The sequence below is a fragment of the Microtus oregoni genome, unplaced genomic scaffold (genome assembly GCF_018167655.1).
Source record: "Microtus oregoni isolate MIOR12 unplaced genomic scaffold, Mior012 000045F_ref0000178, whole genome shotgun sequence".
NCBI classification, from domain to species: Eukaryota; Metazoa; Chordata; class Mammalia; order Rodentia; family Cricetidae; genus Microtus; species Microtus oregoni.
In genome coordinates this window covers 13,074,229-13,134,978 of record NW_024543219.1, presented here as the reverse complement: position 1 = coordinate 13,134,978, position 60,750 = coordinate 13,074,229, and the positions used below count along the sequence as shown (strand labels likewise).

The 60,750-nt window shown below is 45.0% G+C and overlaps 1 protein-coding gene across 1 annotated transcript; it reads left to right on the top strand.

Moving 5' to 3' along the window:
* The first annotated feature begins 22,496 nt into the window (after positions 1–22,496).
* Gch1 (GTP cyclohydrolase 1) lies at positions 22,497–53,582 on the top strand. The gene is made up of 6 exons (XM_041634236.1): positions 22,497–22,977; positions 38,870–38,979; positions 42,046–42,101; positions 49,172–49,203; positions 50,050–50,134; positions 51,562–53,582. The coding sequence occupies exons 1-6, from the start codon at positions 22,641–22,643 to the stop codon at positions 51,686–51,688; spliced, it is 747 nt and encodes a 248-aa protein (XP_041490170.1). The 5' UTR covers positions 22,497–22,640; the 3' UTR covers positions 51,689–53,582.
* Positions 53,583–60,750: the final 7,168 nt, after the last annotated feature.

The following is a 60,750-nucleotide window of genomic DNA, read 5'->3' as shown; positions in this document are numbered from 1 at the left end:
TGGGTTTGATCCCCAGCCCCACAAAGCCCACGATATTTGTAAGGAAGCCAGCGAGAACAGTGTTTCAATATTCTTGCTTCCTAACAGGAGACAGCCACGGCGCCGAGCTGGATTGGCTGGATCCTGAGGCCCCACTTCCTCAAGGAAGCAGCTACTTGGTTCAAATAGCTAGTGCACAAGATAAACCAATGCAAGATCTGGCAAGAGAAGCATTCCGCATTGCCCCTTGCCCCGCCTCCTGTCCCATCAGGCCTGTAGTGAGGTGCCCTACAGTGAGATACCACCCCAAGATCCGAGCTGGGCAGGGGCTTTAGCCTGCAAAAACTCAGGGTGGCTGGTATCCATAAGAAAGTGGCTTGCACCCCTGGCAGCTCTGTAGACCTAAGGAGCCGAAACCAGTCTACTGAATCACTCCCGGCCATGTGTCGTGTCTTAAGGAGAAGGGCTCCAAGTCCATACATTTTCCGGGGAAGCCGTCTGCTCCAAGAACGGAGGCAGTTCTGCTAGAGAACTCACACTGGCCACCCAGCCCACCTGAGAGGACCTGTGATGCCCTTCCCGAATGTCTTCCAAAGGGAGAAAACCGGACTCAGCGCCGAGGGAGAGAGATGGACTTCAGGCTTTTGCTAGCTTTGGGGCCTAGCTCGTTGGCATCCAAGCAAAAAGGATAAAGGAAGCCAGGAAGCTGCAAAACAAGATGTTGAAAAGAAACAGCAATGCACTGTTGGACTAATAAATTTTCAGTAAAGCAAAAACAAAAAATGAAATAACAATACCCCCCTCCAAACAAAACAAAACAAAACAAAACCATACTTTTCTTCAGAAAGATCAGAATTCACAACACACATAGCTAACAATTCCCTGTAAATCTGTCTCCAGAGGGTTGGTGTCCACCAGCACCTGCACACACACACACACACACACACACACACACACACACAAAACAACAACAAAACTACCCGCTTATTTTATTTTTGGTTTTTTCAAGACAGGGTTTCTCTGTGTAGCCTTGGCTGTCCTGGAAGACTTTTGTAAACCAGGCTGGCCTCGAACTCACAGAGATCCACCTGCCTCCCGAGTGCTGGTATTAAAGGTGTGCGCCACCACTGCCTGGTTTAAAACTACCCTTTTTAAAAACTAGAAAGCTACATAGTTTTCTCAAGGTCAAATCGTTTATGATGTTCTCTTTATCTTAGATTTTTATAAATACAGAGTAAGGGAATGTGTCTTAATGCAAAAACTAAACTGTCTGTCTACACGTAGTACACATTCAGAATTTGGGTAGTCTCAGCGATTGTCCCAATGTGACAGTAAATGTTGGTCTCTGTGACTACGGTGCTTTACCAAATGACCTGGGTAATAATAACAAGCTCTTCGTTACTCTGGAGACAGAGTCTCACTGTGTTTCCTTGGCTGGCCTGGAACAGGTCATGTAGACCAGGCTGGTCTAGAACTTCCAGAGAAGCACCTGCCTCTGCCTCCTGAGTGTTGGGTTTAAAGGTGTGAACCATCAAAACTGACAAAAGTCATTTTTAAAAACTGACTACATAAAGAACGTGTGGGCTCTATATACAGAGGAACAGTATCTGCCTCTAGAAAATAAGGAAATCTGTTTTAAAAAATGTTTTTATTGAGCTATATATTTTTCTCCGCTCCCCTCTCTTCCTCTCCCCTCCCCTTCTACCCTCTCCCATGGTCCCCATGGTCCCAATTTACTCAGATCTTGTCTTTAGAAAATTAGGAAATCTTACCACTTGATACAGGTATGAAACCGGGGGTGATTCTGTTACGTGAAATAAGCCAGACACAGAAAGGAAGGAAGTCCCTCATGACCTCACTCATTGTGGAGATTTGAGCGAGAATGGCCCCCGGAGGCTCGTGCTTGAATACTTGATCCAAGTTGGAGAAACTTTGGGAAGGATTGGGATATGTGATCCCCAAAGGAGATGCCACCCACAGGTTGAGAACTGCTGATCTAAGGTGGGACTGCCTTCCTGGGGGTGTTCTGTTGGCCAGGTGACTGACCTGCCCGGATGCATTACCTTGTTTTGGATAGCTTGGAATGCTAGGATTCCCCCAGACCAGAGCGTTCATCCTTTTCACGGGTCTTCAGTGTTGCAGTGCCGGTTATAGCTGAACGGCAACAGTAAGTTCCTCAGGGCTGTCGCACGGCTGCAGACTGTAGATCCTAAAAGGCTCTAAGAAAGTTATGACAAGGGCTGGAGAGATGGCTCAGAGGTTAAGAGCACTGGCTGCTCTTCCAGAGGTCCTGAGTTCAATTCCCAGCAACCACATGGTGGCTCACAACCATCTGTACTGACATCTGGTGCCCTCCTCTGGCATGTGGGCAGAGGCAGAATGTTGTATACATAATAAATAAATAAATCTTTAAAAAAAAAAGAAAGTTACGACAATTCTCACTATAAAGGAATAATAATACATGGACGGATGTGGTGGTGGTGCACACCTCCAATCCCAGCATTCCCAATGCAGAGACAAGCAGACCTCTGTGAGTTGTAGGCCAGCCTGATCTGCACAGTGAGTTCCAGGACAGCCAGGGCTGCATAGTGAGAAATAATACATGTCTAAGAAGAAGAAATACTATTTGAAGCCATCTTGTTCACATGGTTTAAATGTTACACAATATACACAAGCATTGAAATGTTTTACCTGTTTGATACGTACAAACTTGGATAAATTTAATTTATTTAAAATTTAATAATAAGACCAGGCATAGTGGTGCACATCTTTAATCCCAGCACTTGGGAGGCAGAGGCAGGTGGTTCTCTGTGCTTCTGAAGCCAGTCTGGTCCACACAGTAAGTTCTAGGACAGCCAAAACTACATAGTAAGACCCTGTCTCCAAAGATAAACAACAACAACAAAAACCAATCAACTAGTCAAACAAGCAATGTGTAAATGCAAAGTGACTGCCTTATGAAATATTTACAAAAAATAAAAATAAAATAGAAACGAGACAGAAAGCTTTGCTGTGGTATGGGAAATATAACGGTGAAATGAAATGTAGATTATTAATGGAAGATGATAAAGTAAGGGAAAATGTCTGGAGATAGGAAAACATTAAGAAGAACTAGAGCATGTGAGGCATGGTGGGCTGTGGCACACACCTGTGATCGAAATACTCTGCAGCGTGAAGCCGTGGTTTGAGGAATTCAAGGCCAGCCTGGGTGACACAGGAAGACCCTGTCCTCAACAACAACAACAACAACAACAACAAAAATCCCCAGACTAGGCTGACACAGATGACTGAGCATTCAGGGTAAAGGCTCTTGTCTCTTGTCTGGTGACCTAAGTTCAACCTCCTGCACCCATGTAAGGAGAAAGGAAAGACCTGGCTCAGCAAAGCTGCTCCAGACCGTCACACATATGCTGTGGCGATGTGCCCTCTGCCTCAGGTTACACATGAACACATGCTAAAAACTTAAGAACTTAAAAAAAGAAAAGAGAAAACAGAAGTACAGTAAAATGACTGTAAAAGGTGAAATTATGGGAGGTTTAAATCTTATTAAGATAATTGTTATTTTTCCAGTAACAGCCTCTTATCAGGGGCCAGGGAAATGACTCAGAGAATGGCTCAGCTGATGGGCGGCTACCACCAGATGTGATAAAGAGTTCAATCCCTGGAGTCCATACAGTGGAAGGAGAGAGCCAATTCTCACATGTTATTCTCTCTCTCTCTCTCTCTCTCTCTCTCTCTCTCTCTCTCTTATTAAAATATGGTAAGCTTGTTTATCAATCCCAAATAAAGCCTGTACTTAGTGGCTAGCAGAGTAAATGTCCTGTCTGGAGGGATTCAAGCAGACATGCTTGTTTTCCTTTCCAATCAGATGTGGAAAGGATAAAGGGATTCTAGAATGAAGAATATATTTACACTTAAAACATGGAAAACTTATACCCTGTTTGCTAAATGTCTTGGCAATAACCCGAGTGTTATTTTATCTTAAAGCTGCATGCCAGTCTGTCCGATGGGAAGAGAGAGAATGTCAGGGTAGACCCTGGTGCGGGAAAGCCGGAAGACTTCCTGGGACCTTTGTGACTATCAGCAAATGAGTTTGAGGGTTCACAGGACTGCATCTCTTCCTTCGCATCGTAAGACCCTGGTGTGTGTGTCTGGGAAAATCTGAACACCTGCTCTGTTTGCATGGTGCAAACTGTTGTGCTTCCATGGGTCTACGGCAGCTCAGGAAGGACCCTTGGCTCAGCGTTATAAAATCCCAGGAGAGAGGCAGTGCATAAACATAACATTTGCTCATTTCCCTTAAGCAGGGATAATACTAATATTTATGGAGGCTTGCAAAGAGCCACTTGATGGAGGAGCCTGACTTGGTTTAAATCTGTGTTGCCGGGATACTGTGTCCCGAGGCAAACAACCGCATTGATCTCCAGGATATGGTGGCGCTAAGTAAGTGTGCAGACAGGTGCAGCCGCACAAACAGCGGTTAGCCTTTGTTTTGTTTTTAAAGATCTTAGACAGAAAGGCTTTCTGCTGCTCTGTAATAAAGTCGATAGACGCCACAGAGGATGAGGAGAATACGAGATGTGTCTTTGTTGCGGGCATCCTAACCGTTACTGCTCGGGCACATTTACCAGAGCCTTTTTGTAGATGCTATTTCTTATTTTACAAGTCGTTTTTCCTCTCTACCAGTAAGAATATCGCAGCGCAGAGAAATGACATTTCTCCAAGGCCACAGAGTAAAGGACTTGGGAATCCCAGTCTTCAGGGCTTCAGTTTGAGCTCTTGACCTCAGCTTTGGGCTCTTTACCACTGTGGCCAAATGTTCGTATTTTTGTAGGCAGAAGAAAAACCAATTTTTTTGTAGTACTGGAGATTGAACACAGTGCTTCATCCCTGTCAAGCAGCTAAGCTATATCCTCAGTCAGAAGAAAATACTTTCAAATAAAATAAAATATGAGAAAATTCTCTTTTGGGCAGAAAGATGTTGATCATGGCTTTGAATTCCAGTTTTTTTCAGGGAGGGGGGCGGGGATCAGATGTATGTTTGCCAGGAAAAATGTTTTCTGGAGTTATCTGATACATTTTATGGGAAATATTTGTGGTTCCATTTAAGTTTCAAGTGTGTGGACGGCACACTTCAATTACGTACTCTTGACACACTGCAAAGGGAGGCAGTGTGGAGACCCCTAAGACAGGAACAGTCACACCCACTTGGTGGTTATGTGACCTTGAGGGATTCTCCCAGGCTGAGTGAGCTACACCTTTGTGCAAGGATTAGGACACCTAGATTGCAGGTGTGTCTGAGAGATTTGAACTTCCACAATCTGGGGCTAAGATCCGCACTGTTTTTGAGTCGAGTTTAGCCAGACTCCAATACCTATTTGTTAATCTCCCTCCCTCTCTCTCTCTCTCTCTCTCTCTCTCTCTCTCTCTCTCTCTCTCTGTGTGTGTGTGTGTGTGTGTGTGTGTGTGTGTGTGCGTGCGTGCGCGTGTGTGTGTGTGTGTGTGATGTACCAGAGTGGGGAGTTAGAGGCCTGCTTTGGGGTGGATGGAACACAGAATGGTCTTTGCTCTTCAGTCCCTCTGTTGGACATAGGAGATGCTCTTTGGCCAAGCCAGTCAGTTCTCGCAAGGCAAGCACTTCCACATGCTCTCTGAACTTGAATTCTTACTCAGCCTTATGGACTAAGAGCTTCTGTGACCCAGAGGGGCTCTTCCAGTCCAGAGCAGGTTTCCAAATGCATGGCAGGCTGGTTACTTGGCAGCACACCATGGTTTCAGAGAGCGGGAGAAAATGAGAGGGAAGGGAGGAGGAAGGCAGAGAGTTTTAATGTTTTATTCTTTGACAATTTTATATATGAATATAATGAGTTTTCACCCCTACTACCCTCTCTTATCACCCTCCTCCTTCCTAGGAAGCCCCTACTATTTGATGCCCCCTTTCCTCACTGAGTTTAAATGTGGTGACTTGAATGAGCACGAGTTGGGGTTTATTAATTGGAACACGGACAACTTGTCAGTGGCTATATCACTGAAGAAAGTGGCACACCTTCTCATGGCATCCTTCAGCTGCCCATGGTCTTTCATTGAGGGGTGGGGCATCATAAGCCCTTCATCCACGAATAAAGATTAAATGGTAGCAGGTGTGGTCTGCCTCCCAACTGCTGAGATTAAAGGCATGTGCTATTACCTCCCAGCGTGTGTGTGTGTGTGTGTGTGTGTGTGTGTGTGTGTGTGTGTGTGTTTGAGACAGGGTTTTTCTGTAGCTTTGGAGCCTGTCTTGAAACTCTCTCTGTAAACCAGGCTAGCCTTGAACTCACAACGATCCACCTCCTTCTGCTTCCGTGTGCTGGGATTAAAGGCATGCACCACCACTGACCAGCATAAATAAATATTTTTAAACCCACAAAGTCTTTATGGCATCCAATCAGTCAGCTTGTCAAACAGGGGCATTTCCCAAGAAGGCCCCGCTGGCCCTGCACCATGGACATCCTAGGGAAGAAGGAAGCACCCAGATACCACACAGACCCCTGCAGGTACCCCTACTTGCAGCTTGTATTCCAATAAGGGAGCTGTAGGAAGAGTAGACGGGAGGAGAGTCCAGGAGCACGCAGGACAAGGCCTTACCATCCAGCCTGGTTAGGCCTAGCACAGATTCCAGGCCTCAGAACAGCCAATGAACCAAGTGTGTAGCCCTGATCTCCTAGCTGGGCAGCATCTAGGGACACAGACCTAGGTAACAGTCCCTGAGGCTCACCTTCAGAGATCCCAGCACTGTTAGCAGACACTCCTGGCATACCCAGCCCTCCAGGCACGTACCTTGTAAATTCTACAAGTCACAGGTTTGGTTCTTCACCCAAACACAGCTGGACAGAGACCACGTTGGTGGGCCACTAGCAGGACCAGTCCTGCCATTACAGAGCTTATGTCCACCATTTTAACAGGATGACTTTGCAGTAGCGACAAATACATGCTCCACCTGTGAAGGAGCAGAACAAACTCCATTTTGAGAAAGAACTCCATTTTAGGAGGGGGGGTGGGGGGGAGGAGGGGTGGTTAATGCAGCCCAGCATTAAACATTCCCAAGAAACTGTGCCTGCCCTCGTCAAAGTGACCCCTCAAGGATGTCCAAACAACATCTGTTTATGCCTGTTTGCTTCAAACGTCCTTGTAGGTATCTGATTAACCACTGTTTTGAAATTCTTCTATACCCCAACCAACAAATCAGAAAGTTGTATATTTTTACCCAATCCCGAAACGCCAAGGCTTGTGCCACCCTGTCTTGTGGGTTTCCCCTTTAAAATTCCTTACCCTGAAGCTTCAGGGCTGGTTTCCTCTACTCTGTAGTGGTCTTGCTTGTGGGGCCCATGACACGGGCATAATACCTGTAGTTGCATCTCCATAGGATACCTAAGCCCTCAGGCACTAGGAAGGTGGGGGTGGGGCGGGCAAGCCCAGCTGGAGAAGCAGCACCCTTACAGAATAAGCAGTCAATCCCATACTGGTTGCTGCATGCAATAGCTGCAGCAAGCCTGGCCATCTCCTGTGCAGCTTGGTCAACACCTCAGTGGGTGTTCGCGATCTATGGCTGCAAGACACAAGGTTCGGGGTTGTCTTTTCCAGGTTTCCCAGTCAGAAATGACTACCATTTTAGAAATCAGATACTTTGCCTTTTTTATGTTCGTTTTTTGAAAAATTGAATTAGATATCTGAGCAGTCCTGCACGTTCTAGGAACAAGATGACTCTAAACAAATACGTATCACATTGGCATAAATTAGCAGATTCCTCAGACTTAGGAAAACATTTTGTGCTGTATAGTTAAAGCACAGAGAAGCTGTTGGGGCTTTGTGTCAACTCAAGCTGCACGTCAGGAGTTTGGTCAGGAGTTCCCTTTGTGAGTCAAACTTTTCCACCGATATTAAAATGTGAGAGCCAAAGTTACATTTTAAGTTTTAATGACTACGCCTAAGAGATCCATGAAACAAAAAAATGCCTCTGATCTGCAAGCCCTTTGCCCAAGGACAGAAAGTTCCTGAAATGTTGGAGCTATTGTTTATGGGAGACAACAAGCCACTTGTGTTCACTCCCCTAAGTAAGCTTATGTGACCCATCTGCACCGGATGTGCGGGAGGTTCACAGGCAGGAAATGTGTCAGGATGTATGCTTGCCCCTGATTGGACCTGATGGAAAATGCAATGAATTATTGGGTTTTCCTTCTTAAGCTGCTGCAAACTATGACTTGGGCCCATTTCTCAGGAATCTGGATATGGACCTGACCGGAGCTCTTCCACTTGGCCAGTATTTAAATAAAGCTTGCTTCGAATTTGGCTTTAAGTGGGAGTGGTCTTATTTTCTGGTCTTATTCTCCACCGAGAAGAAATTTTGAGATTTTGAAGTAACATAGCAGAGAGGAAATGCTCATTTGAGTTAATATAGTATTCTTCTTAGAGGAGAGATATCTTTGGTAAGCAAAATATCACCTTAGGGTGAAAACTACATGATCATCAAGGCTGAGCCAGGCTGTGACCTTGTGATATGCTTTAAACTTATTAGACTTCTCTGCAGTGTGAATGTGTCCTTGATTTTACATAGAAACAAAAGGGTTACAAACTAGCATAGGGTTGCATTTATAGTGTTTCTCTACAGTGGGAGTTGCTGCATGAGCGAAAGGGTTAGGAAGAGAAAAGGCTAACCTCTGTGTGCAGTTGGGCACCCTGGAGATAAATGAAGCTTTTGATTCTCTACTTGCATTCACCTCTGTTTCTCCAGGGTGAGCTGTGTCATGATTTCAAAGGCTCTATGAGATCTTTCTCTACTGTGCCTTAGTAGATGTCTCTCGACGTATTGGAGACAGCTGAATGCTTTCCCACATTGTTCGCATTCATAGGACTTCACTCTGGTGTGGGTTTTTGCGTTTTTGAGGGAGAGGACCATCTAAAGGCCTCCTCACAATTATTACATTCGTGCTGTTCTTTCTGTCACCCTGATATTAACATGGCACACAGGGACAGACTGATGTGATGCTCTTCGTAAGGGTTGCAGGACCAAGGGCCAATTCTCCACAGACATGGCAATCACAAAGTTTATTCCAGGGTGAAATTTCTGGTTCACAGCAAAGTCTTTATGTTGTCCTTACCATCTGCATATTGAAGGTAAGGGCCTGAACACCACCAGCTCAGTAAATTCTTTTATGTTTCTGAAGGAATGGGAATCCTCCAAGGAAGATGTCCACGGCTGTTCTTGGGGATTGGGGTCTTGCTGTTTTTCTGCTCAGTAATCCTGAATTTGGGTTTGTGGTCTCCTGAGCACAGAAAGTCTTCTAGTCTAGCCTTTGTACTCCTGTGCAGAGAAAGACCGAGAGGCTGTAATTGAATTTATCAGCTCAGTATTGTTTGTCACCATCTGGCAACATAATATCTTGTAGGATGAACTATGCCCATGACCATCATAGCTTTAAGGGATCTGTAAGGTGTAGGGTTTGTTGTTGTTGGTGGTGTTTGTTTTCCTAGTCAAGGCCAGGAACATGATTTCTTGAAGCAAAATTGAAAATCTTTTAGTAAAAGAAAAAAGTTAAAAATATTTGATTGGGCATCTAGTATTGACGCCCACAAAGCAGAGGCCCACCTCACTCTTCAGCATCCCCGATGGGACGTCAGTGAATGGGACATTAAGATGCTTTCTTGAAAAAGCTATTGGGTTATCACAAGTTTATATGGCTCTTTCTTGGTTCTGCTGGTAATATAGACATTTTCAATTTATTTAAGTTTCTTTCTCTGGTTATTCAACAAATTAGTAGGATTTAGAAAAAAAATGTATTAAAATTACTTCAGAGCCATCACTGTCATGAGCGATGCCAAAAAATAATTACCAGGGGCCAAACATTTGAACAGCTTTAAACAAGGCATCAGATAAACTACAATTATATTCAGGGAAGAACTACTTGATGTGTGACATTAAAATCAGTTCCCCAGGCAACTGGGAGGAAGCTTCATTCAATAACGAGAGAGCTTCCAGGAATCGCTAAAATCCTGCAGCACCTTTTCTATTTTTCATCGACAGTTAAATTACTACTTGAAAGCATTTGTTGACTAGAAAATAAATCTTCCATTCTTGGTAAACCGAAGATTCTCCACAAACAGCCGCTGTCTGATTGACAGGTCAGGCAGAGGGTGGAAGGCAGCCCCAGGTCAGGTGTGTGTGGTCTCACTATCAGTGGTTAGCTGGAGGCATCACTTTTTACACATAGGTGTCCACCTCTGTCTTCACGACTGCATCCCAGGCGAGAGCCTGACCACTGTCCTAATCAAACATAAGTTAGACAAGTCTTCTTGTTCAACTGTTATATTACACATTGCCTGGGAATGTAGTATATGGACATTAGTAGTGTTATTCAGTGAAATGTATTTATACCTTCTGAGATGTAATTCCCTGTTTCTTCAATCAGGTATCTTACTAAGTGTGTTAAAAACAAACAAAATCAAACAGAACCAAACTCATGGTACTGAGAGTCCAATTTCATCTTTCTGAAGTCCAAGGTGCTCTGAGACTTTTTGACACTGGCTTTTGATTTCACAGCTGCTCAGATTTCAGATTTTTACAGAGGACTCAGAGAAACTCATGCAGGTATTTCCAGCCCCCAAACCTTTGAAATATGAAACACCTCTGCCCTAATTATTGCAGATGAGAGATATTTAATCTGGTGGTTAATTTTATGTCAACTTGACGCAAGCTAGGATCATTTGGGAAAAGGACCTCAACTGAGACAACATGGCCCCAGGATTAGCCTGTAGTCAAGTCTGCTAGACATCTTCTTGATAGGATTGATGTGAGAGGGTCCAATCCATGGTGGGAGTTGCCAAGCCGAGGTATGAGGTCTTGAGTAGCATAAGAAAGCAGGCTGAACAAACCATGAGAAACAAGTCAATAAACTTTTATAGTCTCTGCTTCAGTTCTGCCTTGAGTTCCAGTCCTGACTTCCTTCAGAGAGAGAGAGTATGATCTGAGAAGTGCAAGATAAAATCAACCCTTTCCTTCCCCAAGTTGCTTTTGATCATGGTGTTTTATCTCAGCAATGAAAACCTAAGAGAGAAATTGGTACCAGGATCATGGGGTATTTCTGTGCCAGACCTGACCATTTTGTTGGAGAAAGACTGTAGAAATTTTTGGATCTTTCGGCAGGAGAAAACTGAATATTTGTAGCAGGTTTTCTTAGGCCCCCAACCAGCTCCCAAACCATGACTCAGAGACTTCTTATTAGTTATGAATGCTTGGCTTTATCTTATGCTTATCCCACTAGCTCATATAAGTTAACCTGTTTCCCTGAATCTATATTTTGCCTCCGGGCTTTTTACCTTTCTTTCTGTATATCTTACTTTCACTGCTTCTTGTGTTGTGTCTGTCTGTCTGTCTGCTGCCTGGCTTTGGACCTGGGCATGTTCCTTTTTTTTTCTCCCTTATTCTCTCCTCTTTCTTCTCTCTCAAGCTTAGATTTCTCCTCCTACTTATTCTCTCTGGCCACCAGCCCCACCTATCCCTCTCCTGCCTAGCTATTGGCCATTCAGCTTTTCATTAGACCAATCAGGTGCCTAAGGCAGGTAAGGATACACAAATGCAGCACAAACAAATGGAACACACCTGCACATCAGTAACCAAGGCAGTATAAACAAGTGCAATGCACCTTCAAATAGCTAATATTCCGCAGCACAGACAGGTGCAACACATCTTTGCCTAGTTAAAATAATATTCTACAAGTTTCCAAAACCAAATAAACCATTCTATGCGAGCTTGGAAGATAAGAGTGCGAAGTGAAATGCAGATGATAGAGGTCTGATTTGTAAAGTTTCAGAGGGCAAAGTGTGATTGTTTTGTGTGTGTTAAGAATCTGTGGTTTATCTGGACAGTGGTGGCACACACCTTTAATCCCAGCACTCAGGAGGTAGAAGCAGGTGAATCTCTATGAGTTCAAGGCCAGTCTGGTCTACAGAGCAAGTTCCAGTACAGCTAGGGTTACCCAGAGAAACCCTGTCTTGAAAAATAAACAAAACACAAAAAGAACCTGTGGTTTCTGGTCATCTGAAGATGAAGAATCAGCCGTGATTAACAAGAGACTCACCCCACTGAAGGGAAACCTTTGCCTTGCTGAGACAATCTGTGTGAGTCTGCCCGGGCTGAAGGACAGCTTTACTGAGGTGAAATTTTCTGGGAAGTGTTTCCTCAGGGTTAGCACACAAAAGCTATAATCCAGAGGGGCAGCTGGACTTGGCAATGTGTTAATATTTCCTAGATGGCACCGGTTTTGAAGGCACGAAGAGGTCATGGAGAGTGGCTGAGGCTCAGCCCTGTGAGAGGTCAGGAGAGGCCGTTGGTGAAGGTGCAGCCTCCGGTGTAGAAGCCTTAGGAGGAAAAGGGTCTTGAAGTGAAGCTGAGACTTGGCACCATGCGGCAAGATCAGAATCCCTGAAGAGAGGCAGGGAGAGGCCTTTGGTGAGGGTGAAAGCTTGGTTGCAGTGAAGACCTCAGCATTTTTGAGATACCAATACCAGGGAATGACCACCAAGGACAGCAGCAGCTAAGGAGTAGAGCCAGTCTGAGCCTATGAGGCAGGTTGTTTATGTTGTGGATGGCAGAACCAGAGAAGGTGCCCAGACCCTTTGGAGCTCATGGGATTGTGCCTGGGTACCAGAAGCCAAGCACTGAAAGTTTCACGCCATTGATGTTTTGAAATCTGGTTTTGTTTTGCTTTGATTGTGACTGTGCCCTGGGTTTTTCCCTCCTGGAGTAAGAAAGTATTTAGTGTGTTTTTGATCTTATAGTAGCCCACAGTTGAGAGAGAAGTTTGTCTGTGCTTTACATGATGATATTATCTCAGTATTAACTTGAGGTCTTGGGGATAAACAAGATTATGATACATGTTGTGTTTGTGTCAAGTTGTGTTGTTTAGTCTTATGTCAACTTGACACAAGCTGGAGTCATTTGGGAAGAGAGGTTCAACTGAGGAAAATACCTCTGAAAGATTAGCCCGTAGGCAAGTCTGTTGGGCATTTTCTTGGTCAATGATTCATGTGAGAGGACCCAGATCAGTGTGGGTGGTTTCAACCCTAGGCAAGTGGTTCTGACTTGTATAAGAAAGTAGGTTGAGTAAGCTACCAGGAGTGAGGTAACCCAGAAACACAGTTATCACATGTACTCATAAGTGGTTTTTAAACATAAAGTAAAGAAAACCATTGTCTTAGTGTGTGGGTGCACCCCTCGTGGTCCTGAGTTCCTTGCTCGTGCTCCGTCTCCTTCTGCTCCTGATTTGGACCTTGAGATTTCTGTCCGGTGCTCCCGTGTGGGTCTCTGTCTCTGTCTCCTTTCATCGCCTGATGAAGGTTAATATTCCTGAGGATGCCTATGTGTTTGTCTTTGGATTCACCTTATTTAGCTTCTCTAGGAACATGAATTATAGGCTCAATGTCCTTTATTTATGGCTAGAAACCAAATATGAGTGAGTACATCCCATGTTCCTCTTTTTGGGTCTGGCTTACCTCACTCAGGATAGTGTTTTCTATTTCCATCCATTTGTATGCAAAATTCAAGAAGTCCTTGTTTTTTACTGCTGAGTAATACTCTAATATGTATATATTCCATACGGGAGCACCGGACAGAAATCTCAAGGTCCAAATCAGGAGCAGAAGGAGACGGAGCATGAGCAAGGAACTCAGGACCACGAGGGGTGCACCCACACACTAAGACAATGGGGATGTTCTATTGGGATCTCACCAAGGCCAGCTGGCCTAGGTCTGAAAAAGCATGGGATAAATCCGGACTAGCTGAACATAGCGGACAATGAGGAATACTGAGAATTCAAGAACAATTGCAGTGGGTTTTTGATCCTACTGCACGTACTGGCTTTGTGGGAGCCTAGTCAGTTTGAATGCTCACCTTACGAGACCTGGATAGAGGTGGGCAGTCCTTGGGCTTCCCACAGGTCAGGGAACCCTGATTGCTCTTCGAGCAGATGAGGGGGGGGGGACTTGATCGGGGGAGGGGGAGGGAAATGGGAAGCGGTTGTGGGGACGAGGCAGAAATCCTTAATAAATAAATAAATTAAAAAAAAAAAAAGAAAACCAGCCCGCAAATCACAATCCCTGAGAACCTAGACAACAAGTATCCTAAGAGAGACATACATAGATCTAATCTACATGGGTAGTAGAAAAAGACAAGATCTCCTGAGTAAATTTGGAGCATGGGGACCTCAGGAGAGGGTTAAAGGGGAGGTGGGAGGCAGGGAGGGGAGCAGAGAAAAATGTAAAGCTCAATAAAAATCAATTAAAAAAAAGAAACTTAAGACACTCGAGTTAAATAAGCTCACTTCTTAGTTTAGCTTTGTTTGACTATTAGATATTGTTGTAGAACATTATTTTAAGGTGTGTTATTTTTTGTTTATGCTCTGGCAGATTTGTTTAATGATGCAAAAAAGATGTGTTTAATTAAATAACATCCACTTGCAGTCAGGAGGTTGCGTCAGAAACTAGCTGGTTGGAAGTTGTGGGGAGGAGCTAGGTGGAGAGGGTTTTTAAGGAGGGGCAAGGAGACAAACTGAGAATTTCCTGGGGGACTAGAAGAGGTGAGCTGCTTGCTCTTCAACCTCTCTGGGGAGCAGAAGTCTACTCAACCTTTGAATCTTGAGTTCTTTAGAGGGATAGCGATGTAGGTATGTTCCTGTTGTAGCTTTGAAAGAGTTGGTGCCTGAGGGAACAGACTTTTCTCAGGCTGCGGCTCTTGTGGCCTACCTGCTGCTGGCAGAGGTGGAGCCGCAGTTGCTGACTAGAATAACTGTAGCTTAAAAGGCAGCAGCAAATAAACAACGGGATGTTGATCCTGCTGTCTTGCTCTCTTCCTGTCTTATGTCCGTGTTTGGGTAATGACTTATAGACCCCTGATTGCTTTGATGTTATTGAAAGTGACATGTTCACATTTTCCATCCCTACCTCCTGGCTCTGGTAGAGGTTAGCGCTTGAGCCTTTCTTCCACGAGGGATTGTGAAGGTCAGGACAGAGTTTAGCTATGGTGGAGTCCAAAGATAGCAACCATGTTGTTAATCATCCTTCTGAGATGTCTTCCGAGAAGTGTTTCTCCTGGAATAGGCAATGTTTGAATTTTGTCTACTCTTCCCTTGTGAAGGGATCATCTTCTGACGGACTCCTGACTCAGTATGGAGCCCATGTGTTTTCTCTTTCATTAACTCGGAACTTTTATTCTCTCCTATTCTCCCCCAAAGTTGCTCCATTCTCCTTCAGAAGAGAATATGGCCTCAGTTGAATCCTGCATATAATGACGGGTTAGCATTTTAGGACCTGTTGACTCCACAGTCCTGCTCCTTGTATCAGGGTGAAATAAGGCCGGCTTTCTCGTGTACACACCTTAGGATTTCTACGTGATAAAGCACCATAATAACAGAAACTTTGGGAGGAAAGCATTTATTTCATTTGACAGCCTGCAGTCCGTTATCCAGCGCAGTCAAGGCAGGAATATGGAGGCAGGAACTGAAGCAGAGACCATGGACAGGAGCTGCTAATTGGCTTGTTCCTCGTGGCTTGTTTAACCTGCTGTCTTCTAGAATACCGGACCAGCTGCTAAGGGTGCCACTGCCCTCATAGGTCCTCACGCATTAATTTTAATCATGGAAAAGCAGCACAGCCAATCTGATGGGGGCATTTTCCCACTCGAGCTTCCTCTCCCCCAGTGACTCGAGTTTGGGTTAAACTGACATAAAACTAGCCGGCACAGGACCTTGCCAACGTTACCCGCAGTCTCCCCCAAAGCTTGACTTTCAAATATAGAGCCCTCAGCAAGCTTACCTGAAGACATTTGCATGTTTCTAACCATCAGTATCTAATGCTGCTTTGTCTGTTGCCTTGGCAGCTGACTATGTTGTCTCCCGAGTCTGGCCGCAATCAGCCTTTGACACCGTGTCTCTCTCTTATCTACCTCCTTCTGCCCTGTGCCCTAGAAATGATAGGAAGAAATAAGTTCCTTGGCCTTTTAGAAGAAAGAAATTACTAGACTGGGTAGAACCTGTTGCTGGGTCTCTTTCTGGGCTAGAAATACTGTTGTCATTACAATTCCTGTATATAAATGCTTACAGCTTGGTACTGAACTACCTTGTGCTAATGAAGTCTGTGGGACACACCTTTCCCAGTTAGTCTATGCCTCCATTTTCTCCCATTACTACTTAAAACCATTGCTGTCAATGGTTTACATTTTGCTACTAAACTGTTACATAATATTGCTGATGTCAAAGCTTCCTTCCCCGTATTGTCTTTGGGCACTGGCAGAAAGGCACTGCTGTTACCAAATGGTACTTTGCCTGCTTCGTTGTATTTGATAGGATGCCTCAGTTGTAAAAGCAGAATTCTGGCAAGGTTAGCTGGCCCTGCTCAAACAGAAGTCAGTGGGTCAGCCTGTCTCCCAAGGTAGCCTGTCTTGATGGATCAGACAATACAAGGAGGGGGAAAAGCATGCCTGGACGTAGTCCCAGCAGCTGTATCCCAAACCTCCTAGAGAAATTCCAAGTCTCCCCCATCTCTTTCACAGACATCCCTTTCTTGTGGAAGAGAGTCTGTCCTTCACTGTTTGAAATACAGTCAAGTCTGTTGAGGTTGATCTCTAGTCTCTTTTCTGCCTCCTGTCTCTTTAAGCTGCTTCAGAAACCTAACAGTGTACCAATCACTGAAATGACCCGTTTTGCAAAGGAGAGTTATACATGGGGTGCCAAATGTGAGGGGGTGGGAGCCTCAAGTCTCAAATCCACCTCCCTAAGGACTGGGGTGTCTATGAGACTGATTGTGGGGGAGGGTATCAGGTAAGGAAGCTGAATGGTTGATGCTCTATATACAGAATCAAGCTGCCTAGTTCTTCATAGGCTGCATACTCAGAATAGTGGCATAGCTCCGAGGGCACACAGTTACAGCCTCCCGCTAGAGTTGGCAGGTGCCATGTTGGTGAGTTTCGCCTAAAGTAAAAAACTTCTGAGTTTCTGAAAAATCAGCTGTGTGTTGATAGTGCAAGCCACAAGTTTTATGAATCACACTTTGCACTGCTCCGAGGAAAATACCTGAGAAAAGATGAAAGGGGAAAGATTGATTTTGTTCGTGTTTTATGAGCTCCAGTCTGTGAGTGAAAGTTCCTGCAAAGAGCTGCCCCTTGTGCTAAGCCTTTTACAAGGCTGATTCAGCAGAACTGCAAGACTGGGATGTCTGGGGTGTTCCAAGTCCAGAGCCAAATTATCTCAGGCCATCTTTAATACACATTTATTTCCCGGCTCTGTGAGTGCCTTCACGTCTTTATGACTATCCGGTACTGCCGTGGTCTGCAAGAAAATGGCTCCCAAAGGGAATGGCACGATTAGGAGGTGTGGCTTTGCTGGAGTAGGTGTGGCCTTGTTGGAAGAAGTGTGTCACTGTGGAGGTGGGCTTTGAGGTCTCCTATGCCCTAGCTACTACCAGTGAGACAAACCACTTCCGTTGTCTGCAAGTCAAGATGCAGGACTCATAGCTCCTTCTCCAGCACCATGTCTGCCTGCGTGCTGCCATGTGCGCCATGATGATGACGGACTAAACATCCAGAAATGTAAGCCGTCCAGCTAAATGTTCTCATTTATAAAAGTTGCTGTGGTCATGGTGTCTCTTCACAGCAATAGAAACCCTAGCTATATAGGTACATCCTTTGGAAGGTTTACGAACATCACTAAACCAACTAAAGGAATAAGAATGCAGTCAGATGGTATTTGAGGGGTACAGGTAAATTTTCCCCACTTTACTAAAACCTGCCTGTCCAGCACACCCATCAAAGAATTTTAAAAATGGGTTGATTTATGACCTTCCCTCAGTTTCTATAAAAACTTGATGGTATTGCTACTTCACTAAAGCATATTTGGGGATTATCTAAATCCGTGTTCCTAGGCCATGGCTATTCATATTTGCCCCAGAATAAATGATCTCTTGTGTTCCTTGGAGGCATGAGCAGTTTCTCTTGTCCGTTATTGCTCCAAGCACTTGGGTAGGACATCCAGGAGTGTGTGGCATGAGGCATTCTTCACTTTACGGCTGACAGGAAATAGAAGAAGAGAAAGATGCAAAAACTCCTGGTACAAGATACAGTGGGACCAAAGAATCCCAGTGATCTCTTCCTCCAGCGAGGCCTCCGGTCCTAACATTCCCACCGCCCCCGCTACACAGCGCCACCAGCTGGGGGCTGAGCACTCAGCACATCACCGGTGGGGGATAGTTTACCTTCAAACCATAGCAGAGGCACTTTCCACAGGGAGACTAGTGGCCCTGTAGGGCTTAACTGGCCTCTGAAAGCAAGAGAAACCAGAAGTTCACTCAGGCTCCTCCTGGCTTCCTGCCTTTATTTTACAGTATAGAGCACAAATCTCAAGACTCTGTGCTGGGAATTAGTGACAAAAGTGTTGAACTTGCTGGGCAGTGGTGGCGCACGCCTTTAATCCCAGCCCTCAGGAGGTAAAGGCAGGCAGGTCTTGGTGAGTTCGAGGCCAGCCAGGACTGTTATACAGAGAAACCCTGTCTTGGAAAAAAAAAGTTGATGATGCATCAAAAAAGAAAAGTTAATTTTTAGCATAAAACTTTCATTGGGAACTCTCTTTTAGAAATAATCTATTAGTTAATGTTTACAAATGTGATTTTTTTTCTTTTAGGAAGACACAAGATTACTGCCCCCAGGCCAGGCGGTGGTGGTGCATGCCTTTAATCCCAGCACTCAGAAGGCAGAGGCAGGCGGATCTCTGTGAGTTCGAGGCCAGCCTGGTCTACAAGAGCTAGTTCCAGGACAGGAACCAAAAGCTACAGAGAAACCCTGTCTCGAAAAATCAAAAAAAAAAAAAAGATTACTGCCCCCAAACATTTTTTTTCTTTTAAATTGCAAGCATCTCTATTTATTTCCTCTACTTAAAAGTATCTCCCCAGGTTGAGGAGAAGCCTCAGTTCTTAGTAATGTTTGCTGTGCAAGCGTGAGGACCCAAGTTCAGATCCCCAGTGCTTATATTAAAGGTCAGGTGTGGCAGTGTGTACCTGTAATCCCAGAATAAAGAGCATGAAGACAGGAGGACTCTGGAATCCACTGGCCAGCGAGACTAGTTCAGTTGGTGAGTTCTAGGTTTAGTGAGTTTCCAAAACACAGGAAGAAGAAAAATAGAGGAAGCTTCCTGACATTGATCTGTTCCCCATGAATGCATGCACTTGCTCACCTGAATGTGCGAAAACACACACACACACACACACACATTTCCAATGGTATCTTTGTTTTTACTTGTTAAACATGTGAGTTATTTTTTTAAATGTGGCCTCTAGCTATGCTTGTAACAGTTTCTTGATTTATATTTGATATCTGATATATATGGGAATGTAGTAATTAGCTTTTAAAAGTTTCGCTGACATGCATGTTTCTTATATTCACACACACACACACACACACACACTCACACACACCCATTTTTTGGCAGTGTTCAGGATGGAGCCTAGGCCCAAGCATGCTAGGCCAATGCTCTCCGTTTCTTCTGTTTTGTTTATTTATTTAGATAGGGCCTCATTTAGCCAAGGCTACTCTCAAAATCTCTGGGTAGCTGAAGATGATCTGGAACTCCCGATCCTACTGCCTCCACTTCCCTTGTGCCAACATGTCTGATTTACACAGCGCTGGGGGTAGAAACCTGGGCTTTCCATGTGCCAGGTCTTTATGTGCCTCGTTTCTCCTGTTTTAGTGTTAGGTGACTCTGAGATTAAGGCATGTTCATGCTTCTTTCATGAATGTTTATTTGGAATAGATGCCCGATAAATATGAGTTACAAGCTACAGTAATAGACTTTATTAGCACAGGACAGTTCCAGGGGCTTATCTTCTGCTTGGTCCAGTCTTAGACTTACTAATACCTGTTTAAAAGTTGGAAAACCATCATAAGATACTCTTAAACACATAAGATACCAATTTGATTGTCTGATAAAATTCACCTTTGGAATTATAACATAATCCTTCCACTGAGCAAAGCTATTTATATATTTTTTTCCTCAATCTCAAAGAAAACAATCAAATCAAAGCATACGTTACTGGTTAAGAGTCCAGTCAAGCTGGGTGGTTGTGGCATAGTCCTAGTTCTTGGGAGGCAGAGTCAGGCAGATCTCTGAGTTCAAGGCCAGCCTGGTCTAAAGGATGAGTTCCAGGTCAGCCAGGGTTACACAGAAAAACCAGAAGAAGAAGAAGAAAAAAGTGCAGTTGATCAATAACATTTGTTTGTACCAACATCTGGGGAATGGACCTTGAAATTTGTCAGCCTCCTATTTCTCCACAAGACACAAATGTGTTGTCAATGAAAACACTCACTTTTTCACTTGCAAATCAATATTTCCAGGGTCAAAGTTCTGGCCACCTCAAATGTTAGCCAGCAGGAGGCTTACCACAGGCAGGAAGCTAGTCAGTAGGAAAGCAAGCAAGGCAGCGGTAAACTCAGCTGGTGACAAGAGGAATGGATTCTTGCTCTAAGGAGAAGCCTTAGGCCAGGCAGTGGTGGTGCACACCTTTAATCCCAGCACTTGGGATGCAGAGGCAGGTGGATCTATGAGTTCAAGGCCAGCTGGTCTACAGAAACGTCCTTGGGAAAGCTGTGAGGGAGACGTTTTAGGCAGGAGAAGGGTAATTGAGGACTGGTGAGTGTCTTCTCGTGTCTGGAGTTTTGTGGCCAAATGACTCATAACTAAACTCATCCTAATTGCTGGTTGGAAGGTGGTTTTCAATCATACGAATGTCAAGAACATAGGTGCCTACTTCGTCATCTACTCTTCTTTAAGAGATTTTTTTTTATTATTTTTAATTATGTGTATGTGTCTTTGTGGGGGTCTGTGCATGTGATTGCTAGTGCCCATGGAGGGCAAAGGGATTTGGATATCATGGAGCTGGAGTTATAGATGGTTGTGAGCTGCCTGATGATGTGGTGGGAACCAAATTCAAGTCTTCTGGAAGAGCAGCAAGTGTTCTTAGCTGCTGAGCCATCACCCCTCTTGTCTGCTCATGTCACTGGTTTGCCAAGGAGCAGTTCCTGCCATTTCTCACCTTGTCAGGCTAGAGGATGTAGCTGGCCGCCCCGTCCTCTTGCTGATCACCAGACTCAGGGTAATGGAAGAAAACAAGCTTCTCTAATCGTTGTGAGAGACAGGGTCAGGGGAGGTTAAAACAGTGGTGTAGGGATCTGGCAGCTTACAAGTACTCTATCTTCCTAGGCAGAGGGACTCCCTCTGTAACTCATGCCTTGACAGTGGGCAGAGGTCTCTAGAGTGGCAGCTGTGTGGTACACGTGTACCACAAGTTTTTAATCGCAACTTCCCTAGCCTTCAAAGCAAGCCCAAGAGGTTGGGCACGTGTCTTTAATGCCATCACTTGAAAGTCAGGCAGATACTGTGAATTAAAGGCCTCCCTGGTGGTCTACAGTGTGAATTCCAGGCCAGACAGATCTATGTAGTGAGACTGTTTCAAAAAACAAAACCAAAGGATGACACCAACAGGCATGTGAACATGGATTGGGTGATGGTGGCGAATGAATGGGATGTCTTCATCACAAAAAATGCCAGATAACCAAGGCCCGCTGACACTGGAAGAGACTTCCCCAGGGAAGAGCACAGTAGTACCAAATGGCTGGCCCTGAAAACATAAACAGACACGTGACATTATATGGACTGAGCAGGCTGTACTTATTTATTTAGAAACACACACAGATGTGACAACTGTTAAAGAAAAAGAGGGAAGCCGGGATGTGGTGGCGCACGCCTGTAATCCCAGCACTTGGGAGGCAGAGACAGGCGGATCTCTGTGAGTTCGAGGCCAGCCTGGTCTACCAAGGGAGTTCCAGGACAGGCTCCAAAGCTACAGAGAAACCCTGTCTCGAAAAACCAAAAAAAAAAAAAAAAAAAAAAAAGAAAAAGAGGCTGTGAATTTGAAAGAGCAGGGTGGGGGGAAGGTGTATGGGAAGGTTTGGAGGGAGGAAAGGGAAAGCAGAAATGAACTTAATTATAATCTCAAACAAAACAAAATAAAACAAAACTAAAAAGTAAATTAAAAAAGATGTTTTTTAAAGAGCACTGGAGTTACTTATCTCCAGCTAATTTGCTCCACCCTTCCTGCCCCAGCAAGGTCACCTGTCAGTTCATCTTTCACAGGGCAACCAGACCACAACATTTTTGCGACCACGCCCCCTTTGCACTTCGAAAATGAGGTGGACCAGATGTCCCTATTCCCCGGGTTCCGGCTCCCTTGACTCCTGTCGCTTTGCTGACTCAGATCTTCCCTTTCTGAACCAAGGGGGTCTAACCTGAAGTCAATCTTGTGCAATCGCGGGGTTTAGGGGGCAATCAGGAGGGCGGGGCTAAGGGGCGGGGTGAGCGCCGTGACGCAAGAGGCTCGGGCCAATGAGGCTCGCGGCGCCGGCAGAGTCGCCCCGCCATAAAAAGAGAGGCGCGGCGGAGCTCCCCAGCTGGCCGCTGCCCTTCGCTCCAAGTGTCTCTCTCTCCAGGCTGACACCCGGTGCCGGTGACGGCCACAGGTCACGGCCGCCGGCGAAACTGAGCCTCAGCGCTTGCAGCACCCCTGGGTGTCTCGGGAGCTTTCGCGCCGGGTCCATGGAGACGGGCCCGCTGCCGGCGGAGAAGCCGAGGGGACCCAGGTGCACCAATGGGTTCCCCGAGCGGGAGCTGTCGCGGCCCGGGGCCAGCCGGCCTGCCGAGAAGTCCCAGCCGCCCGAGGCCAAGGGCGCACAGCCCGCCGACGCCTGGAAGGTAGGGCGGCCCCGCAGCGAGGAGGATAACGAGCTGAACCTCCCCAACCTGGCGGCCGCCTACTCGTCCATCCTGCGCTCTCTGGGTGAGGACCCCCAGCGGCAGGGGCTGCTCAAGACGCCCTGGAGGGCGGCCACCGCCATGCAGTTCTTCACCAAGGGATACCAGGAGACCATCTCAGGTCCGTGCGGCTGCCGGGGAGTGTGGGGCGTGGGGAGGCGGCTTCAGGAAGTGGGGCAAGCTCCGGGAACTTTCCCGAGTTGGCTTACTTTTGGCGCAGCGAGCTAAACTGTCACCTCCCAGCCGCAGCCCAGGAGCCTCAGCCTAGCAGGCGGATTCTCCTCCTGGGTCGTGTGGCTGGCGCCCGGGGGCCTTGGGGAGAGGGGGCTCTCGTTGACATGGCCACAGACACTGAGCTCCGGGGCGGGAGAAAATGTGGGACCTTCTCACACGAGCGCCCAGAGCATGATGAGGCACAGGCAGCACCGCCTTCCCCTGGACTTAAGGATCCCCTGGACACCTGTGGAAGGGACGCAGTGCAGAGCGTTGGGGGTAAAGCCAGGCTTCTTGTATGTCAGTGTGCAAAGTTAGGTACTTGCGTGTGTGTTTGGGGGGGGGGGCGCTTCTTCACGGAGTTGTAATTTGCATCCTACCTCCTTAGGTTTACTCCAGGTTTGGACTTTGCCAAAACCTGGCACAGTTCTGGGTTCAGGCTTCTGCAGTTTGAGGTGCGGGGTTTTCTTGAGCTAGTATTGTTGTTGGGAGCCTTTCACACTCGCTCTATCAAAAGAAATAAAGTAACCCCTGCCCCCCCGCTACTGCTGAGAACTCGTGGGGAGGTTCAGTGGGCCTGGGACTCCGTGCTTGTGGGCTCCCCAGACTAAAATCAGCAGGCTAAGCTTTCAGGCGGCAAGCCCTTCCCACCCAGTGATGGGGAAGCAGTTGGTGAGGTAGGATGCCAAGGCAGGTGAAGGGGAAGTGGAGGATGACTAGGACCTCGCTGCCTGATTGGTGAGCAGTGTTGGTCTCCATTTTAAAAAAAACCTGATTCTTTTGGCTGAGCTCAAAGGCCTCATGTTCAGTTCACATCTGTGCACCTCTGACTTTTTTTTTTTTGCGTCCACCAATTTCTCCTGAAAAAAAAAAAACAACAACAAAAAACGGCACTGCTTTGAAAGGTAGTCCACCCTGTCCCCTGTCAGTCCCTGCCATCTCCCCGAAGATGTTGGGAGACTGAGAACCTGCCCCAGAAAGAACAATTATTTCTACCAAACCTTCCCCACCTCAAAGGAAGGGTGGGAAATGAGAGCCTGAGAAGGGTGGGGCCCCAAAGGAAGCAAACCACTTCCTAGTGCTAGGAAGCTGGCCTAGACCTAGATCTGAGTCTGGGCTTCACTCTTTTGATTGTGGAGGTTTGGGTCTCAAAAGCAGAGCTTGAAAAATGGCAAAGACTGAAGGATTTCCTGTGAGTTCAGTATCTGGGAGTGTCGGTGTGTTTGGTAGTCCAGGATGTAACGAGGAGCATCCCGATGGAGCCTTGTTCATTCTGCCTCTAGTGGGTATACAAAGATGGTTGTCCCATCAGACAGCGGAGTCTCTCCCTTCTGTGGGGCTCATCACTCCAAAGGAGAGGAGTTTCCAGCCTTGATACAAGCCACATCGTTCTCTAGAGAGACTTGCCTGTTATTTGAGAACTATTGCCCCAGGCTTGCCTCATAAACTGAGCTTCAGCTACAGAAGTGTAAGGACTCCAAAGCACCCTGCGTTCCAATTTCTTAGTAGGAACTCCTTTGACATGGAGACAGAAGATTGGCCTCTGTCAGCTGAGGAAGATGGAGGGCAGGAGTGTGACAGCTTAATGTGTATGAACTTTCCTTTTCTAGTGATAGAATGTTCTGGAACTACACAGATGTGGTGGCTGCACCCATTGTGGGTACTACCGAACAGCATACCATACGTGGTGAAAATTAAGAATTTTATAGATATTTACCACAATATATACACGGACTGTTTAAGATTATTGATAGCTATCAACTGAATTCATAAAAGTTATTATGTAGCCTTGGCTGACCTGGTGCTGGATATGTAGGCCAGGCTGATCTAGACCTCACAGGGATCCCCCTGCTTCTGTCTACAGCCTGAAGGGATTTAGATCTTTTGTATGTTTGGTGCCCTATCTATTAATTTCTTGTCAGAAACCGTGTGGTATTTCATATTACCCCTTTATCCATTCTCTTACAGTTTCTTTTCTGTTTGTTTCTTGGCTCTGGGGAGCTGGTCATTTTCCCATCACCCTTCCTTGTCAGGCCTTTCTCCTCTTTCCAGTACTGCCTTTCCATGGGAGAGACTGTGGTCATCCATGACAGGACTGCATGTGTCAGGGTTACCAAGTCTCCCTTGGCTGTCTCCCTGGGATACAGCTGTGGGCCAGGAGGTGGGGTGGAGGAGAAGCCAGCACCCCTGCCAGGGCTGACTTCCCTTTGAACCTAGCATCACAGGCTGATCCCTGGTCTAACTCAGACCAAGTCCTCTTTCTCCATTTCTGTCTCCTTTCAGTTTAACCAAACCCTCGTCTCTTTCAGAGGTGAGGTTTTAAGCTTGCAGGGTTGCTCCATGCAGGGCACCTTTCTCCCACTGCCTCCTGAGTGCTGGGGTTACAGGTATACAGCACAAAGACGTTGTCTATGTTGTTTTCATTCAGAACCTTCACTAATTGAGTTGGCAACTCCGCTACTCCACTCCCCGAGGCTCTTTGGAGTGGCCCTTGCTCTCCGCTGTCTTCTCCAGGTATGAATCGTGACAGCCCTCTTGCCGGCAGCATTAGCCACTGAAGGTTAAATGCTCTACCCGGCCCCATCCTCAGTTGTTCCTCTTCTGAGTTTGTGAAAATGCACAAGACTTCACCCTTCTGTTGCGTTTCTTCACGGCTGTGTTTTTGCTTGTCTCTCCTGGACTGCCAAGAGTCCTCATGACCATGGCGACAGTGTCCCGGATTTCAGAAAGCATATGTAAAGTCAAGCATGAGGCCATGGCACTGGCAAGGACAGTAAACCACGGCCCCCCTCAGTCATTTGTGTTGCAGATCGTCCCTGCTCCCTGAAGAGTTTATCCTGACAATGGGACAGTTTGTTTTTATAAAAACAGTCTTCACTACTTCATGAGAAAAGTCAGTAATTATGGAAGGTTTTCCTTGGGAAATCACAAATGTGTCTGATTTATTAGATCAGGTTGCATCAGTGAACAAAAAAGTGATAGCTCTGAAGCATCAAGAGAGACAAAAATACAATTCTTGAGATTTATTTTACTTTTTAATTATATATGTGGGTTACACACATACACACACACACACACACACACACACACACAGAGAGAGAGAGAGAGAGAGAGAGAGAGAGAGAGAGAGAGAATATGCCCACATGAGGACATCACATTCCTGAAGCTGTAGTTACAGGCAGTTGTGAGCTATGCAGAATAGGTGCTGAGAATTGAACCTGGGTCCTCCAGGAGAACAGTACATGTTCTTAACCTCTGAGCCATCCATCTAGTCTCAAAATAAAATTCTTTCCTATTCCCTCCTATATCACAGATGAAAGACAAACTCATGCCCTCTGTTTTAAAATACATGTCCTATGAGCTTGGGCAATGACTCAGTTGATATAATGCTTACTGAATAACCATTAAAACTTACCTCTGGTTCCCAGCACCCACACGAGACAGCAACACATAGTGGCACACTTATATTATCTTAGCATTGAGGATCCCCGGGACTTGCTGGCTAACCAGTCTAGACAAACTGGCAAGCTCCAGGTTCATGGAGAGTGTCATAAAAGATGAGAAGTTGAGGAAGACAACTGACATCGATCTCTGGCTGTGTGCACATGCGCACACAGAACAGTTCATCTTAAGAGAGGAACTGTCACAATGGACAGATATGTCATGTGGCTCATTTAAATCTTGACTCATGAATACTTCCAGTTGTTAATTTTGTTAGTGGATTGTTAAATAGAGCATATTCGTAGCCAGAAAGAGACCTATGAGTAAAGGGGAAATCAGGAAGCTGTTGACACAGCAGTTTATGTGGATCAGAGCTATGAGAACGGGGAGAAAAGCTTGAGTAGGTGGGTAGAGGCACCATGCATAGTTCTAAAATGATGGACAAGCATGTCACGTGCCTTAATTTTCTCTTGCTGTAAGAGACAGCGTGAACAAAGCAATTTATAAAAGAAATCATTTAAGTGGGGGCTTTCTTGTAGTTTCAGAGAGCGAGCCCATGACTATCATGTTGGCAAGTGTAGCAGCCGGTAGGCTGGCTGGCAAGGTGCTGGGGCAGTAGCTGGAATCTTACATCTTATCCGCAGGTTGGAGGCGGGGTGGTGGGGTCTGGGCTTGGCATGGGCTCCTGAAACCTCAGAGTTTATCCTCAGTATCACACCTCCACCAAGGCCACACCTCCATCAAGGCCACACCTCCTAATCCTTTCCAAATGGTTCTACCAACTGGGGAGCAGGCATTTAAACATGAGCCTCTGAGGGCCATTCTCCCTGCCGCCACCACAGCATTGGTACTTGCCTTAGTGTCTTAGGGCTGCCATGCGGAAATACCACTGGGGGTTTAAGCAGCTCACATCAGTGATTTTACAGTCCTGGAGGCTAAGTTTGAGAATGCGGAACCAGCAAACCCTCTGCAACTGTACTGGAGACCTCCCATGCCTTATCCTCGTTTCTGGTTGTGAAATCCAATCCCTGATCCTTGGTTTGCAGCCCACACTCCAATCTCTGTCTCTGTCAATGCCCACATTTTTGTCTTCTGAGGACACTGGTGACTGTAGACTCATGTTGTAGTGTATCTCTTCTGAGTAACACCTGCAGCAACACTGTAGCCAACAGAGTCACGTGCAGAGGCACCCAGGGCTTCAGCATGATTTTCTTGGGAGGGTTCAATCCAAAGCAGTACTGAATATATTTATTCATAATATTCCCTGGGAATTTTTATTTATTTATTTAGAGACAGGATCCCTCTAGGTAGCCCTGGCTCTCCTGGAACTCACAGAAACCCACCAGCCTCTGCCCCTCGGATGCTGAGACTAAGGATGTGTACCACCAGGCCTAGAGTCATTTAATTTCTCTGCAGTGTTCGGGAATTGTGCTGGGCACAGAATGAGTGAAGCCGAATCTGCTTCTTACCCTCACAGGAGCTCACAGCCACCAAAGGAGAGAAACATTAAGCAGTCACAGGAAGGAGAAATATGACAATAACCACATGGCTCTGTGAGCGTTTGGCAAAGGCCCTTGACTAGCGCGGGGAATTGGCAGCGTGGAGGGTACAGTGGTGCTGGGGCTGCTAACTGCCCGCCCTGAGCGCCTGACAGGTGTCACCTCGCTCTGTCCCCATAATTGCCCTGTAGAACATGCCGTATTCCTGTGCTGTGGAGAGAACACCAAGGCACGCGCAGGGAGCACAGCCTCCAGGTGGTGGATGGAGAGATGCTGAGCTGAGAGGGTCATGGGCATCATGTGACATGGCTTCCAGGCAATGACAATATTTTACTAGTTTACTTGGCTCTTTCCTTCTTTGCATTTTTCCTGCCGTTGCTTTGTCTGGCTCTAGAAACTCCTCTACATCCTAGAACCTCCCAGGTTTGCATTTGCAGCATCCTATTTGAGTTCAGTGTTTGGGTGAATGAGACTGCAGTACCAAAACTGACCAGGAGAGGACCGATGCCTAATAACTGGTTTCTAGATTAGGAGTCTTGGATTGCAGGGATCCTAATTCCAGCCTGTGTGAGGGAGATGTTTCTGACAGCTATAGATTCTCGGTTGAGTCTGTGGCAGTTATACTCTGGGACAAACAAGCTGAGATGATCTGAACTATCTGGGAAATCTGTTATGCTCAAGGCTGAAGATACTGATTTACTAGAATTTTATTTTTACAGTAGAACATCTTCAGAAAAGAAGGGACTGTGGATGCTCTTGTTTGAATTCTCAGCAGCTTGGCGTACACAGTGATGGACTTAATGGATATTTGTATTTGTTTTTGAAGGAGAGAGATCATTTGGTGCTTTGTTAGGACTATGGCTTTAAAAATTATTTGTAAAAGACTTATTTTTATTTTGTGTGGGGGTTTTGTCTGCTTGTTTGTCTGTGCACTGTTTATGTGTAGTGCTCATGGAGGCCAGAAGAGGGCAGTGGATCCTCTGGAACTGGTGTTACAGATGGCTGCCATATGGGTGCTGGGAACCTTACCCTGGTCCTCTGCTGAGTCATCTCTCTGGCCAAGAATTAGAAATTTTAAATCCTTTCTTGCGGAAGGGTTTCGGTGTGCAGAAGAAGAGGCTGCGCCCCACCATGCAGCCTCTGCAACTGTTGACATAAATACAGATCTATCTTGCTTTGTCCCCCCCTGCCTCATAATCCTTCTTTACTGAATCATCTTAAAGCAAGTCCCTGATGTGACAGTCTCATTGGTAAGCACTCTGCTGATCTCTAAAATAATAGGCTTTGAAACACAATAACATATGCGCCCACGTCCAGTTGACCATGGCCCCTTAATGCCAAGTGTCTTAGCAAATGTTTGCAGTTGTGATTCTCACAGGTTTCTTTGTATAACCTGGCCCCTTGGCTTTGCCTGCCTCAGACCCTTTGCCTGCTGGAGTGTAACAACTTGTTTTCCTGTGCCTGCAGCTGCTCTGAGCATGAGACCTTCATGAGTTTCTGATGTCAGGGGAGTGAATTCTGGTGGGTTTTGCAGCTGGAAATCCTACGAGTTAGGGCGTGGCTATCAGTTAAGGGTCCCTATAAAAGTTTCCCTGGAGCACAATAAAGTTGGCATTCTTGTATCAAGGATGACCAGTGTCCAGGTGTCTCTGTCTGTATGCATTTTTTCAAACCCAGTCATTTTATTTATTTATTTATTTTATTTATTGTTTTTTCTAATAATTTTTTCATTACTTTATAAATAATTCCATTCAAAATTCCCACTTCCCTCTTCCCACTTCCCTTCCACTCCCCCACTCAACCCTTCCCCCTCCCCCTCCAGTCCTAAAAGAGGGCAGGGTTCCCTGCCCTGTGGGAAGTCCAAGGCCCTCCCCCCTCCATCCAGTCTTAGGAAGGTGTACATCCAAATAGACTAGGGTCCCAAAAAGCCAGTACATGCAGTAGAGACAGGTCCCAGTGCCATTATCATTGGCTTCTCAGTCTGCCTCAATTGTCAGCCACATTAAGAGGGTCTGTGTGCATGTTTTAAGTCTCCAGCCTAGTTCCCGCTAGCAAACCGTCCTGTAGTAGTGCAGGCGTTACATAAACTCATCTTGATTAAGCCAAATTCCCCACATTATACTGGGATACTCTTCTTGGGGTCTACTTATTGCTGTTTTTGAGATAGGGATATGGGCAAGGATAAAAATGCTTGACAGCGCTCCACAGTTGTCTGGAACAATGCTAGTGTCAGGTACCAACCCCTGTAGAATTCTACGTTCTTGTCGAGCTTCCAAGTCTTCTAAGTGTTGGTAATCTGCTATTGACAGGAACTCTTACTAATAACAAACAGACTAATACAGAGGTGATAATGTTATATGTATTATACATAGTAAAAACATTTACAAACTATGAGAGATCATTTTTACTGGGTTATACAACTTACTAGAGAGAGAGGAACTGCTCAAGATTGGCAGAGAAAGTCAACACAAACTCATGACAAAGGGGGAAGCTATGAAATCATAATGGTTCAACAGTTAATAGTTTTGTGGGTCAGGCGTTGAACCTGGGGTCTTGAGCATCCTAGGCAAGGGTGAGTTGTTCCACCAGCCCAGTTAATGCTTTTCCAGTTATGATTTAATGCTGAAGTGTTTGTTAGGGTTTGACTACAAATGGCACAGCTAGTGTAGTGGGCTACACTAGCACACACCTGGAGACGTTTCACTCTGTGTGCATGGATGCGCATGTGTGTGGGACACCAAGGTTAATTGATTTCTGGGACAGTGTGGATCCCTGAACTTGCAGCTCTCTGATTGGCTAGATGGTCTGCAAGACCCTGGGGATCCTCCTCCTGCCTCTGCCTTCCCAGTGCTGAGATTGTGGCCACCCTTATGGCTACCAAGCCTAGTTTTTTATTAATTAATTAATTACTTTTGTATTGGTTCTGAGGGCCCTAAGCGCAGGTCCTCAAGCTTGTACATCTAGCACTTTTCCAACTAAGCTATTTCCCCATCCCAAATATTTACTTTAAAAATGGATTTGTGTGTATTTCCACAGTAGTAAATGATTAAAGCAGACTGCTGACGGTGTCTATTTTATACAAGCCTTCATCTTATAAATGTTGGTAAGCTACCTGATTCTGATACTCGCCCCCTACCAAGCTGTCAGAAATATCCTCAGCAACCTATATATAAGTAAATTAACACAGTCAACTTCATGGGTCTACTGTATGTAGTATATTTAATTTTCTAAGTACATGTTCGGATTTTCAAATAAATTAAAAATATTATGACAGCCACGGTATGTAGCTTCAGCTCAGTGAGCTAAGAACGCCATGCTCACTCCACTACCCAGTATAGGTAGAAAATGGCCCCGCCCTGTAACCGACCTCTGCCAGCCAGCACCTCCTCATGTCACTCATGATGGCTGTTCCATCAAGACCAGGTCCTCCTGGACTGCTCAGGGTTTGTCCATTCCAGTTCCTCACCAGTGCTATCTACTCAGTTGCTCTGACGTCATCATTTAGTACCGTGAGCCCAGTTTCCTTACAGGTTGTACAAGCAATGTCAACACATGTAGCTAACACAACACATGTAGCTAACACAACAGTTGTAGACGGTGGGTCTGGTCCTGCAGCAGCTGCTGCTGTAGCTGTTCTTGCTTTTCACATTGTTTCCCAGTGAAAATATGCTGCAGGAGTCCCTGTTCCATGGTGGACTTAATGTTCAGTCACCGTGCGACAGCCTGCTGTCCACGTACAAGGCCAAGAACCGTGGACCGCTTCCATGTTGCCATCGGTCCCCCACCAAAAGCAAAAGTTGGGTGGACAGTTGTTTCTCTAGTTAATGTCACACACCCAGCTCCTGCTTCTAAGGTCACTAGCGTGTTGCTGGAAGTTGATGACTCAGAGCTACTTCACACGCTCCAGTCTCCAGAGTCCCTCCAATCCCTGGCTGACGGGTATCCTGCAAACCCTTCAAGCTGAAGAGACTGCCCAGGAAGCAGTCAGCCTAGCCGTGCTGCTCAGCTGTTAAAATTGATCAGGGACCATGAATAGAAAGCTGTGTTTCACCAAAGAAAAATAGCTAAATATGGAAATTTAAATATTAGGAAACTGCAAAATATAAAATAAAAAGGAAAAGAAAAAAAATCCCAAATAAATGCCAGGTCTGACAAACAGTGCCACTCCTAGATTACCTAGATTACTTAAAAACAATAAACTCCCACAAAAATAAATATAAAAACCCAAATATTTTATATACTCTGAGAAAAAGCATTTTCAGTAAAATACATTCTTTTATTCAATTGCATATATATTATAGAATAGTTCAGCATGGCATTTCTTTTCTTTCCTTTTTCCTTTTTCTCTTACTTCTTTTCTTTTCTTTTCTTTTTTTTTTTTTTTTTTTGAGACCAAGTCTCATTGTGTAGACCAGGCTGGTCTTGAACTCACAGAGACCCCACTTTTCTCCGCCTCCTAAGTGCTGGGACTAAAGGTGTGCACCTCCACTCCTGGCAGCAGCTCTCTTTCAAGTGACAGAAGTGATAATGAAAGAGGAAATGTAATTTGAATTATAGAATTCTTGTTTTCATAGAAATTCCTCAGTGTTATAGGAACCTGAGCCAGGACAGCTTCCCCACAGGGTTCCTGGTGCCCTTTGTGGGAGGTGCAGAGGTGGGAAATGATCTTGAACTGCAGGAAACTTGGTCCTGCAGTTCAAGAGAAGAGGATGCATATGCAGTTCTGGGCCTCCTCAGGCTTCCATCAGCACCACTCATGTATGCTATCGTGACCCCGTAAGATCGTAATGGAGCAAAAACCCTGGTGGTCAGGACACCCCATTACTGATGCGTGTCAAGCTCCTCTGTTGCCAGTAGGTCAGGATCATAGCACACACAACTGTGTATAACACCAATGCTAGACAACAATAAACCACCATGATCCCGGGTGGTGATTGTTATGTTAAACTCCTTATTTTGTTTGTTTTGAGACAGGGTTCCTCTGCAGACCAGACTGGCTTTGAACTCACTGAGATCTGCTTGCCTCTGCCTCCCAAATGCTGAGATTAAAGGCATGCACCACCATCGCCTGACTATGTTAAACCCTTAATCGTTATTTCAGGATGTGCACCTACTCACTAAAAGCACTTAACTATGGAACAGTCTGCCTTGGTGCACCTGGAGAGCCTCTTCGTCCTTTGTTCATCTTGCCACTCAATTGCATTCTTTTCTTTTTGCTTTAATCTTGTGTTTTGTTTGTCATGGCCTTAAAACAGCAGAATATATCTATAAATATGTAGACATACACACACAGATACACACCACTAAGATCATGTTATCCAAGTGTATAGTAGGTTGTGTAAGCATGTTCCATGGTATTCATATAGTAGCAAACTGCTTAATGATTCATTTCCCAGAGCTTAACCCTATCATAACCAGGCATAGTTGGCACATTCTTGTAATCCACCACCTGGGAGGTGAGGCCTGGGATACATGAGACTCTGTTTCAAAAAAAAGCCCCAAAAGATATCCCCACCATTAAACAATGCAAGTTTGATTTTATTGACTACAGAAAGATAAGAGCTTACATGTGAACCTGTCCCTTACCTGTATGATTACTGTCTTGTCTATAGACTTGTTCTCCTTTTCCTTTTGTATATGGTGGTACTACTGCTTCACCTGACCTGGAAGAATTAAGAAACTGCAAAGAGCACTGGGTGCTCAATATATCCCCTGTCTCATGCTGTTGGCCTAATTGGAACATGTCTTAAGAACGTGAGCCTCTCTGGGGCTTTGAGTTGTCATATAAAGAGTCCAACAACCCCAAGGCTTCTGCTCTCTGGGAACATCCTGAGCACATGCAGGAACTGCGTGCTGGTGTTTGACACGTGGGTCAAAGCCCATAGTTGACTCCAGCCCCAAGGAAGAGGAACAGCGGCAAATACCTGTCTCATTTCTGGTCCATAGAATCTATATATCTAAGAAGTTAGCTGTAGGACACTTACTTCTGATTATGCAGCAGAAGCATCTAGAATGGATTCTGACATGAGGATACATAGAATTTTCACAAAACTCAAGTCCAAATGGATTAAAGACCTCAATATAAATCCGACCACACTGAACGTGATAGAAGAGAAAGTGGGAAGTAGTCTGCAACACATGGGCACAGGAGACCACTTCCTACGCATAATCCCAGTAGCACAGACAACAAGAGCAACAGAGAATAAATGGGACCTCCTGAAACTGAGAAGTTTCTGTAAAGCAAAGGACATTGTCATTAAGACAAAAAGGCATCCTATTAAATGGGAGAATATCTTCACCAACCCTGCATTTGCACAGAGTAAAGGGAGAGCCCTAAACAGTTTTAGGCTAGAGATGTAAATGTGTGATTTACCAGTGGAAATTGGTAATTTCCAAGTTCCCAGAGAGTGCCTGAGTGCGTTAAGGCAGAAGGCAGAGGCTTTTGGATGTCTGAATTGTTAGTGGGAGGTGTGAGAGAGCCCTCAAGCTAACCCTGCAGGGGTCTGGTGCATGGTGTCCCAAGGGCACTGTGGAAACTCCATCCAAAGCCAAGGATGGAGTGTTAACTCTGGCAGCCTGGAACCCACTCCCTGTGGAGTCAGGCAGCCAATGACACAAGTGCTGTGGTCCTTGGAAGTTCCTCTGATGTAGTGACACAGGGGAGGTGGGTCTGTGGTGCAGGTCTGTTTCTCTTTGATGGTACCTTAAAGGATTTAATCCTGGGCAAGAGCAAAGAGTTCTAACGCCCTGGGCTGTGTTGCCCCCTTTCAATCCTTGGGCACCACTGTTCCTCTCCCTTATCTTTCCTAAAAACTGTAGGCAGACCCTGTTATATCTTTTTCCTTAGGATGGATGAACACTGAAGGTACCAAAGCCATCTTTCATCAGGTTCGAATGCTGGAAGAAGCATCAAGTGTTACAGCCTGGCCTTCTCGTGCCCAAAACACTGAAAACAGTAAAACAGACTCCACTGATGGGAGTGTCCTGTTGCTCAGAGTCCTTCCCTTCTGCCTTTCTTCCTGGCGGAAAAAGTCTGTGCTTGTCCTAAATATGCACGTGCATGTTTGAGCAGCATCTAGGAGATGAGCGTTCTTGTAGCCTTGAGACTTCAGAACAGGGGTTCTCAGAACATGGGTCAGACTGAATCACAGGTCTGGGGTCTTTTCAGAAATCAGATCCTCAAGCCCATCCCGACATACAGAGGACTGTGTGGATGGGACCCAGCAGTTTGTGTTTTAGCACAACCACTGGAAGGGTCTGACAACCCCCACTTCAAAGGGTGCGCAGAGAGCCTCACCCTGCGGCCTCACTGTGTTTCCAGGACGGGTCCTAGCTGCAGGGATGGGTGCTGGGCCGTGTTACTTCATTGTTTAGAGCTGACAAGTGCAGGGGTGGTGCGGACAAACCTTGACTTCGGGAGGCTGCTCTGGCTTCCTTTGTGGCTGTGACTAGCGGACAGGAGGGAGAGTGGTGTGGACCCCGTTTCCAGGGTTACCTTCTTGCTACTGATAACAGGCAGGAAATTAAAACAATCTGTGATAAAGCTTTGTTCTTATTATCCACAGACGGCAGCTTTCAGATACGGGAGAGCAAACATAAGTAAATATAGCTGGGAAGCTTCATTATTGAAGAAAAATGACTTGGTGCGGTCAAGTTTGTAGTCTGGGCTCGTTTTAATGAAATGGGATATAGGCAAGGCAATATGCTGGTGTCTCTGTTCTACACAAAACCTTAAGCCATGTGAGGACACTTAAGGTTTCTTTTTGGTTTGATCTTAAGTATATAAACATTTATAAGAACTCAAAGTCAAAACTACATGATTTGGGCTGGAGAGATGGCTCAGTGGTTAAGAGCATTTGCTGCTCTTCAGAGGACCCAAGTTCAGTTCCCAGCATTTCCAGGGATCCATTACCCTCTTGCGGACTCCACAGGCACCTGCGTTCACATGTGCACATACTCTGCCCCATACACATAATTATAAGTAATTGTTTTACTAGTTTTGTGATTTAGACATCTACTGTTTCTTTTGGGGAACAAGCATATTTATATGTTACACATGAAAAAAATGAAGTGAACTTTATTAAGGAACAACAAAGATCTCCCAACTCTGCAAGGTGTGGGTTGAGATGAACACACACACTTGCATACTCATGCACGCACACACACACCTGCACACATCCGCGCACACACAGCACACACACGCACATGCTGCCGCTAGGGCAATGACAGTATGGGCCTTTTCAACCACTCTAAAAGTTTCTTCCTGTCATTTTGCAGTCAAATCCTTTCCCACTTCTGTGCCCCCGCAAGCCTCCTATCTTTTTTCTACTACTATCCTTTCGCCTTCCCCAGAATTTCATCGCTAGGACCATCACGTGTCACTACGCAGTTTCGAGGCTGCACAGAACGGAACTGGCCAGTTCATGGCGAAGGGGCACTGTCTTCTCGGGCCACCACTGCCTGTGGCCTGTCCTCAGCTGAGCATTGCTGTGCAGTGCACAGGCGCAGCCTTTCATGTTTCCAGTGACTTTATGCCACTCAGACTCGGCAGATTGTTGTCATCAGGTCACTGTGTTTTCACTGAATCATACGCCACTGTTTTTGTATTGCAGTTGTCGGATATTATTTCAAATTTTGAAGTAATTTTTAAGACTTCAGACAATATTACAAGAATGGTACAGACAGTTTCATATACAATTTCACCAGCTTCTCCTAAAAAAAAAACCTTACATGTTCACGGTATGGTTACTAAGACTGAAGAAGTCAATATTGGCATAGCTACATACTTTAAGTTCTGACTTTGGTTTTAATTGCACTTAGCTACTATATTTCACTAATCTCCTCAACTCTGAAATTTCACTGCTTTTTTATTTTTTTATGGCCTTAATGATTTATTCAAAAGAATATCCATTGAGCTATGCCTGGTGGTCTACTCTTATCATCCCAGCTACTTGGGAAGCTGAGCTGGGAGGACTAGGAGTTCAAGACTAGCCTAGATAACTTAGTGAGACTTGGCTCTAGAAAAAAAGAAGATGAAAACGTGACTTAAAGTGATCTTAAAGTAGCGTGTGCCTCAGTGCTAAGGCTACCCAGGTGGCCTCCAGTGTCATAGTATGGCCATAGTGTAGCATGTGCCTCATTGTTAACACTACCCAGGTGGCAGCCAATGTCAGAGTAAGGCCATAGTGTAGAGTGTGCCTCCGTGCTAATGCTACCCAGGTGGCTGCCAATGTCAGAGTATGGCCGAGTTGCCCCATCCACCAGGTTTCCCCCATTGTGTACCTTGCCTGAGGCCCAACAGTCAGCTGATGACAGAACCAGATTCCGGCTTAGCCTCACTTGAGGCTGACTCTTATGTGTGCTGTGTGGCTGTGAGAACTTTGACAATTTCCTTTGCCAGAGAGAATGGATGCCTGACATCCCATGATCCTCTTTTGTTCATTTAGAAACAATGTTTTGTGTTCACACTCAATCATATTTCACACGTGACTAAAGATCTTAGTAAACAGTACATGGCCTTATCATGATATTAAACTCTTGGAGAGAGTCAGAGTACTTCCGGGAATACCAAGGAGCTATATTTAAACTGTTTTCAGAAATACAGCCAAAGGTTAGGGCAGGGTATTCTGCATAGGAGATGGCTGCTGGAGAAGGAATATTGACTTAGACAATGACAGAGAGTTTGTCCCTGCCCTGCTCTTGCCCTTATTGTTCTGTGTGTTTAAAGCCCTACACATGTTCATTCTTGGTGGCCACAATAGTGACTCTTTGACCACCCAACTCCAGGTGACTCCACGTAACCTGACTTGTATGGGGACAGAGGCTCAAGGGTGACTCAGTACAGAGCCATGAAGGTCAGGCAGTGGGGGTGGGCATTTGCACATCTCTGACTCAGAGCCTGCCTTCCCAAGGGGGAATAGGTGTGGGCGGCTGCAAAGCCATGCTCCTCTCCCCAGACTCTGTGGACTGGGCACTCCCCGAATCCTTTCAGTTAACACTGGCTGTCTGTGTTATGTGGTCTGCCAAGCGGAGGTCGGGGTTTTCCTATCCGTGGATGTGTTTTGTAAAAGTGAGAAAGCACCCGCTGTGTAACGTCTCTTCTTATTTGACAAGGACACATGACATTCAATTTTAGGGCATCCACCAGTTTGTCAGTTTCATGGCTATATTGTGGTGGTGGCTGTGGCTTCTGTTCCTCTATCTTTCCGGAGCCAGAACAGGGTGCTCTTGCTGGCCCAGGTTAACTCTCTTGGTCATCCTCTAGTTAATCTCCTCCTTTGCAGATGAGGAAGGGACACTTAACTAAGTGCAGCTTTTAAACACACAGCATTTTGTTTGAAATGTCTCTTGTATGCCTGTCCATATATCTGAGGTTCACAGCTTTCCTATGATCACTGCTCCCTAGAGAGGAATACACATGCAGGTTATGGGGTTTATTTCTTTAGGAAGGCAACCATGTCGTGTAAGTCCAGTGCTTCCCCAAATAACTTTGGAGAACTTTGTGAAGTGTAGAAAACTATTTGGATCAAATAGAGGCCAAGGTTACAGGCCTCAGAAGTGAGAGGGCTAAGGCCTCTGTTTTCTCATTGACGGCTTTGTACACGTGTTAGAGAGAGTGAGAATGGGAAGAAACAGCCTGTGTTTGTCGTACCTGCTCCTCGCTTCCCTTCCTCCAAGTCTCAGGATACATTGTCCCAAGGATTTTTATATCAACTGAAGGAAGAGAGTGCTCACTCAGAATGGGAACTTGACAGTTTTCATTTTTATGTTCTTAATGTCTTAGTGGGTGTTTAAAAATATTTACTATCTTTTTGTATTTAACCAAACTGGCTTTTCTATTTTGTGTTTTTCTGATCTCAGATGTCCTGAATGACGCCATATTTGACGAGGACCACGATGAGATGGTGATTGTGAAGGACATAGATATGTTTTCCATGTGTGAGCATCACCTCGTTCCATTTGTGGGAAGGGTAAGGTTCTTCTTGTTGCCTAATAATTTAAGAATGTATAATGAAAGTTTTGAAATAGGATAATTATATTTAAATTGTCTACTGATTCTTAATAGTCTCTGTTTACAGTTTATATAGTTTTTTTTTATCCTATCAGTTTTGGGTAACCTAATAATTGGAAATTTAAGCTGGGCAGTGGGTGTACACCTTTAATCCCAGCACTCAGGAGGCAGAGGCAGGCGGATCTCTGTGAGTTCCATTGCAGCTCGAGCTACACAGAGAAACCCTATCTTGAAAAAGCATTTTTTAAAAAAAGGAAATTAAAAAAAAAGAACCAGCCAGGTTCTCACACCTGTAACATCAGCACTCATGAGGTAGAGGCAGGAGGATAGGATGTTTGAGGCCAGCCTGTGTTACATAGAGAGACCTTGTCTTAAAACCAAACAGAACACAACCAAAGATGCCCAGAACCAGCCTTTCGTCTTTGATGCCGTGAGAGTAGGTTGGGATAGCGAGGTTAAAATGTACTCCTTTAGAGGTGGCTTCTGCAGCTCTGGAGAGTTTAGCTATATTTTGAGTGAACTGTTTGATCTAAGATCCATGTGTGCAGAGTGTGATATCATGACACAAACAGGGATGACCGCAAAGTGTCTGGAGGTAGAGGTTATGGCATTAGTGAATTTAATTGGATTCTATCCCTTTTATATTAGAAAAAGATAATCCAGTGCAAGCTAGATAAGTCATGTCATTGTCATTCAGCGCACCTTTGGGAACATGTATATTTATAACAGAGATGTCTTGTTATGCCCACTATCATAATAGTTTAATTCTATTTTGACTTTCTATTATTAATTTTCCAGCAGAAGACTAATAGGGAATAATTGAATATTTACCCATTATCTAAATTTATAACATGAGTACTAATATCTACTTTGCTTTTACGTTAAAATATTTTGTTTTGCTTTTTTATGGTTGTGAAACAGAGAAATAGAACAACACACAAAGATGTGTTTATTTTCGGAGTTATGCATTATTACATTGTACAAACTGCAGTTCAGCGCTCGGTTGGCATTTGTGTTTTCTTTTCTCACAACTGAAAATACTGTGGTCGCCAACTTTCTCTTGGTGCACATATGCATTCATTTCTGTTACGGCTGTGTCTAGGAGTGCGACTGTAGGATCATAAGTGTGTTGCAGGATATTTGATAGCACGGTGACACCCCAAGACTCTGTTAATAACGTTAACTTTGAATCAGGGTGGAGCCAGGGACTAGCTGACAAGAATCAGTCATAGAGTATACAGAGGACCGAGGATAGATAGGGAGCCATTTGGAGACTCACAGGCTTTTTGGACTTTCTTCGATCTGGGAATTGTAGAGAGAGGTCAGCTGGTTGCTCCTCCACCATTACCGTGATCTATCAGGTTTTCACCCAATATGACTCCTGAGTCTTTATTGGTAATAAGTGTGTCCATATTCACCTCACTCCCTGCTGACCTTTGGCTCTGCTAAGTGGTTGTACCAATTTGCTCTCCCAGGAGCATGTGGGAGTCATCAATATTTAATACTTTAACACCACTTGGCACTTTCCTCTGAAGTTTAGTATTCAGTACACTGCATAGTTATCTGTCATCTATCTGTACACTCCGTGTCTGTCTGTCTGTCTCTGAACACTTTTATAAAGGAAAGAGGGAACATATCTAATAGCAGAAAGACTAGTATTACTGGCGTTCCATGTTCCCATCATCAACACCAGCAGTTCTCAATACAGGACCAATCGTATTATATGGAGCCACTTACTGCTACTGCAGTCAGTCCAATCCCAGATTTTATTTATTCTGTAATATCATCTAGCATGTTTCTGTAAAAGATAATAATTAAATAAACAACTTGGTAAGTTGTCCAACCTTCTGGGTTTGCTCCTGGAACCTCTGGATTGCCCATAAACTAGACTAGATTTGTAGTCTGAACATTTCTGACCCAAGTAGTTCACAGAATGCTGAAGACGTCATATTCTATCACACCAGGAGATATGCAATGTCAGGCTATCCACAGGTAATGTTGAGGGAACCTTTTTGCTCATCCCTGACTTTTATTGTGGGTGAGAAAGCTTGTCTCTAAGATGATGGAGAGGATTAGTGCCCTGACTGGGCTGGACTCAGGGTTCTTTGTTCTGTTCTCGGTTCCTCACTGCTGCATCCTGCTTCCTTCTGTGATGATCCCCGGGTTTGTGCCTCTTGGCTTTGTTCTATCAGGAAGACAATTCTCAGACTCTTACAACACAGTGCTAGGTATTACTGCATGGACTCTATAAATGTCTGATCAGCATTAAGTGAGGATGTGAAAGCTAGTTCATGCTGGCATTCAGGATGCAATTGTACTGGAAGTTTAAATTTGGTCAACTGCCAACAAATGGCCCCTTACTTTATTAGTCCTTTTAAAGGCATGTTTTCTCATACTTCAATTCTTGGCTCAGAAAGTGATAACACCCTAGATATCCATCCACTGATACATTTTAAGATGCTAATGCTCCAGTTCTTGGGAGGCAGAGGTAGGTGAATCTCCTGTTTGAGGTCAGTGTGTTCTACAGTTTGAGTTCCAGGACAGCCAGGGCTAAACAGAGAAACCCCATCTTGAAAAAGAAAAACTAGAGAACCTGGGTCATAAATTCATGTTCCTTAAGAGCCATCACATGGAGACTGCATCCTTTTTCTTCTGCCAGGATGCTGGAGCTCTCCAGCAGCTTAGGAGGGACAACTAGGAGTAAAAGGACGCGGAGACAACTGTGCACAGGGCTCAGGGTGGGATTCTTAAAGCTGTGTGACACATGTAATAATGACATTTGTATATAGTTTCTGCCATTTAGAGGAGTGTCTTCTGATGATACCGTCACGTTATGGGATCATTTCCCCCCTTTGTCAAGTGTCCTTTTCCTAGATAGAGGACAGACTTTCGTATGTGAATCAAGAACCCAACTTTACCGAGGAGCGCTCCAGCTTGACTTCTGTCATTTCAGCAACAAGTCTGTCCTTGTATAGTTTCCTCTTACTGGTCCTCATTTTGCTGATAATTTTTCTTTTCCCTGAAGGTCCACATTGGCTATCTTCCTAACAAGCAGGTCCTTGGCCTCAGCAAACTTGCCAGGTAAGAATGAACTTTATAGAATTGTTCCTATCTGCTGAGACCCTCAAGATTCCTTACCTCCATCTCTGTGGATCTAGCATATACGTTATAATTTAAAAATCTGTCCTTGCATGGGCAGCCCTGCTTTCAAGATTAGAAACGCTATATCTCTTTCTGCTTCTCCTTCACTGCCTGTTCCTCTCTCCCCCAGCCCATCACTGACATATGAGCTCACAACTTTCTCTGTAGGGTTTCCCCTGACTGAAAAAGATCCAAGATTCCCCCACCCCCCAGTTCAGCCCTGGGTCTTAAGGGGATGTTAGTTAACAGTGAGGGGAAGAAGCATATACATGGGTCTAACTGCTTTATATTTCGGGGGGGCAGGGAATTGAAGAGCATCTGCATATATGGAGAACAGTGTCAAAGGCATTGTAGGAAATACTTGGATGTTTATATAAGTCTTGTAAGCAAAAAACAGAGCCAGAAGACTGGATTTGGGTTCATACTCACAGTAAGGCCTAGTCTAATGAAGACATGTCACCACCTCCTACACTGGTTCCCAGTGAATTCAAGTAGAGGCTTTGATTGTCCCATTGTTCAAAGTTTTCTGCCAGGGTGTATTCTTTTATGCTCATGAACTGAACAGAAGCAACTAGAGACTACACACTTCATGTTTTCTTCATCCTCTTGGGTGCTAGAAGAGGGTGCTAGAAGAGGTTATACAGTCTTCATGTGTTCTTTACTGGGGTTTCTTCCCGTTGTGAGTCCTTCATGTTATCAAGCGGAACTGGACTGATCGATGCTTTCTGACATGGCTGACACAGATAAGTTTTCTTTCTAGTGTGAGTACGTTCAGGTTTGCGAGGGTACAAAAAGAAAAAAAAATAAAGTGAAGACTATTCCACATTGCTGTTACCATATGGTATCTCTCTAGTGAATACTTATGTATTTGAAAGTTACTCATAGAACACATTCATGGGATTTCTGTCCACTGTGCACCCTTCGTGTGAAAGGATTTCCTGTCTGCTTACATATACGGTTTCTCTCCAGTGTGAGTTCTGTTGTACCACAGAAAGGATTCTAACCAGTGAAGGGTTTCCCACATTCCTTAGATACACGGTATGCTGTCTGGTGTGAATCCAGAAAGCACTGAGGATGACTGAGGGTTTCCTGCCCTCCTTGCATTTACATCTTTGTCCGCGCTCCTGATATTCATAGAATTGAATCCCAGTGGACGTGCCTAGGGGCAGATAGCCAAGTGGGACTTCTCCACTCTCGTTGTTCCTGTGTGGTTTTACACGAGGATGAGTTGTCTTATTCACTGCGTGGTCTGGAAATGGGGTAAAGTTTTCTATGCATGGACCACCTTTTTTTGGTGTTCTGTTTTCTTCCTACCACTCTACTTCACAGCTTTCTTCTAGAGTTTTTATAGTATTTCAGTGTCTGGCCTTTCCATTATTTTCTATTTCCTAGTATTTACAGTGTTGTGGTATCTTAACCAGGACTCTTGATGGTCTCACAGTAATGCGAGCCAAGCCACTTGGGGGCTCTGTTAGCATGTGAAATATGTGTTTTTAAACTTGTGACAGACCAGCATGGAGGCTTTGGTTTCCTCTTGCTTTTCTTTCCCCATGCCTTGTGTTTCTGAGCCCTGCAGGCTAGTGCGTTCACTTCTAGACCATTTGCCCCTGCAGCACAGGGCACACACCCGCTACTTTGCTTACTCTCATCCTTTTTTACTTACATGTTCACGAATTTAAAAAAAAAATCATTTTTGAGCTGAACATGGTGGCACACAACTTTTAATCCCATCACTTAGGAAGCAGAGGCAGGCAGATTTTTGTGAGTTCAAGGCTAGCCTAGATTTCATAGTGAGTTTTAGGACAGCTGGGCTATGTAGAGAGACCCTGTCTCAAAAAATGAAACAAAGCAATAACAAAAAAATGTACTTCCACTTTTATTTGGGATTTGAGAAGAGGTGATGTGTATATTTGGCCATTTGTGTTTAACTGGAAGTTAGTGTGAGGGTTTGTGTTCATAGATCTCTGCTAAGCCCTACCCATCAATGTTTTACTGCCCCTAAATGTCCTTTTGTGTTTTAATTTGGTTTTATGGAGACAGTGAACCCTGGGTTATCTGGAGAAATACTGGGAGGTGGAGGTGCATGCGTGTGTGTGTGTGCGTGTGTGCGTGTGTGTGTGTGCGCGTGTGTGTTTGCGCGTGTGCGTGCGTGTGCGTGTATGTGTGTGTGTGTGTGTGTGTGTGTGTGTGTGGAGAACCAAATGAAGGGGTAAGTAATGAATGTGCAGTTATTGCATTTAAAGCTATGTTTGAATCACTTGATTGAGGTTACAGTGACCTCAGTCACGACTGGACCGAATATGACTGGCTGTTCCATGGCTTTGATGTATAATCCATCAAAGTGAGGTTTGCCCTAGTCCCGAAGTGGTAGCCCTCATATTTTTCATTTCCTTTTTGGTATCTGTATAAAGCTGTGGTACTTTGAATGACAATGCTTCTCCTAGGCTCATGTGTTTGAACTCTTGGTCCCCAGTGGTTGGCATGGTTTGGGGATCTAGGATGTCTGGCCTTGCTGAAGGAAGTAAGTTAATGGGGGTAGGCTTTGAGGTTTCAAAAAGTTTCCAGTTTGTTCTCTGGCCTTATGCATTTGGTTTAAGATGTGAGCTCTCAGACTGCTGTTCCTGTATATGTGTCTGCCTGCTGCCAGTAAGGACAAATATCAAGTGTCAACCAGGAGAAAGAAAAGGTATATAAAATAGAACTACAACCATCAAGCATGAAACACACATACTAAATGTCCAGGATGTAGATAAATAGGCATATATATCAATGTACAAGAATCTACACCAATGTAAATTGTCTGTAACTAATAGTAGGTACGCTGATCTACCTATTATCTCATTTTATCCATTCCCTCTTTTTTCTTTTCCAAAAGAGATTCCTGAGCCTAAACTTCATATTCCACCCTCACATTGGGCGCCAGGTATAAGCGTGAAGATGTGAATCCATGAGAGCACAAAATAAGGGAGGTATTAAATATTTATTGGTGGCCGGGCAGTGGTGGCGCACGCCTTTAATCCCAGCACTCGGGAGACAGAGGCAGGCGGATCTCTGTGAGTTCGAGGCCAGCCTGGTCTACAAGAGCTAGTTCTAGGACAGGCTCCAAAGCTACAGAGAAATCCTGTCTCGGAAAAAAAAATATTTATTGGTGAACACTCATGAACAATAAGGTAGGCAGCTATGATGGTCCTCTGCTCTGTGGGTGCTTGGAGCTGCCATCAGATCCCCAACCACCACCCAAGAGAGTGAGGGAGCCCCTCCTTTCTCTTAAAAGCAATCAGTTCACAGACAGAAGACCATGCCCTTAAGTCTAGTACCCTCAAAAGCTGTTGGCTAAATGAATTCCCATAATAACTATATGCCTTTATTATGGAAATTCTGGCACTGTTGAGACTGTAACAGACTGTCTATACAGGGAAGATGGAGTTGGGGAATGGCTTCCATAATAAAAAAGTTTCACAGAGCATTGTAAGCTTAGGTGTGATCTTTTTATTTCCCTCTCTTTGGTGCTGAGGATCAAGCCCACGGCTTCATTCAGTCTAGGCAAGCGAGTGGCTCTGCCTCTGAGTCATACCTCCAAGACCCCAGAAGACCTTGAAGACATCCTCTGCTGGTCTTGACTGACAGTATGAACAATGGCTTCTAGGGTGATCCAGTGGGGTCATGGAACAAATGATGACTCAGAAGCACAGGAGGACAGTCTTAATTCTGTCCTTTCCTGGGGAAAAGATCTTAACTAGTTAAACCTTCTGTGGAGCAATATAAAGAAGCCGATTGCTTGCATGAGGATTTGCCGTTTTTGCTAATAGGATTAAAATTTAGGAATAAAAGGGGGCGCCAAACCAAGGCATTGAGTATGTGTTACTTTCACACTGTAAAAAACTGAAAGAGAGGGCATGTTAAACAGAAGAGTCAACTGAGGTTTTTATCCAACTGTATTTCTTTTAGGAAGTAGGAATGCTTAGAGAATAAGGAGTAATAAAGAAAGCTGCATCTTAGCAAAGCCTTACTGTTCATTTTAATCTTGTGGTGAAGTTTGCTGTGTGCCCACCTTTAAATGCATGACCTTTCCATTCCTGTAAAGTCAAATATCAGGCAGGGAAGCTGTTAAGTAACAGGAGGACACCAGAAGTGAGCTGGTTTGATTCTTGGGAAAGTCTAGAGTAAACTCACATCAAATAGAAATTCTCTTTGTTGCTAAAAATCTGATTGTTTTCTTGCCTTAGAACAATTGAATTAATATAATTAAATCTTGAATTTGGAACTGTAGTTCCTGGGGTAGCCTTGGCCAACCTGTATATTGATTTCCCCGGTGTGGAAGGACTGTCTAGGCCAGCTACTGCCATGACCAGCCACTTTCATGCAGTCCATTTCCATTTCATGCAGCTAGGGAAACTGCACATGACTACAGAGGAAGTCAGATTAATGTTATGGGAAGGAAGGGGTCAGAGCTGGCCAGTTTTGTGAACAGTCCTTCCTTGTTGACTAACCAAAATAACCATTAATTTTTGATGTATTAATAAATTCATAGAATGGTATGGAGGTACATATCTTTAATCCCAACACTCGGGCAGGAAGATCTCTGAGTTCAAAGCCAGCCTGGTCTACACAAAGAATTTCAGGACAGCCAGGGTTACATTGAAACCCTCTCTCAAAAAAGCCAAGAAGAATTCATAGAAGAACCTGTAACATTGCTTGAGTCAAGTGATGATGCCACCTACTCCTGATAATGGCCTGCTAAGACTAGATAACAGTTATAGATTGAGCTCATTTACAAATATAGTTCTACAAATTCTGAATGTAAAAAAAAATTCCTCTAACATGTTAGTTACAATGCTGTTTTCAACCCAATGGGACTCATTGCTATATAAGCGCTTTACACTAAAATCAACAACCACTCACACAGGTGCAGTGAATGCGCTTGTTGATGCTTGCACCTGCATGTGGGTAGTTATGCTTTGGGGATGCAGAGGCACCTGTAGTGAGATGTACAGGACTTAGCACTCAGCCGTAGTCTGTCCCCACGGTACAGAGGAGGGATGTGACTCTTGATTAGGAAGAGCCGGAAGAAGCGCCCACAGGTTCATGTTCACAAAGCCCTGCTCAGAATGAATATCACCAAGACAGGCGGTGTGGTTGATGGAAAGATGGCTCTGTCCCACAATCTCTAAATATGTCAATACTTGAAAAGACCAAGTTTTCTTTAAAAATCCAACATCTCTTTAAAAGTTCAAAGTCTCTCAACTGTGGGTTCCTGTAGGGAAAAAAATATTAAAAGCCTGATAAACACTTTCATACTCCAAGAGGGAAGCCCCAGGGCACAGTTACCTTCGGATCAATGCAAAGCCACAGTGCAGCAGTATGAAGTCCAGTGTCGGGGTCTGGGACTCTCCTGGGCCTCAGGAGCTGGAGCAGTTTTGTCACCTGGCTCTCTCCATCCGCACATCCACAGCACACACAGAGACCGTCGGCTCCAGGTGGCTCACCCCACGGCTGCTGCTGTACTTGGTGGCCATCCTGTGGTACTGGCGTCTCCAAGATGTTCGGGTCTCTGTTGAGGAGGGGCTGTACTTTCAGCCATAGCCTCCTGGGTTCTTTTCAGGGACTCTGACCCTGCCACAGGGTGCCAAGTCTCCACTTCTCTCCATGACCCTTTCAATCCCAGTCCTGAGGCTTCTACTACCCCCGAGGCTGCTCCTTCACCAATGGCCTCTCCTGGCCTCTCTTATGACCCCTTCATGTCTTCAAAACAGGCAGCACATGACTGAGTTCGACTACCAGCACGAGATACAGCCTCGGGTCACTTTGGATTATAGCTTCTGTGTGCTGACCCTAAGGAAACATCTCAGGGCATTTCCCCTCAGTGATGCTGGTCTCTTCTAAATCATGGCTGATTCTTCAGCCCTGGCTGGACCGTATGGATGGCCCCGGCAAAGCAAAGGCTTCACTTCAGTAGTGTTAGACTCTTGTTAGTAATCACAGCTGATTCTTCAACTCCAGCTTGCTAGACGCTATGGATTCTTAATTCAAAATATCACATGAATGGTCCTCATAGACTCTGACTCCCTCTGAAACCTCACAAACCTGGCTTCTATTGTCTGCATAGTTCTCAGCATTGTCTTCGCAGTTCCCATGCCAGCTCACAAAGACTTTTCCAGGCCAAAATTCCTAAGTCCTTTCCAGTCCTCCTACACCAGCCTGGTCATGTTGGTCGCAGCAATAATCCACTCTCAGCTACTGGTGTTTGTCGTACTTAGGATTACTGCACCATCTGATAACATGCCATAACCCAAAGCAGATTGGGTAGGACAGGTTTATTTCATGTTAGAACTTTTCTGTGATACTCTACCACCTAAGGAAGTCAGGTTAGAGACTCAAGTGCAGAGAGGTATAGAGGGTGTGTGTGTGTAAGGAAAGGTATAGAGTGTGAGTCTCCACTTTCACATGGGTTGTCCACACTGCCACCTGGCAGGTTTCATTTTAAGGCCAGGAACCCCTTATTTGGGAGAGCATTAATCCCGTGAAATACTTACATAAACCTTTCATAAAGAAATGCCTGAAGAAATCTAATCGCACTAATCTGATTACTCTAATAGATTTAGCTGGTTCAGTAGTTGGCCTACTATTAATTAACAAATGCCTTTTTTATTTTTAACTTGAACTTTAAGCTCTGATAAGACAATATGATTAATTAGAGTGCTTGGGACTTAGCCTGAAGTTGATGACCAGGGAGCATCAAGGCTTGTTACTCCCCTGCAATTCTGTTTTTCGTGAGTGAACCTACACTCGAGGACTTACTAGCTCTTCCTCTCTCTCCTTGGGCACACAGGGGACAGAGCTGAAGTGTGACTGGTGGTTTCTGCTTGTGTGTGTGTGTCTCTTTCTTTCCCATAAGCCATCTCTCCTGCCTGTATCCCACCATTGCTGCCACAAGGTCCTTTTTCGTCTCATGAGGAAGGTTTGCCAAATTCATTTCAAATGTTTAACTAAAACAATTCCTTCTTTTCCAGGATTGTAGAAATCTATAGTAGAAGACTACAAGGTAAACATTTACAAGTTTTATTTACAGAAAACATTTTTCCCATGGAACAAATGTTTTTACTCTGTTGCAAGTGTAATAAATATGAAGGGCAGAAATGGAGCCTTCCTAGGGAGGTACGAGATAGTCTTTTTACACCGTTAGCAGAAACCCTGTCATGCTTTTATATTCTTTCTGTGTCCGTGCATGTGCCGACATTTTCAAATCAGATCGTACACATGTAAACAGAGGTGGCTCATATGTGACTGGCCTCACTTCCCTCCCCATTTCCTTTCCCACATGTTGAGCAGCCCCTCATCCCACCCCCTAACTGTGTCATTCACTCCTGTGGATGCTTCAAGTCTAGCCAGTCTTTGCTTTGGTAGACATTTGGGGACTTTTGTCAGTTTCCTGATGTTGGCACGATTCTGAGAACACCCTTATATGCGTTCAAAGACGAGTTGTTTTTGTTAACACAAGCACTGAATTGTTTAGGCTCCAGCATCGGCTCTCAGCAGTCCGGCAGTTGGCTTCCAGGCTAATTCTGCCGCGTGGTGATGAGCTCTTCACTCCACCAGACCCATGGAGATGCTTGTGAGCTGGTATCGGTGTTCTTGATGCACACAGGAGAGATCTTGATGCTCGAGACCCTCCCCTGCAGAGTTTCCCCAGGACCTGTCGTGCTTGGGAGGACACACACCAGGGGCTTCTTCGAGCTGTAGCAGATAGAATAATCTTAGAGAAAGCTGGCATGCCATGGATGTTAAATCCCATAATTTTGTAAGATCACAAATATTCTAGAGACAAAAAAAAAACCTTCCAGTTGTTTGTGTCTGGCTTTTAAACCTATCCCTCTGTCACACCCCACAGTTCAAGAACGCCTTACCAAACAAATCGCGGTGGCCATCACAGAAGCCTTGCAGCCTGCCGGCGTTGGGGTAGTGATTGAAGCAACGTAAGTCCAAACCGCCTTTGATGCGTCTCAGGACAATCAGTAGCAACCTCCACCTCCACTGCCACTCAGCTTCTCCAGGGTCAAGCAAGGACCACTTGCAGCTGCTGGTAGCCCCCATGCATGGGCCTGCAGCTGCTTCCTCACTGTGGTGCTGACGGAGGAGCCAGGGGATAGAAAAGGGAGTTTTGTTTGTTTTTAATCTTATTTGAATCCTGTGTATGTGTGTGTTGGTGATTATCTGTGGAGGCCAGAGTTGGAGTGACAGAAGTTGTGAGCCTCCCGGAATGGGTCCTAGGAACCAAACTCAGGTCATTTGATGTCCTCTGAATCACTGAGCCATCTTTCTAGCCCCTGGTTTTTGGTTTTCCCTCTTGTGAGAACTTCGGAGCTCTTGGGAGTCATATGTATCACTGCAGAATTTTATATGTGCAGTCAGTAGTATTTTTATGTTGCCCTTTTCCTTACCTTTTTTTTTTTTTTTTTAGTGAGTACTGATTTGCAAGAAAAGTAAGAAACGGTACAAAGGGTAGCAAAGACACTGTTTTTAAAAGAAGAGCAAGTTTTTTTCTGTTTTTCAATTTAACTGTTAACTGAGGTTTTAGTAAACATGAAAACAACCTGCTGATGATTTACAACATGGTGTCTTGATGGCTATAAGACCGCAGTGTTTAAACTGGATTATTTTCCAGACATTCATCATTCCCCTATGAGTAAAAAAAAAAAAATTAAATAATGCAGACAGCATTGCCATCTCTACTCACCCCTCTACAACAGCGGGCCAGGTTCTCACTGGACTTAGCTCTAACTTCAAGCCCATCTACCCAAGTCAGTGCTTTAAGCCACTGGGTATCGCTATTCGTTCATGGGACCAACTCTCTCAGATCCCACACCAGCGTGCGAGCCTTCTGTGTCTCGTGTAGTGATCTCCAGACACTCTTGAAGCTGGAGTGAGTTCTGAGAATCGCACGCGTTGTGGAGGCCGTTCTGCTGGTGCTATGCAGTCCCCAAGCTCTGTGCATGCGGTCTGGCTTCACCATGTTGCTTAGACACACTGACAGTTTTTACCTTCTCTCTGCGGGCAGGATCAGTGTCCACGAGTATCTCTCGGGACACTGTCATCAGCACAGAGCCATCATGGTCCTGGGGGTGGGTCAAGCACGGTTTCTGAATTTCTTTTGAATTAGAACGTTGGTGTTTCTTCACCAAGGCCTTATTCCTTTCCGGTTGCATATACCAAGGACTGAATCACAAATAGCTGTATTACAAAAAATGATTCAAGAAAAAGTTTAATAGTTTCCTAAGAAGGGATGTTTTGACATGCTTGATAGTTGTGAACTGGAATTCATCTTTGCCCTGCTTTCTGTTGAACTGAAAATAAGACAGCACTGTCTATGCCTTTGAACCAGCTCTGTCGTCTTATTTTCTAGACACATGTGTATGGTGATGCGAGGGGTGCAGAAAATGAACAGCAAGACCGTCACCAGCACCATGCTGGGCGTGTTTCGGGAAGACCCCAAGACCCGGGAAGAGTTTCTCACGCTCATCAGGAGCTGAACTTCGGTGCGTGCACGTGGCCCGGTGTGCACGTGGCCCGGTGTGCAGACCCCACTGCTCCCAGCATTGTCTGTCTCAATCATGCATTCCAGTTTCAATTTGTACAGATTGAATTTTGTTTCTCACCATGAATTGTATTTAATAATTATTTATAGATATGTCAAATAAGAGAAATTAACTGAGGGGTGAGCCTTCTGCTTTCTTTTTGCCACTTTCTTAGTGGTAGCGTTCAGAGTGAATTGCCAAGAGTATAGGTTAACTGCACCAACCACTGCCATGCAGATTCCCCAGGGTGCTGCCAAGGAGGAGAACTCATGCATTTGGTTAAAATCATAATTGACTCATTAGCAGAGGGCACTGGACATTCCAGGAGTTGTGGCCACCGTGCCGGGGTTTCCACCTCCAGAGGGCATGGTAGAATGCTGAAGGAAGTGCTGGGGACACTGGATGTGCAGAGAGAGACCGTAGACTCCACTCTGCTGTCCTCAGGCTTGTGAAAGTGCCAGTGACATTTTACTCTTGGGACAGTCATTAGCTGTCTACCTGTAACACCAGCTTCTGAGGGAGGGCGGTGGGCTGTCTGGCTTTAGCTTTGCTGTGAGTTAAAAAGGCACTTCCTGTATTTTAGACTTGAGTGGAGGGAATTCGTTCCTGGATTGAGTCATTCTGTGGCGGCATGCGTGGATGTCGAGGTTGACTCTGTGCCTTGATGAGAATATCACACCATTTGGAGTGGAGGGACTTTCACGTTTTAGGAAAAGCCATTACTTCATAAGCTGACAAGTGCCAGCCCTGCAGGTGACTAGCCATTGTGATTTCCCGGGAGGAGTTCTGGGAGTTGGTTTTTGTCTGTTCCAAGGAGAGGCTTCAAAGCATTTTCAAAAACTCTTACGAAGTATTTTTCTAAGTATTTCCAGCACCCTTTGAAACTGCCTATCCTGTCAGCTCTGCAAACTCCTAGCTCCTTTGAACTAGAAAGAACATAGAAGGGGCTGAGGGAGCCTGCACAGGGGCTGTGCCCACTGCTGCTGCTGGTGTCTGTGCAGGTGCACTGGGGACTTTGGTCTAGGTTCTTCCTTGTCAGTGTGTGTCTTGTCTTCAGTACACGTACGTTCAGACGGTGCTGCTGTTCAGGAAGCTCGTTACCGCTTACTTTCAGAGTCCTGCACTACAGCAGTGTGGGCCAAGGGAAAGCACAGCATCCAGCTCCCCTGCACACACACGGACAGAGCCGGTCCACGACGAGGTCTCCCACTGGCTGACAGTGCTCTCAGTGTCTCCCTCTGGCCCTGCCACTGCCACTTAGACACTCACCAGCTTATGGTGAAGCAATGATGGAGCTGGCTTTTTATTTTATTAATTTCCTATCTCTACCTCTCCCTGGCACTTTCCACAGTTAGTATCTAAAGTATAGTCAGGTTATTTTGAGTTCCTTTTAAGATCTGAGCTGATAATAATGTTAGCCCAGTTACTATTCAGATATTTCTAGGTAGAATGCTAAGTACTCTTGCTTGGTGTTTTAAAGTAAAAACTGGTGTGACTTGGCTTAGAGGACCAAAGAAATTGTTCGCTATTCCTTCATCTTTCTGGGGTGATCATCTATATTCCTTCTGAATAGCTCTGTTCGCTCATTCCCTAGAAACTCTTAACAAAACGTGACGCGTCCACAGGCTAGTCTCATCAGTAGCTGCAAAGTGACTGCCTTGTCTGTTTCACTCTGGTCTGTAGTGCTTCAAAGTTACCTTTTTACACCATGCACTGAGTCCATTTGGGAGATTTTTAAGAATCTGATGTATTTACATATACTGTTCAATTACGTGGTTTGGATTTTCTGTATGTGTATGTATGTCCCTGAAGTGGGTTCTATTTAAATAATTAAAGTGTTATAATTTTGTTCCTGTGAACGTTTCTTTTTCAATCTCTGGTATAAATATAGCATATCAATTGATTTGATTGTTTTGGTTCTGTTTGGCTAAAATACCCATCACGAAGCCTTTGTTCATCCAGTAAAGTGTTAGAGCACACATCTCCACGATAATGCAATGCCATCTGAGGCTCTGAGTTCCTCTGTGGTGAGTGATCTGAGTGTTACTGGCTCCAGCCTCTTGGTGCTGTCTGGACAGGGAGGTCTGGGCTAGCTGCAGCCTCCTGGGGACCGGCACTGCTCATGTGTGAGAAGCTGACAAGGAAGGAAGGTGGCTGGGGCAGGAAGTGGAAAGGGATTGCCCTCCTCTTTAGGAGGACCTTCCAGGGGACAACCAGAGGTGAGATGCAAGGGTTTTACTTTTTTTTTTCTGCCCCAATCCCGAGTCCATGTGCCCTCTTATCATGGCCTTCCTGCTATCCTCTGGACAGTGGTTCCAGTGCTCACTGGTTGGCTGTGTGTCTAGGTGCCAGGCACCGAAGTGGCCCACTGTTACTTACAACATCCTGCAGAGGCATGTCTGTGTTCCAGAGGCAGTGCATGCCTTAACCCTGTCGTGAAGCAGAGACAGGGGCATTTCTGTGACTCCAAGGCCATCCAGGGCTACACAGTGAGGCCCTGTCTCAGAAACAAGACTACAACAAAACCAAAACAAGGCTTTCTACAAACCTGTCATGATGGGCGCGGGTCTTTCACAGAGCAAAGAGGAAGCCCTAGGAGATGAGCTCAAGGGGAAGGGAATCCATAACAACGTTCCCCGAAGAAACCTGGCCTGTTTGTTTTTTGTTACTGTGTGAAATAAAACGTGTACAGCAGTAGAGACACTAGCATATGAACTCCCACACACCTCTTACAGCTTCTGACAGCTTCTCTACAACTTCTTCACCTCCATCCTGACTTAACTGTTGCAAAACAATTCTCAGCTAGCCTTTCTCTGCCTCCTCCCTTTCTTCCCTCCCTCGCTCCCCTCTCTCCCTTCCTTCTTTCCCTCCTCCTCCCTTTTTCTTTCTTCTTCCTCCTCTTCCTTCTTCCCTTCTTTCTTCTTCCTCCTCCTCCTTCCTGTTCCTCCTCTTCCTTTTTTCTCCATTTCTGCCCTTTTGAAACAGGCTTCAGTTTTAAAATATCTGCCACACAACTTCTTTAGCTTCAATTTAAAGGGTTGTTCGGCTGCCTAGGTTTTGGTTAAGATGGAAGGTTGTGCCAGGACTGGAAGCAATGAATCCTATAAGGCTGTGCATCTCTTCCGGGGCCTATCTCCGGGAACCCCAAGAATGAACTCGGGTGGTAGGAGTGCCTTCACTCCCCTTTTGGTGATCCTCTGAGCAGGAAAATCTGGCTTTGGCTTGGGATGGGGTGGGATAGTGACACTTCAGGTCTTGCACCTCTGTCTCTCTACCTTCCTCCCTCCCTCTTCCCCTCCTCCCTGCAGGACTGTGGATTGAGCCCAGGTCCTCTTATAAGCTGGGCAAGTACTGTAACACTGATGTCCAGCCCCAGCCCTGCAGGAGCCTCTGGCATTCTCACCATCACAGGGTAGCAACGCCCTTGAGAGTCCTCTAGTGCATGGGATCGTCCTACCGGTCTGCTTTTTTCTATATTCTACCGCTTGTTCTAAGCAACATGCACACAACTCTGACCTTTTGGGAACTCCCTTAGCTTCTGGAACTGACTCTGCTGGCCAGGGAAGCAGGGCTTGATGGTTGGTGAGCTGAGGGGATCCTGTGGCGTGATGCCTGGGCTTGGTGAAACTTCCAGTGGTCATTGGTTATTTTTTCTGACTTTAGGAGGTGGAATTCTTCCTCTCCTGCCCTAGGTAGACAAACAAGACACATTTCTGATTTATCTTTTTGTGTTTTTTTCTACTACATACATGGTGATGATAGGTTTTTTTTTTTAAATAGGCTGTTCTGTCTTGACTATAAATTTCTTTTTTAATTATTATTTATTTATAATGTATACAATATTCTGGCTTCATGTTTTACCTGAACACCAGAAAAGGGCATTAGATCTCATAGTAGATGGTTGTGAGCCACCATGTGGTTGCTGGGGATTGAACTCAGGACCTCAGGAAGAGCAGGCAATGCTCTTAACTTCTGAGCCATCTCTCTAGCCCCAACTATAAATTTCTTTATGGAAGTTTTTTTTGTAGCACGAATTCTAATAAATAATAAATAAATAATAAATAAATAAATAAATAATAAATAATAAAAACTCAGAGTCAGATATTAAGGGGTAGAAGCTGAAGGATCAGAAAAGCAGAGCAGCCAGCCACGGCCAAGGCTCAGACCAAAGGGGCGATCCTGTCCTCAGACTGCCTCCTCAGACTGGCTGCCTCAGTCTGCTGCCTCAGACTGCACTGAGCTCCTGACCTTATATTCCTCTCTCCACCCAGCCATATCGCTCCTGCCTCCACTTCCCTAGCAGGGATTAAAGGCGTGTGATCACAAGTGCCGGGATCACCTTTGTGTGAGCTGTGTTTCTCTTTTAGACAGATTCAATCTCATGTAGCCCAGGGTGGCCCTGAACTAACAGATCCTCCTACCTCTGTTTCCCAAGTGCTGGGATTAAAGGTAGTGAGCCACCACTGCCTGGCCTCTATGGCTAAAGTGGTTTAGCTCTGCACTCTGAACTTAAGACAAGCATTATTTGTTGGATCACAAACAAAATATCACTGCATTTTGTTTGTTTTTCTTGAAGGGCTTTCTACTTGTAGAACAGAGGTACACTGAATAGTACCAACGAAAGCTGGGACGGAGGAGAAACTTTGTGGCTAAAGTACTTGCTGCATAAGCACAAAGACCTAACTTTAGGTCCCATCACCCGTGTAAATGCCAGGCACGATAGCTCACCTATGTAACCCCAGTTTTGGAAGGTGGATCCTCCCCACTCCCCAGCGCTTGCTGACTAGCCAGTCCTGCTGAGCCCCAGATCTCAAAAATCAAGGTGAAATATGATTGAGGAAGAGACCTGATATTGACCTCTGACCTTGGCACACAAGCAAGTATGTGAACCTGTGCACTTGTCTACACCACACCACACACACCACCATACATACCATGCTCAACACACACACACACACACACACACACACACACACACACACACACACACCAGCTTAAAACAATTCTGAGTAGCAGGGACTCCAGAGTTATATTCTGGCAATCATTCTTGAAATTCCCTTAACCAGCTAAGGGCAGTTAATCTCAGATGAAATTTTCTCATTAGTTTCAGCTCTGAGTTTCTGAATGTTGATGTGCCTCTAAGCATGGAGCATGGGCACATGAAGTCCTCATCCGAGTACCTCTAGCCCAGCTGTCCTGAGGGAGGAGAGGAGATCGACTTCTGTGGCAGGGTTGACAGCCCTAGCAGCATCTCCGTATTAGTTCAATATGGGAAAATAATCACAGGCTGGGCGTGATGTGGAAGCGGGAAGATTGCACATTCAGGGCCACCCTGGGCTGTTTAGTGACAGTCCCTATTTCAAAACTTAGAAAAAAAAAAGAGTGTGTATCACCTTGTCGTTTCATCTAGTCCAAATTAAATGCTCAAACTGTCTTAAGATCACTTGTAATAGGCGTTCCTGTGCCTAGCTCACAGTTCAGATGAACCGGAGCATCCCCATGGGGGGGATGTGTGCCTCAGAGTGGGAGTGGCTTCTGTAGGAGTCACGCTGGAAATTCTTCATGACTGTTTTTACAGGGTGGATGCTAACCGTGAAAAATGGAAAAGCAAAAATATCTGCATTAAAAAAAATGTGTCCTTTGGAGAAATTTTAACACCCTGGCGTGAGAAAAGGAGGGTCTGGGAGCTGAGTGCCAAGGCAGAGCCTCTTGAAATCTGGTTTCCTTCCGCCTTTGCTATACGTGATTTTAGAACATGCTTGTGCAAAGCTCAGAAAGATCAAGGATCAAGAAAAAGGTCTCCCCTCTCTTCTGCCTCCCAGCTCCCTTCCCCACCGCCCCCACTTTCTTATGTATTCTTCCAGAAGGATCTCGTGCACATCCACACACGTTTCTTTATATCAGGGATGCCAGGCTATATGTGCCTCCCTCCCCCAAACCACCTAGGAAGCTTTTGTCATTCATTACATACGCCTGCACCCTATGGAGAACTACTCAGTATCCTATAATTGGGAGGAAAATAAAAAACCCTTTGTTATCCCAGTGAACTCCTTCTGTTGAGAATAATTAACTAAAAATACAATTCCTCAGACCCACGGAACCAGACCACCAGGAAACTGGTACCGTGTTGCCTGGGCAGTTTGGGTGGGAGCAGCACATGGATTATTATGGGAGAATGGGCTTCAGATCTAGTTAGGGCAGTTAAGAGCATCTGCAACCACTCAGCTGATAAGGCTAACGGTAAATTGCCCCTTAAGAGAGACTGTCTCCAGATTAATACAATCAGTGCTAAATTACCTATGTATGAGCAACTTATTTCTCTGGTCTGATTTTTCTGAATGTACCCTACTTCCACCCCCTGATTCGTCAGGGAAAACTGAGAAAACAGAGTAAGGTGAAAAGAAAAATACTGGTTACTGGATTGTATCACTCAGAAGTCACTACTTTTCAATATTCGTTTTCTTTCATTTTTATTAATTGTATAAATAATATATATTTTAAAATGCTGTGGGATAATGCTCTTGTACACTGTAAAGATTTGTCACTTTTATTGGTTTAATAAAATGCTAATTGACCACTAGCCAGGCAGGAAGTATAGGCAGGGCAACAAGACTAGGAGAATTCTGGGCAGAAGAAAGGCAGAGATGCAGTCACCAGCCAGAAGCAGAGGAAGCAAGGTGAAGATGCACTGAGAAAAGGTACCAAGCCACGTGGCTAAACATAGGTAAGAATTATGGGCTAATTTAAGTTGTGAGAGCTAGTTAGTAATAAGTCTGAGCAATAGGCCGAACTTATAATTAATATAAACTTATAATTAATATAAGCCTCTGTGTGTTTTTTGGGGACTGAAAAGCTGTGGGACTACGTTGGACAGAAACTTCTTCTTCTTCTTCTTCTTCTTTTTTTTTTAAAGATTTATTTATTTATTATGTAGACAGTGTTCTGCCTGCATGTATGCCTGCAGGCCAGAAGAGGGCACCAGATTTCATTACAGATGGTTGTGAGCCACCATGTGGTTGCTGGGAATTGAACTCAGGACCTCTGGAAGAGCAGTCAGTGCTCTTAACCTCTGAGCCATCTCTCCAGCCCCTGGACAGAAACTTCTATTTACAAAATAAAAATGGTGTTTTAAAGCAATTTCATCCAGACATTTCACCTGTATTTACCTCAGGCTGTATTACTGATGGATAAGGAGTAAAGAGTTAAAAAAAAACCTTGTTGGGGGCTGCAGACCCCTGCCCCCTTGAGTTTCTTTGCCCACCTCAGACTGTTTGCCTGCTGGAGTGAACTGAGCAAAACAACTGTTTTCCTGTGCCTGCAGCTGCTCTGAGCACGAGACCCTAATGAGTTCCTGATGGCAGGGGAGTGAATTCTGGTGGGTTTCACAGCTGGAAATCCTAAGCACTGGGGTGTGACTATCAGTAAAAGATTCCTATATAAGCTTCCTTGGAGCCCAATAAAGTTAACATTCTTGTTTCAAGGGTGACCCATGTCCCTGTGTCTCTGTCTGTCTCTGTGGGTATGTTTGTAAGTCTCCAGCCTAGTTTCCAGCTAGCGAACCATCTTGTAGTGCAGGTGCTACAAAGCCTCACCCCACCCCCAGTGTGTAAGGATTAATTCCTATCTGATTCTAACCCCGTCTCGGCCTTTCCCAGGTGGTTTTACACTTCTTTTAGAGTCAGACTTTGACATCTGTTCCTCCGCTCTGCCCCATTCTCCTTGATCTAACTATCTATGTCCTGGAGGCTCCAAAGGCCACATCGCTTTCCCTACCCTTCCTTGGTATTGTATCTTTATAGTTTCGTTTAAAGCATCTCATGGAATTCTATGGTATAAATAACACAGGCAAAAATTATTTTTACAATGACAAACTTTTAATTGTTTCCAGTTTCTTGTGACAAACGAGGTACAGTAGGATTCTAGTGGAGTCCTTGAAACAAAATAACTCATCTGTCTGTTTCCCTAAAGTAGTAAGAATGGATGTCTTCAGATGAGCTATTTGTCTGCCTCTGGCTTTTGCCTGGTACAATTGTCCTCATATATCTTAACTGTCTTATAGCTAAATTTTTAATGGCACACAAATTTATGGGGACGACATACCAATATTGAGATTGCTTGTACCTCCCGTGTGTGTGTATTAGATGCTGTGATCAGCTCACTCTGGGTACATCATGTATCCACCATGACCATGAATATACTGAGAGTTCCAATTGTGGGGCCCACCAAGTTGCCTATTTCATTGACCACTCGCCACCAGCCCCTTTCCATTTCAAAGACTTTTGGCATATACTTCAAATTGTTTCCTGATGAGCTATTACTAAATTCATGATACACCATCATCGAGTGTATCATTTTTAAAGTGTAACATGCTGTTAGGTAGGTATATGAAAGGGTTTTGTCACTAGATCTATCTGAGGGGGTGTGGTAAAGAGACTGCCAACGTGACCGTTTCATTATTAGGGTAAGGTTTTTATTGTGAATCCAAGAGATAAAATATCCAGAGGCACCTGGAAGAGTCTAGAACAGAGAGAAAGAAGCAGACTGGACATGGCCAGGTCTAGGGAAGTGGGAATGAGGGGCAGTAGTGGAGATAGTGAGCTAGCAAGAAAGATGTGTAGTGAGATTTCATCTGTATTTTAATAAATAAAACAACCTGAAGGCCAGAAAAGCAAAACAGCCAGTCACTGGCTCTTTTATGTCTGAAACGGTGATCCTGCCTCCAGGAATCTCAGAATGAGACTGTGTGAGAGCTGTCTCCTCCCGTCTTATATTCCTCTCTAGGGCTAGAATTAAAGGCATGCACCACTACTGCCCAGTTTCTATGGCAAACTAGTGTGGCTACTGAGATTAAAGGTGTGTGCCACCACTGTCTGGTCTGTAAGGCTGACCAGTGTGGCTGTTTTACTCTCTGATCTTCAGGTAAGCTTTATTTATTAAAATACATATGAAATATCACTATGGGGAAGTGTGGTTAGAGAGGAGAAAGAGACAATATGAATAGTAAAAAATAGAAAATA

Coding starts and splice junctions, on each gene's coding strand:
- Gch1 (XM_041634236.1), top strand. CDS start 22,641: ATGGAGACGGGCCCGCTGCCGGCGGAGAAGCCGAGGGGACCCAGGTGC. Junction 42,102..49,171: donor GGCCTCAGCAAACTTGCCAG/GTAAGAATGAAC, acceptor CTTCTTTTCCAG/GATTGTAGAAATCTATAGTA. Junction 50,135..51,561: donor GGGGTAGTGATTGAAGCAAC/GTAAGTCCAAAC, acceptor CTTATTTTCTAG/ACACATGTGTATGGTGATGC.